General features: G+C 42.1%; 2 protein-coding genes across 4 annotated transcripts; one reads left to right on the top strand and one right to left on the bottom strand.

Moving 5' to 3' along the window:
- Positions 1–20,999: 20,999 nt before the first annotated feature.
- Positions 21,000–43,388, top strand: LOC122638306 (probable protein phosphatase 2C 57). 3 transcript variants are annotated; one of them, XM_043831206.1, is made up of 4 exons: positions 21,000–21,370; positions 33,126–33,326; positions 33,873–34,084; positions 42,550–43,388. In XM_043831206.1, exons 1-4 carry the CDS (start codon positions 21,224–21,226, stop codon positions 43,112–43,114), a joined length of 1,125 nt encoding a protein of 374 aa, XP_043687141.1. In that variant the 5' UTR covers positions 21,000–21,223; the 3' UTR covers positions 43,115–43,388. The 3 variants fall into 3 exon arrangements, with proteins under 3 accessions (XP_043687141.1, XP_043687140.1, XP_043687142.1); XM_043831205.1 differs by having other exon boundaries at positions 33,123–33,326; XM_043831207.1 differs by having other exon boundaries at positions 21,234–21,370; positions 33,117–33,326.
- A 3,730-nt stretch (positions 43,389–47,118) lies between these two features.
- LOC122672713 (pentatricopeptide repeat-containing protein At5g55740, chloroplastic) lies at positions 47,119–50,277 on the bottom strand. Its single transcript, XM_043870191.1, has one exon. It carries the CDS (start codon positions 50,157–50,159, stop codon positions 47,652–47,654), a length of 2,508 nt encoding a protein of 835 aa, XP_043726126.1. The 5' UTR covers positions 50,160–50,277; the 3' UTR covers positions 47,119–47,651.
- Positions 50,278–72,089: the final 21,812 nt, after the last annotated feature.

Below are 72,089 nucleotides of genomic sequence, written 5' to 3'. Positions count from 1 at the left end.
GCATTTTCATTGATCTCATTGAGTGGAGTGATGCTCCACAGTGATCCTGGTGGCCTGGCCAGGGGTTCCTGCACTTCAGTCAGATTCCAGACAGTCAGGGGGCAGGGTTTGACACAAATAGTCTTCTCCGATAACTCAATAGGTGTATCGTGAGAAGGGGTTAGAAGCCTACACCAGGGATACATGTATTGGAGATTGTAGTAGTACCTTCTTGCCTGGACTTATGCATATAGAATCATGGTTGCGTTGCATTTGCATGCATGGTTTATTTGTCATTCACGGGTTCGGTGGAGCTCACACTCGTGGAATCTGTCTCTTAGGTGATTTTGTAGGTACTGACACCATCTGTGGGAACGACAAGAGTATTTGTGATCCAACCTACAAAGACCAAAGATGCTAACTACTAGAGCCTCCTGTCTAACGACATCAAATAATCCGCAAGATCAACATGAAGCCTCCTAGGAACAAGACCAACACCTCGTCACTAATAGTGCCACTAGAATATTCCTGATCATTCAAGCTTTAACTCCTATGGCACTCCCATGAACCACAAGTCTTGGTGGGAAAAGTCAAGGATGTGCATCTCAATTAGAAGATAATCGGGATAACCAACCTCATCAACCATATTGAGTGTTCCTAACGTTCCTCAAGGCGTTGCTACCCAATCTCAATTCGAAATCCTCCAGCAACAAGTGTTGACCTTGACCATGGCAGTCAATCAGAATACTCAGGCGGTTACGTAAGCCCAAGCACACACACAACCACGATCAATTAGTCCAAAACAAGCTGACAACAACCAAAGCAGATCCTCTTCTACAGATTCTCGCCGGAATCCACATAGTCGCGCCCAAGCCAAATCTTCAGGCGGCGTGACATTGATGACTTCCAAGTAATCCCCGGCGAAGCCAACTACTGATGCAGATAACCTTAACTGACAAGTTAACGAATTGCAGGACCAAATACAGAAAATGGTCCAAATTCAAGTTGAAGCCAAGAAGGGTCTTCTCCGGCAAACTGGTCTTATCCGACGAAATTATGAGCATTCCATTTCCCAAAGGATTCAAGATGCCAGCTCTTAATTATTATGACAAAACCACTGACCCTGTTCAACAATTAGAGGGGTTCAATTCCCTCATGGCATTTATGGGACTTCTAATCCCATTATGTGCCAAAAATTCCCAATGACACTCTAAGGAGCGGCGAGAACATGGTTCACAAGACTTGCACCCAAGTCGATCCATGTTTTTCTTGAACTCAGCATAGCTTTCACCACTACTTTTACAAGTAGTCACAGTCATAAGAGGACTTTGGTCAATCTTACCATATTGACATAAAAGACCGACAAATCTCTTCGTGATTTCGTCTCTTGCTTCAATTATGAATTTGGAGATTGAAGATCTCAATCCCGCAGTTGCCAAAGCCGCACTCATAGCCGATTTCTTCGATTCTGGTCCTAGTTTCTCGTTGTGCAAAAAACCCTACAAGATTTAAATCAACTCCTGGTATGTTGTGAAAAGTACATGAATGCCACAAAAACCATGGATGCCAAAAAGGAGAATGCACAAGGAAAAATTGAAAGGAAAAGGCTAAGACGTGATAATCGTGAAGATCAAAAGGATGACCAGAAGAAGCAGTGTTTTGACAAGCGCCACGCCACTAGCCCAGTGAAATTGTTTAACCGACATACTCCTCTTACCCATAATTGCTCCCAAATCTTTATGCAAATCCAAAATGAGAAATTTGTCAAATGGCCCTCCAAGATGGGTAATCATCTAGGCCGATTTAATCCTGAGAAATTCTACAGATTCCACAATGGTAATGGTCATGATACCGAGGAGTGCAGAAATCCCAAGAGCGAGATTGAGAGTCTCATCCAACGAGGTTACCTCAATCGATATGTAGACAATCGGCGTGACCCACAGCCCTATGTTCATCAAGGAAATCAAAGATCCCTTGCTGATCAAAGGAGGAATAATTGACTCAATCATCGAGATGATCGTGAACCAGTTAGGAATTATGCAGAGGATGATTGCAGGCAAGATGGGTCCCCAAGTAAAGGACAATCCAGTAGACAACCTCCTACCCATGCCCTAGCTTGGGTCATCTCCATGATTAGTAGAGAACCCACGATGGGAGAAAGTTCATCTTTGTCAAACAAGAGCAAGGCTTTTGCCAGAGGCATCCATACAACTGAAGTTCAAAAAAAGAAGAGCAAGGTTAGTCCCATCATTTCATTCTCTGATCAAGATGCAGAAGACATCCAAATTCCTCATGATGATGTATTAGTCGTAACAATGAACGTTGCCAACTTTGAGGTTAAGAGAATTTTGGTAGATAATGGTAGTTTTGCTGATATCTTATTTGGTGCACCATATGAACACATGGGTTTGAGTCAAGAGCGACTAAAGTCTGTGAATTACCCACTGTAGGAATTTTTTGGTGCCTCCATCAAGGTCTTCGGATCAATTGAACCACCACTTACTATTGGGTCCGACAATCAGCAGTCCACAGTAATGCTCAATTTTTTGGTGGTTGATGTCCCCTCGCTTTATAATGCTATTTTAGGTCAGATTGGACTCAACGCCTTGGGCGCGATTATCTTAATGCCGCATCTTAAAATGAAATTCCCCACGACAGCAGGAATTGAAGAATGTAAAGGCAATCAATTGGCCTCTTGTAGACACCTCATTTTGTCACCCCAAAGGTCGCTCTGATGATGATGAGTATCCCTTGAGGCTGAGAGACTTTTTATCTATGGATTTAAGAAGTTTTTCATGCTCTCTGACAAGTCCACCAAATCTTTCATATAAAATGACCAAAATACCCTTAAAGAAGAAAACATGATAATAAGTGATTATTAATCCCAAAAATGTGCCAAGACGCCCAAATAATGGATTATTTCACCATACCCAAATTTGGTAAGAAAATGAACTCATTTACCCCTTTATTGGGAGAATACTCTATTTTTGACAAGTAGGACCCAAACTGGAGGCAGTCCATGCTGGCTAGTACTATCCCCGATTTTCATACCAAAATATAGTATCTAAAATAATAAGAAAAGTAGCTTTTGAATCACTCGATTCGGACATACAGATCAAAAGTTATGAGCATTTAGATGTTCCAAACTAACCCTGGATGGGTTAGACCCAACTCAATTCACTTTGGAACTAGTCTGGTCTAAAATAGAACAAAAAAAGGGGCACAAAATGCATAATCGACATCCAGACTAGAGGTTGACAATCAAACGACCCGAACCGACATCGAATTGACCTAGTGTCGAAATCGATGAGTCATTTAATATTGTCGAACAAAATCCTTTGAATATCAACATGCAACCAACAATGAAAATTATTTCTTAGACAATTACGCCCCTCCACTCGATGTCAAATGATGTACTTTGACACCACTTCAGTCGTCACCTTGGATCGATATCAGAAGAAGCTAAAAAAGTGGCAGATTTAATGTTGTCAATTTATTTTGTGGAGTAACTTCATGGATATTTTGAGTTATCTTCCAAATGAGTTTTTGGGAAGATTAAAACATAAGAAAGGTAATATTTGAATTAGCTTCTATTTTCAATTTGAATCATATCGTTACGATATCAAAACTGGAAGTTATGACTTGATCTTCAAGGCTAGCACATGTGCTGTAGTTAAAAAATGTGTCTCCGTATCAATTATATTCAATATCCATTTTGGGGTACTTACACTAAGATTTAGCTCAAAGTCAAAACATAAAAGGTGTAGCCCTTCGAGTCATCAATATGTAGGAAAATGAATCGGGTAAAATAGGGGTCAGATGAAGAAGTTATGGCTATTTTGTGAAGGTGCACAGAAGTTAATGTCGATGTCGAGCTGTAGTCAATGACACTATGTCGATGTCGACTCGAAGCATGTCAATGTCGAATAGAACCATTTTAATGTCAATTTTTACGAATACGAAGTGCATCTAACCTTCCATATTTGATGGGTTTTGATTCTTATCTCGTATAGGAACATATTTGGAAGCTATGAACTCGTTTATGAACACTCTTAGGCTCTAAGAAATACCATCTTTGGTAACAATACACTTTCTTGAACCTCATTGGCCAAAATTGTTGATAAAACATACACCATTGAAGCTAAACCACTTGGGAAATTCCCCATGAACGATTCGGATCACATCAATGATCCATGAACTTGTTTATGAGTGTGTACACTCCACTAAATCTATAAATACACTGCCTCCCACTTTGAGGGGGATCCTTCTCTAGTTTTCTCTATGATACAACTTTACTTTGAACTTGGAATGAGTTAGAGAGAGAAGGCTGTGCAACCCTAATAATTGGGTGACTATTATGAACGAATTTGAGTCTTCTTATTGTGTCAAGAGTGACCTGCAACCCTCTTCTTAAAAGCTTTATGTGTGGGTAAGATTCTTTTGTCTTAGTTTACTTATTTTAATTCTCTTTTTGGCATCTTCTACACCTCCTTCTCTTGGGAATTGTATGAGCAAGGTGTGTGATCCTACCTCTTTAGGTAGAGATTGCACACACCTATTACTTTGATTCCTATGTTGTATGTAGGAGATTGATTTCATCCTATGTTGTCCTCTTCTTCCTTTTCATATTTGATATAACCTATGTTTTGCATAGATTTTCATATTTTTCTTGGATGCCTTGGATTAGTTTTTCATGGTAGTTTTCATATATGCATATTGGTCTCACAATGCTTAATATGTTATGTTCTCTTTCATGATATATGATTTCTTATTACCATTCCATGTTATAGATTTTTATACTATTGCATGCATATAGCTTTGTTTATCATATTTGCATGTCTTGATGTGCATATTTTTCATGTATATTTTAGGATTTTTTTTTCACTTTCCACTCATTAGCATATTGCAATCTAGGGTTGTTTTCTATGTTTAGATTGTATATTTTCTTTGTTTCCAACTTCCATAGTCTTGCTATGTTCTATTTGTCATCTACCCATGATACTCTCATGATGTTGATGTTCTCTAATTCTATATGTTGACATATTGTGGTCTTATCATTGATAGGTTTCTCATTTCTTTTAGCAATACATGTTTTCTCTTTCCTTATGCATGCGTATAGTCTATTTTCTTGCATTCATGCATTAGTACATGATTTACTCTTTATACTTAGATATAGGCTTCATCTTGTCCATGTTTGGTTTCCTCATTATCCTCGTGATGATTTACATGTTTATTGATTCTCCCAATACTATGATGTGATGATCAACTATGGATAGTTGTTTTCATCTTCATATTTGGTGTTATTATAGTCTCTTTCATGCATGCATGTACTTTAGCCCTTCTCTTTAACTCTCATCTATGTTTTCTCTTGTTTAGATCTAGGTTCTTTTTACATCTCTTCAATATGTCACTAACATATTCTCTTGTGTCCATGCATCATATACATCTTTGCATTCCCAAGGTTTCTCTTTGATTTACCATTCATTAATGCATCCTAGTCTAGGGCTTGCATATTTAAGATTTGCTGCCTCATGCATTTTTTATTCTAATTTTATACATTATTTGTTTACATTATGTATACTAATCATGCAGCCAAACACTTCAGGTATGTTTTCATCATGTCTTATCCTTTATTTTACTTTCCCTGTATACTAACCATTCTCTTGTAGCCAAGACCCCCTTAGTAAGTGCATTAAACTCTTCTCTTTATTTCTGTATTATATCTCTCTCTTTTTGTATTTTATTTTCAAGCATGTTATACTACTAGCCTAGCCAAGTAATAGGAAGACCGTCTTGACTGGGTGGACTGGGATGCCTAATACCTTCACTAGATCGTAACTTGGCGCGTACCCAGACCAACGGACCATCTGTCCCTAGAATGGCGTATTCATGAGAGTCATTACATTTATACTTTGGGTCCTAGACACTCCTCTAGGTGGCAACTACAACATTCAATTCACCTCTCTCTTCCCCCCAAAGAGGGATGAGGTGGAGGACACGTGGCGATCCCCCGCCATGTCATTGTCCTCACACCTCTCGGAAGTGTTATGTCACAGCCCTTCGTGGAAAGTTAAAAACGGGCGAGCCATTCCCCATTGTCATTAAAGATCACCGCGATTATACCATTTCAGCCCGCATAGATCCTACTGAAGATTTGAGTTTGATGATCTGATCGAGGATGATCGCAGCCGTCGATCACAAATTGGGTCCCATCTTCAGTATCCCAATGCCATAAAATGATCAACTTTCTTCTCCAAAATTCAGATGTTTTTGTCTGGTCCGCCTCTGACATGCCCGGTATTTCTCGAAATGTTATTGAGCATAAGTCGAGCGTCACTCCAGCGTGCAAACCTATGAAACAAAAAGGATAAAATTTTATTCCAAACAGACAAGTTTGCATCAAGGAAGTTCAAAAGTTTCTCGATGCAGGCTTCATCCGAGATAGGTCCTATCCCGATGGCTCGCTAGCGTTGTGATGCTCCCTAAGCCTAACAGGAAATGGATGATTTGTATTGATTTTATGGATCTCAATAAGGACTGCCCTAAGGATACCTATCCTCTCTTGAGGATAGATCAATTGATTGATGCAACGGCTGGCTATGATCTCCATGACCTACTCACCTTCATGGATGCTTATTCTGGTTATAATCAAATCCAGATGTATGAGCTCGATGTACCCAACACGGCCTTCCTCACCAGTGATAATCAGTATTGCTACGAGGTCACGCCCTTTGGTTTGAAAAATGCAGGCGCCATATATCAACACCTTGTTAACAAAATTTTTAGAGACTTGATCGGTCGTAACATGGAGGTTTACGTATATAATATGCTCATCAAGAGCATGCAATCCACTAATCAACTAGCTGACCTTAAGGATGCATTTCAAGTTCTCCAGAAGTATGACATGAAGCTGAACCCTACCAAATGTGCATTCGGCGTTACTTCTGGTAAATTCCTTAGTTTTATTGTCTCCAAGAGAGATATAGAGGAAAATCTTATTAAAATCACCACCATTCAGAATATGACAACCCCGCGGACAGTTAAAGAAGTACAATAACTGACTAGACATGTAGTAGCTTTGGGGCGATTTACTTCTTGGTCTACTAATAAATACTGGTCCTTTTTCAAGACCCTTAAGTACTCTAAGCAATTCTTTTGGAATGATGAATGCAAGGAGGCATTTTTGAAGCTTAAGGCTTATTTTTCATCCCCTCCTATGTTGGCAAAACCTGAGATGGTGGATGAACTCCAGCTTTAACTGGTTGTTTCCCCGATGGCAATTAGCACAGTTCTTAATAGAGAAGATCATAAGACTCAGAAGCCTATTTATTTTGTTAGTCTGGTGTTACTCGATGCTGAAACAAGATATAAACAAATAGAGAAGGTGGCTTATGCTTTGGTAATGGCCACTCGTAAACTGGAACCATATGTCCAATCTTACGTTATCACCATGCAGACCTCGTTGCCCTTAAAGCGTATTCTGTAGAATCATCATTTATCTGGACATTTGGTGACTTGGGCCATTGAACTCAGTGCATCCAACATCCGATATAAACCAAGGATGACCATTAAAGCACAAGTCTTGGCCGACTTTTTGGTACAATGCACAATGCCTAATGAGGAAACTACACTAGAAACCCATCAAGATTCTTAGGTTTTACACGTTGATGACTCATCAAATTCTTCTGGAAGTGGAGCTTTTCTCATTATCATAAGCCCAGAAGATTTTTGGATCAAATATGCTTTAACGTTCTCATTTTCGGCATCCAATAATGAAGTTGAATACGAGGCATTATTGGCCGACATGCATCTGACAAAGGATGTAATGGTAACACAGTTGCTCTCTTACAGTGACTTTCAACTTGTCATCCAACAGGTTAATGGGGATTATGAAGCAAAGGAACCCAAAATGGCCGCTTACCTCAAAGAAGTTTAGGCCAAAGCCACCTCTTTTGAAGAATTTACCCTACGAAAAATACCTCGGTCGAAAAATGTAAGTGCCAATTTATTATTTGGATTCGCCACTTCCGACTTCACCAAGTTTGGTTGTATGGTTTATATGGAGAAATTGCCTTCCCCAAGTATTGCCCATATCCCTGATGTCTTACCGTTGTAAGAAGAGCATAGTTGGATGGATCCAATCTTAGTATACTTAACTAATGGTACTCTCCCAGAATTTTTTTTCTATAATTCGGTTATCTATTGGTTCGGTATCCCTCGCATCCTGGTCACCGACAACGAGAAACAATTTGCCAACTCCAAGTTCAATGAATTTTGTCCTACATATGGCAACCAATATTGCAACACCTCGGTCGGCTACCCTCAAGCCAACGGTCAAACGGAGGTCACCAACTATACTCTTCTCAATGACATCAAGAAAAAGCCGTCTGACGCCAAGGGACTCTGGGCCGAAGAGTTACTGAGTATATTTTGGGTCTCTCACACCACTGTACAGACAACCACTGGCGAAACTCCCTTCTTACTTACTTATGATTTTGAGGTTGTTATCCCTGCTAAAGTTAGTTTGCCCTCCTTTCGTGTCCAACATTTTGATGAAACTACCAATGCAAATGGACTTCGGGAAAACCTTGATCTACTTGATGAAGTCTACAACCAATCGCAAGCGCAAATCCTTTCTTACCAGCATCACACTGCTAAGTACTACAAGTCTCATGTTAAGGAATGAATATTTTTGCCCGGTGGCCATGTCCTCCGAAAGACTTAAATTTTTTACCTACGTCATTAGGGAAAACATTCCCCCAACTAGGAAGGCCCTTCCAAAGTTACCAAGATGATTCGTCCAGGGACTTATCATCTGGCTACTTTTGGGGACACAGATATACTCCAATCATGGAACTGAAAAATTTGCGTCAATATTACCAAAAAATTTTATGTACTCTTTTGTTACTTGGAAGTGTAACTCTCTTTCTTTTTTGCAAACTTTGTAACTTTTTTCAAGGCTGAGAAATCCACTCCATAAAGCTGCTTAGTGTGGCACAAATTTTCTATTAATGTATCATTTTTTAATTCTTAATGCTACAACAATTAAGTCGGGCATTACCTACCGAGGATTTTATTCCTCAAATCCTTTTAATTCATAATGCTATGTCAATTAAGTCGGACATTACCTGCCAAGGATTATATTCCTCGGGCTATTATGCTCTTCATGCTATAACAATTAAGTCGAGCATTACCTGCCGAAGATTTTATTCCTCAGAACTTCATGCTCTTCATGCCATGGCAAGAAAATCATGCATTATCTATTGAGGATTCTAATCCTCAGATCATATTTTTCATAATATTAAGATAGATAAGGCGAGTATTATCTACCAAGGATTCTAATCCTTGGTTTGCCATTAAATTTTGCATATAGTATATAGACCATCATTAAAACAAATAGTAGCTAAACAAATTTTGATACAAACCAAACACTTAGTCTATTACTCCCCCATCCCTGTACCACAGGAATGCATAACTAGAGTGTACACACACACTCCTCTTTCCACCAGGATCATTGATGCAGTATCAAAAGACTAACTCATTCACAATGACAGCTAAAAGATCATGAAAGAAATATATTAATCATAATATCATCAGAGTCAACGAAACTACATTGTAACACATATCTTAACTATGTTCAATATCATATTACCATCCTTTTCAAAAATACATTTCCTTTCCTATCAGGACCTATGTATTGTATAAGGTTTATACAATACATCTCTCATGAAAGAAAATAAAAAAAATACACTGTTGTATCGAATATCAAATATATCAAAGTGTATCAAAAGAAGCGGCCATCCGACCATGAATCACTGTTCCCCAAAGGAACACATCTTATAGTAGTACTCCAATCCATGCTCCCTAAGTTCCGGAGTCCACCAATCATCATAACCAGCATTAGGAGTCTCGTACTCTGCACCACTCGGATCAAAGGTACTTGCTTCATCTAAAAGAGTGCTTCCTCGAGGAGTGAGCTCCACTGAGCCCAATGAGCAACTAAGCCATACAAGCAAGCATAGATAATTATTGATGATGTTGACTGCAAACCATACATGATAAACGGGCACCAAGGTGTCCCATATCACCACGGTAAACTGCATATTATATACATTTTACAATAATGCTATATGAATGCATGATGATGTTCCACTTTATTATTATCCACCTAACATTATAGACTAAGTCAGGTATAGTACTATTGCAACACCCTAGGTAGCATCCTCGGTGTCGGTAACATAAACGGATGATATCCTGACAATGACAAACCCGAGTTGCGCTAGGAGTCTACTATACCGGACTCCACCAAGAGTACGTACGCAAACCCCCTTGTCAAACCCCGTCCTGGCGTTCGGCCTAAAAGATGGTCGGCGCCTGAATTTCCTGGTAGGTTGTACCCCGAATAACGATCGGGACCCATGGGTTTGGCCAACATATAAACCCCTGTCGGTAAGGGCCATAGTACTGGGTGTACAATTATCCTAACCGGTATGTGTCACACCCCTATCCCGACAAGGGATAAAATACAATATCAGGGTATGATTGGGGTGACACGCGTCATCCCACCTCACCGCCAGGATCTCGCTGCAGTGGCCAACTCACAGTCATAAACCAATATTACAATACAATAATATCAGAGTGCGAAAGATAAAGGAATATTACATTTCCAACGATCATAAAATAAGCGGAAGCGTTTACAGTAGTTACCTCATGTTCACACGGCTAAGTGATACATAAATAGTTTGGATGGATATCCCGAATGACCATAGCATAACTACCCCAAAACAAGTATAACAATAAATATTTATATAAGGCACGTGGCCACCAAAAAAAAAACAAAAGAAGGGAACAAGTCCCAAGTATCAATACAGCCCGTAGGCACAATCATCATGGGCAACAATCGCCATGATCCTCGCCACGGTCTCTGGCTCCACAAGAATCATCTCGCATCAAAATCTAAAAAGAATGTGTACACGGGGTTAGCTCCATCGAGCTAGTGAGAGAGAAAAGGGGATGCACAATCACACAATCACAAATAGTCCATGGTGCATGCCATTATTAATTCATTTACCACCTAACACACAATGCTAAGTCAATGGGTATATGCTACTGCAATAACTCGGGAAGACACTGTGGATCCTTCCATTCTCACCACAATGCAACCTCAATTATTACTATGGAGCCCGTGCCGGTCGTAGTCATCACCACCCGCAGGCGACCCGATAACCATTACTACCCCTGGCCTGGCCTCTCTAACTCTCCACAGGCAGCAGGTGCTCGCTACCCAACACCTAAACCCCTGTTGGTAAGGGTCGTAGCATAGGGAACTGAGCCTAACCACAGATATACTACATGAATCCTATCGTGTTGAGAGGTACATCCGGGTGTGTCAACGTCCCATTCCATCTAACACCGGTACCAAGACAACACGGCGCATACAGCAAGAATGAGATGCAATATACAATTCCACGTAATACGGGGTTCCGGTGCAGTATTTCCCAGCACCGTAACCCAACACAAATCCATATCATCCAAATCATCATCATCGAATAAGAATAAATGCAAATATGCAATCATGCTTGAATGATAATGTCACAATATAATTCATAAATGCATGAATAAGCAATAGTAAACAAGCTCAAACAGTCACCCAAACCCACTCACCAATTACTTCAAATGGAATTTGTATAAGCGCAACGATTCCCGCTCAAAATCACCCCATTGCACATATGTTGGCACCTATGGAAGTGAATAAGAGTGTGAGAGAGTGTAGGGGAGGCCTCAATGAGAAACCCCACAGTTTACATAAGTTATAAGCCTTAAAAACTGCATCGGAGGCAACGTCGGACTCAGCAGGCTTGCCTCCGACCTTGCCTCCGACCTTCCTGCAGGCTCAGGCCACATCGGAGGCAAACATCGGACTCACGCAGTCTTGCCTCCGACCTTGCCTCCGACCTTCCCTGCAGGCTCAGGACACATCGGAGGCAAACATCGGACTCACGCAGTCTTGCCTCCGACCTTGCCTCCGACCTTCCCTGCAGGCTCAGGACACATCGGAGGCAAACATCGGACTCACGCAGTCTTGCCTCCGATGCAACCCAAGTGTGATTTCAAGGTCTTTAAAAGCCCAGGGTTGTCCCATTTGGTTCTCTAAGCCTCAAGGGACAAGGGAGGGGTGTCTTGGAGTCTATTTGGGTCTTAGAAACACCCAACATTCAAAGATTTAAGGGGGTTTAAAGGATCAAAAGCTCAAAAATCCAGATTTGGGGTTTTCTTTGGTGGTTGAAGCTTTAGAATCAAATAGATTCAGCAAGAGGTCAAAATAGAGGTCTTTATAGGATTGTAATGAAAATAGGAAAGCATCCTACAAGGGGAAACTACACATGACTCGAGCTAACCCTTTGGGTTTCAAAAAGAAATCCCCATCTTGGGGCTGCAACCAACGAACCACCCAAGCTCAAACGAGCAAGGGGGAAGAGAGAAAAATGGGGGAAAAGGGCACTTGGCTTACCTGGTTTGAGGTACACACGATGTGCCCTCTTTAAAGCTCCAAACCCAGCAGCCGTTTCCTTCTTCTTCTTCCCTTCCTTCTCCTTCTTCTCCTCCTTGCCGCCTCCTCTCTTCAAAGCTCTCCTCTCCTTTTCACGATTAGGTTAGGAAAGAAAAGAAAAAGAAAGACTAAGGAATAGTCTTACCCCTCTCTCTCATATAGAAAATCACTTTTATTGGCCTATTTGGATAAGGCCTCATAAGTGTAGGCTAGGGTCTGTTTGGATAGGGTCAAACAACCATTCATCCCTACACAAGCTTTAAAATCCCTAATTTGGGCCCCAAGGCCCACATAAGGTCAAGTTAATAAAAAGGGGTAAGGGTAGGGTCAAACATGACAGGGCACCAATAGTACCTTAGCCATAGGGTCTCACCCACAAGGGTCCTTGTCAGCAGCATTGGATGCAGGGTCGGAGGCAGCCAGTAACCTTGCCTCCGATGCGAGTAGGAAGGTGGTTCCCACCATAAGAGGTCAGGGCCTTTGGACCACACTTCGAGGGCTTTGAGAGGGCAGTAAGCACACAACAAAATTTGGTCAACTACTTACCCCTGACATGTCAAGGTGCAACCTCCGTGGTCCCGACTAGTTTCCACAGGCAACCTCGTACTATGGTCAATATAGCTGGGTTTGACCACCAGTGAGAACAACTCACCGGCATACGTGGCAGTGATAACTACACGTCACGGGGAAGAATTAATAATTAATTATACTCCTGGGGTGCGGGTATAACAGTATGCCTCTACTTCATGAATAAGGTACGCACGTGCATAAGCCAAAGGTCGAGTCTATAGTACCGAAAGACGATCCGTCGGCTATCCTCTCGCCCCCTCTAGGCTATACATACACATACGAAGTACAGAATGTGAATACCGAAGAATATCGGTTGGTCATCATTCCATTTCCCACCTAATGCTATAGATAATTCTAATGCAACAGTGAGTACGATGATCCTAAGTCCAACACCCACCAGCACCCGGATCCCATCCCCATACCATTCACATACGCATAACAGTAATCATAAATGGTAATATCGCAAGGTAAGAAACATAAATTCATCACCAAGCATAAGAATAATAATATTAAACATAAATTCATGAATGGCATATCATGTTATAAACATTCCATAAGCCAAGTCGATCGCCTAACACACTCACCTTGGTTCTCAAACTAGCGATCAAATCCCAAGTTCCTTACCTTGCATTCTAGTACGCCCTCGTGTAGAGTTAGGTAGCATAGAATAGGTGAACAATGTATGGTTAGGTTAGTCTTCAAGTCCACAAGAGAGGGGCCCCATAGAGGTGTCCCAAAATGTTGAAACAAGGTCACCGATAGGAATAACAAACCCCATCGGTAGGAAGGTGTCCAGGGGCTTTCTGTCGGTCACAAGCAGAAGCCCATCGGCATGAAGGGCTGGGGTTCAGCAGCAGGAACAACCCAGGTGGTTCCTGCCGGTCTTACTATCTTCCCTAATGTTAGATTGATTTTGAATCCAAGGGTTTGTGGCTCAAAGGGTTCATACCCCATGGTCCTATGAAGCTTCCCAGCTATGAGTATCACCTCAAGTCAGAGGTTTAGTGTGCCAACCTTTTTTTTTTTATTTATTAATCCCTAGAATTTTGATGGGTTGGTTTGTCCATCAATACATGGGGAGGGAGGAACATGGGGATGGATATAGGGTCACAATGGTCTAAACCCTCACTTCATGACAGCATTTAACTACTTATTGATGGTTTGCTTCATGGGCTTGTGAGCCACATGAATGGGGTAGAACTTCTAGGTTAAGTTGAGAAATGGAGAGGGAGAGTTGGGGTTCAAGGGAGGGTTAGGTACCCTTATTAACAAGGCATTAAGGTTAGTCATTAATGGCCTCTCCATTAGATAGGTGGAGCATTCATGGCATGCTCAACCGATCCAAACCCTAGTCTAGAAATAGGGAAAATGAGAGAGAGAAGTGGGGGATGTACCTACAAAGGCAAGGGCTAAGCTTGGGACCTAAGCCCTAGCTCTACTCCTCCTTCTTCCCTCTTCCTTTCTTCTTCTTCCACCTTCTCCCTTACTCCCACTATTTCTGTCTATTCTCTCCTTTCTTTGAGTTTCCTAGGGCCTATTTAGTTGGGCATAAGGTCCTTAGTTCCAAATGGGTTAGGACTTGTTTAGGTAGGCTTAAGGTCTTAAGGTGTGTTTTAGCTTAGGGCTTATTTGCTTTGTATGCCTACACTATTCACAACAATTTACATTAACCCTCTTATCAACCTATCTAGGTTTATAGGTTATTCACTTATTCACCACTTAAGGCAAAATGACATTAATACCCCTACTTAGTTTAGCATCAAATGGGATAGGTCTTGATTAGGTTTAAATGGGGTCCACAGTCAATTGATGTAATTTTACTTGTGTTTAAGATTACTAGTCATACCTAACACGTATAGTAAGCAATGGCAGCTCTCCTTACGCATATGAACTCTGTCAGTGACTTACATAAATCAAATGTGGTGATTACGATGCATGGTTGATTTGGGCAATCATGGTTAGTGGCTTACCACCAGTTATCCCAAAGTGGTGGAGAAAATCAGTATGAGCCTTGGTCCACCTATGGAGGGTATGGCCAGAATACTCCTTTGTCGACAAACTTTCCCTTGTCTTTGTCGATGAATCTTTCCTTGACGACTTCCCCCGTGTCATGATCGGTAATATTGTGTGATGGCTTGAGTATCATCGCCCACAAGTCTCTAGCGTATTTCGCCGCTGATTCTACACATAAGGTTCAAATCAGATCGGGTCTTAAATCGGATTTTGGGCATGAGTTTAACATAATCAAAATAAGATCTTTCATTAATTTGAGTAGTTGATAACAAAATTTGGTTTTCCAAGCCATTACACAAAAAAAAAAAGAAGAGAAAAATCGATAGTCATGTCGTCTGCTTGTTCTCCATCCCCATGTTACCCTCGTCTTCCTTGTTGACATCTTTTCCCAGGGTAGTTGGAAGATGATCAAACATATTTCCGGTCAAATCATCCTTGGTCCCTTCATCGTCCTCTTGCTCATCTTCTTCCTCTTCATTAGTTTCATATATCATTTCGAACGGATGAGGACATTTTGAGAAATCAATCTTCTTAGCTTCCTTTGAATAATCCTCCTTTATCCAATCCCGAATGCCAAAGGTCCCAAATATGAAAGATGGAGCACCCTTTTGCAGGACCAATTTTCTAAAGTCCTCAGATTTCTTGAACTCCTCTGTAGCCTTTTTAGCAACATCTTGTTCGGCCTTAATCGCATCATCTCTCTCTTTCTCGATCTTCCATTTCTCCTCCGTGATTTTATCAGCTCTCTCTCTTTCTTTTCTGACATGTTCCTTTAATTTTTTGTCCTGACTCCTCTAAATCGGTTTTATCCTTCAGCAGTTCCACGTCCTCGAGGCCTTACTATATAAACCCGTGACCTCCTCTAGTCGAGCCGCTGTCTTGGATGTATATAACAATTCCTTCCAATAAAAAACCGAGCACAAAGTTCATTATACATCAACATATTTCCCTACCCTATGCAGTATTAACTATATACTTACCCCCACAATCATCACATACGTGGATGATGCTAGATGCAGATTGGGCATATCTCGTACCCTCTTATGATCAACGGGGAGTCGCCCTCCACACACAAGTTCCTATGCAGTATGCGGACTTTCCAAACTGCTATCTGTAGTCTTTAAATTCCAAGGGGAAGGGAACATCTCCCCTGTTGACCCGAGGAGTATGCTGACGAACCCGAGCTATAGAATCCTCTATCAAACCTTCTTCCACAACATTTATTTGAGATCTTCTTGCTATGGTTCCTAAGGCTTGAATTGCCACTGGGGGATCCGCACTAATGATGCCTTTCTTCTTCTTACTTTTGCTATGACCGGATTCCTTGTCACTCCTCTTTTTCTTTTGTCACTTCTCGAGCCTCTCCTCTTCTTTCCTTTTCTTGGCTTCCTCATTCTTCACAAAAATTGTCTTTGAAATTTCTTTGGGATTGATGTTCACTACAAGAATGACATAAATGCTCGGTTAGAAGAAACTATGAATTATTTAGAAGTTTGTTAAGAAACAAAGCATATCACTAATCAGGCTCACCAGGGCTAAGCCCATAATGGCAAAGAAATGATTCTATCTCGATACGATCACATCAGACTACTGAATACTCCCTTGATCTGATCATTCTTAAGATCTAAGCATCCTCAGGACTCAAGGGCAAAAGTTCATTGGCAGATTTTGGCTTTGGTTCCGCCCATATAGTGTTGAAAGGAAATCCCGTTCTTGATTTCACAAAGAATTTCAATCATGGATGGATGAAATGACCTTATCTATAACCTTTATATGCTTTCTTGTCCGAAAATAAAACCAACCATCTGAATTAGGAAGAGGAGCGAGAAAAAACTATTATTGAAGAGCTCTGCGGTAGGTTCCTCCTTTAGCCGTTTCACAAATGCTACAAAGGCGCTTACAATTTTAAAGGAATTGGGAGCTAGTTGGGTAGGAACAATGCCAGAGTGTGCAAATATCTTCGGATATAACTCATATATAGGAAGACGAAGACCACCTTTGAAGTGATCTTCATAAAAACAAACATCATATTTCCTAAAACATGCCCGCTCGACATCTAAAGGAAGCCTAATTTCAATCCGGAATGGCATAAATCACTCTAATACACTCTAGGTCAAAAGCCTTTAAGATGGCATTTCCCTAAGAGCATCTACTTGGGGAGGATGATTGGCAGGTGGTGCAGCATCTACTAAATCCTCAAAATACTTCACCTCCACATTCTCTCTCTCTCTCAGAGTATGACATTAAAGTCTCATTCCCATTATCTGATTGGGTCCAAGAGCTAGATGATGAATTAGTAGAAGATTCATCTGAGGATAAATCTTTATCCTCGGACACTTGAGGTATAGTAGAAGACATTCTAAGAAAAGAAAGAGGGAAAACAGGACAACTTACTAATTTCAGGAAACGAAGTAGACCCAATCAAGTTAGATTCCTCAATGACCACTCGACTCATTTTATCTTCGGGCAAAACTAGAGACTTGGAAGTTTTGCATGAGACCCAAATAATGACCCTCACCCCTGAGAGTTTTGGTCAATTATGAACATTTCCATTTCTCGAGGTATAAAAAACTCTTCGAAGGATTCAAAATAAACCTAACATCACCTCTAGTTGTCAGCTAGTATAATGATTTAGGTGGCCATAACTATTACTTCACATCAATTAATGCTGACATCACCGCCAATTGTCAGATGGAGTAATGATTTAGGTGGCGATAACTGTTACCTCAACTCAATTAATGTATCCACCCTGTATTAATGGGCCTAAGTCTTTCTAATAAAGAAATATCTTTATTTTTATCCAAAGATAAACAACTTTCGAAGAGAATGATTAAAAAGTATTAGGTTCGAATGCCACGACATGGAAATTGGGCATTACCTACCGAGGATTCTAATCATCGGATCATTTTACTCTTAATGCCATGGCATAGAAGCTGGGTAATACCTGCAATCCTCGGATCATTTTTCTCTTAATGCCACGACATGGAAGCCGGGCATTACCTGTCGAGGATTCTAATCCTCAGACCATTTTGCTCTTAATGCCACGACATGGAAGCTGGGCATTACCTGCCAAGGATTGTAATCCTCGAATCATTTTGCTCTTATACCACGACATGGAAGCTGGGCATTATCTGTCGAGGATTGTAATCGTCGGATCATTTGCTTTTATTGCCACGACATTGAAGTCGGGCATTGCCTATCGAAGATTCTAATCCTCAGACCATTTTGCTCTTAATGCCACATCATAAAAGCCGGGCATTACCTGCCGAGGATTCTAATCCTCAGATCATTTTACTCTTAATACCACGGTAGGGAAGCCTGGCATTACCTGTCGAGGATTTTAATCCTCGGATCATTTTGCTCTTAATGTCACAACTTTAGCCGGGCATTACCTACCGAGGATTCTAATCCTCACACCATTTTGCTCTTAATGACACGACATGGAAGCTGGGCATTACTTGATGAGGATTCTAAGCTTTGGATCATTTTGCTCTTAATGCCACGATATGGAAGCCGGGCATTACCTGTCGAGGATTCTAATCCTCTCGGACCATTTTGCTCTTAATGCCACGACATGAAAGCCAGACATTTCCTGTCGAGGATTCTAATCCTCACATCATTTTGCTCTTAATGCCACGGCATGAAAGCCGAACATCACCTACCGAGGATTCTAATTCTCGGATCATTTTTCTCTTAATGCCACGACATGGAAGCCAGGCATTACCTATCGAGGATTCTAATCCCTCGGTATTAGCTCTGCTTTCATCAATTGATTAGGCTTTTTCTTGGGAAAATATTTTGACACTCTGTTCATACAGAAATATCTTTCTTTGTCTAATATATCACTCCTCATGTTACATTTTCAGTGCATTTTTTCCATCAACTATTAAATTTTTGAAAATGTATCGCGTATGTTATACTTTCTTTCTTTTTTACTCTCTTATCCCTCTTTCAGTGGTCTAGGGAGTGGGGGGCACCTGATATACATAAAAATATACTTGTACACTCGTCAGCATAACAAGAAGGCCCTACTATCTACCTAAAATCTAGTGGGTCCCATATAATTAATACGCCTGAGATATTAGTCTTCTAATATCTTCCAAAGCGAGTCAAGGCGACCGACCTAACTCAGTTGGCTATAATAGTTCACCATCCACTTAATTGGGTTATAACATAAAACTGACTCGGAGTATAAAAGGAACAGTACCTGACAGAGGTGTATTCACAATTATTACTCTTACCGTATTTCACTTTTACTTACCTATTGCCCGGTTAAGATTTTATCATCGGAGTTACCACGAGTTAATCTCGGGTTCGTCCGACCATTCTCTATTACTTCTACAGGTCATCCACCTTAGCTAGGTCAGAATCAAGCGGCAACAGTCTCCAATAGAAAAGATTCTTTCAATTTGTTTACCAGGGTTTAGCTTTGATTTTCTCCAAAAGGGAATTAAGTTGGAATTGAAGAGAAATTGAAGAAAGTTTCTCCTTTGTTTTCTTTTTTTAATTTTGGGTGTAAACTTTCTCTTTCAAACTTCTATGTTGGGATAATTTCGATCAATCTTTGAATTCTGTGAGCTATTTCTTTGGGTTTGGAGTGGTTGTTTCCCACACAAAACAAGACATTCCCCAAGAAACCATCGAGCCGTTGTTGCTTTTCCATTATCTTCTTTAGGTAGATACCTTGGGCTTTTATTTGCAATTGTAGTTGCCTCTGGACCTGTCATGAATTGATTCAAGAAAGATCCAGACTTAACACTATGATGCCAGGAGGGGAGGAAGAAAAAGGAGAAGAAGGAAGAACGAGAGAGAGAGAGAGAGATGTCAAGGGTATTTCAAAGTATTCATGTAACTTTTTTATTCGGATGGGGTTTTGGTAAATCTTTTCAACGTCATAACTTGTGATTGCAAGATATTTATTATGAGAAAAAAAAACACTATCTGGGAATATGATTTACACCAACACTCCCTTGTGTCTATCTCTCTCCTTCCCATGAAAAGATAACTCTACCCCCTTGTTTTAAGAATGAGAGAGATGGATATATGGGAGTGCTGGGTAGGCCACACTCCCAACAAAAAAACTGCTTCCCATAATTATACCAATCAATTTTGTGAATCTTTTTACTACATAGTAGATCAAGGCAATTCTCCCTTTTTTCTTTTCCTCTTTACAGTGAAACACCTTTCTCATTGGGTGAAAACGTGACGATGAGGACTTGTGTGTATCGCTGCTGAACATGGACATGGCATGTGTCCACTCTAGCTGTGGATAATAGCCACTGAGTTTCTTATGATGGATGACACGTGGAGTATTCTTATGAAACCACCAAGAACTTACAAATCTAGATTTCTGGACTCACTGACAGTAGAGCCAGAAAAGCAAACGAACTCCAACGCCCACAAGTCCAAACGACAGTACGTGACCCACTATCCATTTTTTTTTTGGGTTTTTGGTCAAGCGTGACCCAATATCCATTGTGGATTTTATAAACTTAATTTGATTTTTGCGCAGATCTCGAATATAAAAAGGATCTAACGGTAATGGGTATGTGTAGGTTGTAGGCTCTACAGATCTACTATCTTAATAGTCTAATCGGAGACTCCGGAACCCGAGACCGTAAAAGAAGATCGATCATTCGATTGGCTGTTGTGAAACGCTACCCACGTGGGAATCACCGAAAGGTTAAACCTGCATCTTCGTCTCTTTCCTTTTTATCAGTTCTCTCTTTGAGCTCTTTCTCTGTTTCACTTCTCGCATCTCCTCAGTCGTCAAGAAAACCTTGCCCAAGGCCAAAGGGTTTCAACTTCAATTGGAGGGTGTAGCTTCACAAGGTCTCTTTCTTCACCAGTGTGTCTCTGCAATACTTTGTAATGTGTCATATGCAAACTGTTGGGTATACATAGTGAAGCACTGCAAAGCATTCTCAAGTTCTAACTCTAGCCAAAACCCCCGTTCCTATTCAATTCTTATCTTTAAAGTAAATCCCTAAAAATTGAGAGTTCATTTCCTCTTCATTCAGTTGATCCAAGCTGTTTCTCTGCGTCTACTTACAAAACCACTTTGTGGAGTTAGGTTATTGTGTGATACAGAATGTAAGTGGTTGTAAGCAAATGGAGGGAAGTAAATGTGTTGGGCAGAATGGCAGCTCCAGTGAGAATCGGCCGCCGAATCCTCTCGCTGGAGTTTACCGTCAGTGTTTCAATAGCGCTCATGTCGCGTCGCCCTGCATGAAAACACTTGTTCGTCACCCATCTCTCGTAAGTCCCTTGCTAGTTTTTCTTTTCTTTTCTTGTCGTTCTTGTTTTTTAAATTCTAATTACTGGGTTTCCGACTCTCGTTTCTTCCCCACTTCTTTAGTTTGAGGAGGGATTCTATAGTTCCAAAATATGCTGGGTATGTATTATGTTTGGTGATCAAATGAATCATGAATGTGTATGTCTTCCATTCTAGGAAAAATAGAAGTAGAGGAGAAAATTTGAGTTTTTGGTGTTCGTATTTTCAGCTATTTTTGACCGTCTTGAGTTCTCTGAAGATGTAAAACATGGTGACGTTAATTGTAGTTCATAGTGGGTTAAAATAAGCAAATGAACCGATGGAAATAAATTCCTGTCATTTGCTTAGTTTGTGAGCTACTAGATTGGCTTGTTTATTTATTTATTTTTTCTTTATCCATCTTTTTATTGTAGATGTTCATTGTTGTTTAAGGGGTTTTACCCCCTTTTCTCTGGTGTTATGTTATATGTTACAGTTGCTTGGTCATTGATTCTTTGTGAATGAGAAATGTAGAGAGTGTTAGAAAAACAACGCAACAGAATGGCGATTTTGCAGAAGAAAACAAAGAGAAAGAGAAATCAAGCACACAAGACAACGATTTTACGTGGTTCACCCCCAAGAAGAAAGGCTACATCCATGACCAAGCAATAGTCCGAATCTTCTATTTCTGTGAAGAAAATACAAACCTCCTCACACATCTCTCAAAGAGATAACCACAATATATAGGAATCCTAACCCACTATAGTACAAAACTGCCCCCAGAAACTCACCCGGTCTGGTCCGAACCAACATAGGACGAAATACATATCAAATCGAAGCTCTTGACGAGCTCTTTTTGGCCTTTTATGCGAGTTTCGAATGTGAAGCAGCACGCTGAAGATTCACCACAGTACTTTCTGGATTAGAACTGAGATCAAGCTTCACCAAATAACAGAGAGGAGTCTGGAAAAATGGAAATGTACCGCATTATGGCTTGTGGATTGTTTAATCCATGCATGTGGAGTTGGTATTAAGTTTTATTTTTGGGTATGATTTCATTCAGAACCACTCAATTACTCCTTTCGTTTGAGTTATTATTCTTCTTTGCTCCCACCGTCGGCCTTTTTTTGGAAGGAAGGCTTTGTTGAAATTCCTTGTTTATGGCCTCAATGGCCTGCTTTGGTTTTACTCCTGTTTCATTTTCTAGAAGTTTGGGTTGGTCAACATTGGATTGCCCAACCTGTTGGTGGATCCGGCTGTCTCTAATCTACATCTGAATGGGATCCAATTTCTAATGCAATCCCTTTAACCATCGAAGATATTGTTAGTTTCTTATGGACAATCATTATTTTTCATGATATCTATATGAAGATGTTTAAAACATTCATAAAATCTTCAATTTTAACTACTGTCAGAAGTGATTGCATATGATCTTTATGTATTGCAAGTGAAGCATGCTAACTTGTTATTATCTGTTAAAAAATTTCATGTAGAGCAAGGTGTTAGAGTTGTTAGAATATTTTGTACAAGGGTAGTTCTGTCATTATCTTGTTATAAGACATGAATAAATTGTATTTCTTCTTTCTTTTTCTTATTTCCATTTCCCTCCCTAGGGAGGTCTGTGTAATTTATAGAAGTTAATTAATGAAGCTAATATGTGTGTTGAGAATCACTCAACACACATAATCGATTTCTCTCAACTCTTCTTTCTCTTTTTCTCTTCTTCTTCCTTCTTCTTCCTCTTGTTGTTAGATCTTGTTCCTTCACTAGAATCAACCCCCATCTAGTTTCTAACTTGGTATCAGAGCAGATTTGAGAGTCGACCAACCTCAACTGCTCTCTTCACCTCTCTTTGGAATCCTAGAAAGCTAGAGGGTTCCAATAGAGGCCATACTATGTAAAGTATTTCACGTAGAATACTTAGTTCTAATCTTCAATCCAATGCTTAATGGAAGGAGTTGAAAGGCTGTAGAAGTCGTTTGAAGCCATTAGAGGGTAAAACTAGATTATCGCCAGCTTTTCCCCTCTCAGCTCTATTTCTGCCTCTTTTCTGCTTGGTTTGCTATGACACCAAGCCCATTTGGATTGCCCAAGGGTCTTTTTTAAGCCCCCAAGAGCTCGGTTGGTAAGGAGGAATGGTTAAAGAGCATTGCTCTCTTTTATGCTGCTATACAGGTACCGCCAGATGCCTTTTTTCCTCTCTGTTTGAAGTTTTTTTGTATGTTACGTGTTGAATGTCTACTGTGAGTTGAAGAGTTATACTATTTAAGTGTCTTTGGTTGTTATGGAATAAAGTTGTGATGTACATGAAGTGTTTGCTTTTATCAAGGATTTATTCTCTGTTTGTGCTGCTGAGACTTCTTGGGCAGCGTATTTGCTCTCTGTTTGCTGAATTACTTACTTGTGTTTGGGTAGAGTTTACTCCCCATTTGTGCAGGACACTATTCTGATTTGTTGAGTATGTCTACCATGTCTGGGAATGATTCTGAGGTCAGTGGACTAACTCCTACAAGTGGTTTCCCCACTATGGCTTCCTTTAATAACCCCAACACCTAAATCTCTGTTGTGAAGTTGGACCCAACCAACTACTTGGACTGGTCTCGTTCTGTGAAGATGTCCCTGAGAAGTAGGGGAAAGTTGGGGTACATTACTGGCTTTATTAAGGAGCCTGCTACTACTGATCCAGGATATCTGAAATGGGAGACTGAGAACTCCACAGTTATGACTTGGTTGGTTTTCTTCACGAAACTTGAGATAAGTACAAGATTTATGGGCAAGGAGCCTGCAAAGGATATGTGGGATAGTATCACCAGGACCTTTGACCGAGTTGGTGACTGTGCATAGGTCTACCAAATCCACAAAAAAGTCACCAATATGAAACAGGGTGATAGGAGCATCTCTGACTACTACAATACTGTTATCAGCCTGTGGCAGGACTATGATCACTATAGGTACCTTCGATTGTCCAAGTTTGAAGATGAAATTAAGGTCTATAAGAACCAGGAAATTGAAAGGATCTTCTCTCTACTTGGTGGGCTCAATCCAGAGTATAAGCCCATTCGTCTGCAGATCTTAGGGAGATCTCCCTTTCCATCTTTGGATGAAGTTTGTAGTTACTTGCAAAGTGAGGAAACTAGGAGAGCAACCATGGATACTACACCATCAATGGAGCGATCTGCTCTTGTTTCTAGTTACCACCACTAGAGAAGTGGGGGGAAAGGCCAAGGGCCAACTCATGGAGATCACCGTGAGAAATTTAAATGTGATCACTGTGGAAAATTGGGGCACACTAAGGACAGGTGTTAGGTTCTTCATGGGCAGCCCCCTGGTATGCGTGGTGGATCACCTGGTGCCTGTGGTGGTAGGCGAGGAGGAGCTAGGGCCCACTCTGTGATCTGAGTCTGAGACATCTGGACCCCAGTTTGCTCCTGATTCTCTTTCACAAGATGATATTGTAGCTTTCTGTCAGTTGATTTCACAACTTGGCCACTCCTTTACTAGTTCTATTCTGCCTCAGCATTGCAGGTCTCGTTTGCACCTTCTATTGCTCATACTTAGATCATTGACTTTGGAGCCTCCGACCACATGACTGGTTTGTCACAGTATTATGATTCCTATTCCATTTGCTCTGGCCAGGACAAGGTGAGGGTTGCTGATGATTCCCTTTCTTCTGTCTCTGGTAAGGGTAATGTGAGGGTTACTCCTTCTATTTCTCTTGAGTCTGTTCTTCATGTCCTTGATTTTGCTACTAACCTACTATCCATGAGTCATCTAACCAAATCCTTAAATTGTTTTGTTACTTTCTTTCCTTCTTATTGTCTTTTTTAGGATTTGGAGACAAAGAGAGTTATTGGCAGTGGGCGTGAGGAAGGACTCTATCTACTTGAACCACGATTACCTGGTTCATCTACTGCTACAACTTATGTTTGCGGTTGGAGTAACCATAGTACTTAGGAGTCTATGATGCTTTGGTATCAACGTTTGGGTCATCCCTCTTTTATTGTTATGAGGAGATAGTTACTCCATTTGTTTACTTCTTTTTCTTCTTATGTTTTTCAGTATGAATCATGTATTTTTGCTAAACATTGTCGAACATCTTATCCTTATCATGGTAATAGATCTACTGTAGCTTTTTCTCTTGTTCATTCTGATGTTTGGGGCCTTCTCTCACTACTTCTTTGTCTGGATTTCGTTACTTTGTTTCGTTTGTTGATGACTATTCTAGGTCTACTTAGACTGTTTTGTTGAAACAAAAAAGTGATGTTTATGATGCTTTCAAGTTTTTATCAATTTATCAGTACTCAGTTTGGTACTTGAATTCAAATTGTTAGGTCTGACAAGGGGGTGAGTACATGTATGGGGGCGTCTTTATTGATAATGGCATCATCCATCAACTGGCATGTATTGACACTCCTCAATAAAATGGGATGGCTGAGAGAAAAAACTGCCACTTGTTGGAAATCACCAGGAGTCTTCTCTTTGGTATGCATGCGTTTAAGACTTTTTGGTCTGATGCACTTCTTATTGCTACCTTCCTTATTAACCGGATGCCATCTCCACTCTTTGGCTCCAAATCTCCTTTGGCACTTCTTTGTCCTCAATCCTCAGTTTTCTCCTTTCCACCAAAAGTGTTTGGTTGTGTTTGTTATGTTCATGTCAACAAATCAGCATGCACCAAGCTTGACCTCAAAGCCCTCAAGTGCATCTTCTTGGGCTACACTGATTTAACAAAGGTATAAATGCTACCACCCTCCTTCCCGAAGGCGACCTCTCTTGAAAGATGTCACCTTCTTTGAGTCTATTCCCTTTTTTCTTCTCCTCAGCATCCTCTTCAGGGGGAGAGCATTACTAGAAGTGAACAGGATGCTGATGTCATTCCTTTTTTTTTTTTTTAATCTCCCTTGCCTACTACTACTTCCCCATTCCTATTTGATATTGGAAAATACAAAGAAGTGGATGTTCTTGATGTTGATGCTAGTGGTGATGGTGATGCTAGCAGGGAAAAAGTGCACAAGGAGAAATAGTTGCTTGTATTCAAAAGAAGTGAATGCTTGAAGGGAAAAGGAAAGCAGCCCTGCCAAAAGCCCTCTTTGGATCCACATCCTCAATCTCATCCTCCCCAGTCATGTAATACTTCTTCTCCTGAGTTAGATCTTCCCATTGCTATGAGAAAGAGGAAGAGAGCCTGTACTAATCCCATAACCCAGTTTGTCTCCTATGATTCTATATCTTCTACAGGTATTGCTTTCTCCGTTGCCTTTGCTTCTTCCTCCATTCCCAAAAATGTCACAGAGGTCTTATCCGATCTAAAATGGATGCAAGCAATGTCTGAGTAAATGATGGTTCTAGAGAAGAATGGTACTTGAACATTGGTTGATCTTCCCAGGAGGAGAATTCCAGTTGCGTACAGATGGTACAGTAGAAAGATATAAAGCTCGGCTGGTTTGAAAAGGGTACAATCAAGTGTGTGACATTGACTACCAAGAGACTTTTGCCCTTGTAGCCAAACATAACTCAATCAGGGTTCTTCTCTTAGTGGTAGCTAATAAAGATTGGTTATTGTACCAATTAGATGTGAAGAGTGCATTTCTTCATGGAGACTTAGCAGAAGAAGTACATATGCAGCCCCCACCTGGTTTTAAGTGTCCCTCAGCCAAAGGGAAAGTGTGTCTCTTGAAGAAAGCTCTCTATAGCCTCAAGCAGTCTCCTAAGGCTTGGTTTGAGAGATTTAGACAAGCCATCCTAAAGAATAGGTATCACCAGAGTCAAGCTGACCACACTTTGTTTATCAAGAGAGAAAATAGTATGGTCACAGCTCTCATTGTTTATGTTGATGATATTGTAGTAACTGGGGATGATGCTGCTGAGATAAACAAATTGAAGTCTTATCTGACTAAACAGTTTGAGATCAAAGGCCTTGGACTCTTGAAATACTTCTTGGGTATTGAAGTATCTAGATCAAGGAAAGACATCAATAACTGCCAGAGGAAATTTGTCTTCGACCTTCTGGAAGAGACACGAATGCTGGGTGCAACCTCCCCGATTGATCCGAATCATAAGCTTGGTGATGAATGTGGTTCTCCTCTTATAGATGCAGGCAAGTATCAAAGATTAGTTGGAAAACTAATCTATCTCTCCTTGACTCGACCAGACATCACTTATGCAGTTGGAGTGGTGAATTAGTTCATGCATGCTCCCAGGAGTGGACATCTGGATGCGGTTTATCGTATCATTAGGTACTTGAAATCCTCCCCAAGAAAGGGTCTTCTATTTGCCAGGCATGACCATTTGAAGATAGAAGGTTACACAAACGCTGATTGGGCTGGTTCAGTCTCTAACAGGTGATCTACTTCTGGGTACTGCACTTTTGTGGGTGATAATCTAGTTACCTGGAGGAGCAAGAAACAACCAGTTGTAGCTAGATCCAGTGCGGAGGCAGAGTTTAGAGGCATCGCTCATTGAGTATGTGAACTTATATGGCTGAAGAGACTACTTCAAGACTTGAGTTTTGACATTGAAGGACCTATGAGACTTTATTGTGACAACAAAGCTGCTATAAGTATTGCCCACAATCCGGTTCAACATGATCGAACCAAACACATTGAAGTTGACTGACACTTCATCAAAGAGAAGTTGGATTCTGGTTGCAATTGTACTCCTTTTGTGAAGACAGGTGATCAAGTAGTAGATATCTTCACCAAGGGTCTCATTCCTGGTCTATTTAGTACCTTATTGTGCAAGCAGGGAATGTATGACATTTATTCTCTAGCTTGAGGGGGAGTGTTAGAGTTGTTAGAATATTTTGTATAAGGGTAGTTCTGTCACTGTCTTGTTATAAGACTTGCCTAAATTGTATTTCTTCTTTCTTTTTCTTATTTCCATTTCCCTCCCTAGGAAGGTCTGTGTAATTTATAGAAGTTAATTAATGATGCTAATATGTGTGTTGAGAATCACTCAACACACATAATCAATTTCTCTCAACTCTTCTTTCTCTTTCTCTCTTCTTCTTCCTTCTTCACTTCTCCTTCTTCTTCGCCTTGTTGTTAGATCTTGTTCTTTCACTAGAATCAACCCCCATCTAGTTTCTAACTCAAGGGCGTAAGGCCTGGCTACTAAGGATTTTGGCAGATTTAGTATAAAGCCAAGGAAGATACAGATTGGTTCTCTCTCTCTCTCTAAATTTTACTAGAATCTACATATGCATTATGTAGTCCTATTTGAAGGACTCTTAAATGCAAATCCATATGATAACAGTATTACTGAGAAGGGACATCTGATGCTAATACTAAGCTTTGCATTTCGTAGTTTCTGTCGAGATAGAGGCAATATCTGTTCATCTTCCTTATAGTGATAATGATCTTGCTGAGCCATTGTCAAGTGAAATTTTGTATTGCAAGTCTTTGAATCAATATACAAATCACTTGTTTCTGATCCTATGCCTTTTGGGTTGACCTAGTAACCATTGTATAAGGAGTGCCAATCTTGGCTTGGAAGCATGGATGAACAGAATGTTTAGAAATAAACTTCATATTTTGTGGACCATTCCTATAATTATAGGAGCAACCCATTATTCATTTATCAGTTGATGCACACTTCCTATTCACTCTCTTTTCCATGTATTACCGTTAGACCTTCCCATGAGGTGAAGACTGGTGGAAAAATGGATCATGATTTCTTGTTATGGAAATAGAAGGCATTAGAATTTTTTTTTGTTACATTTGGAAAATCTTTGATGTCATCAGTGTGGTTCTCTGGCAGACAACAAGGTACAAAGGTGCTTAAGGGTAGGAAGGATAAAATCAGAAATGAATGCATTTGAGGTGATTTCACGAGGAATCAGTAGCTTTGAGTGCAATCATTTTCTTATTTGCATGTTAAGTTGTTAATTCAATAAGTTCTACTAAGTTCTCTAGCCTGAGAGCCCGTGCTATATAAAACTGCATGCTGGGTCCAGGACTTGACTGGCCGGGCTTAAACCCACTATCACACATTCACACCTTAATTCACTAATCATTCTGTGAAATGAATTGTTTTGGCTTGAGCTTTAGATTGAATCACCATGATAAGTGGACTTTGTGCTTGTAAGATTGAAATTCCAAGAATGCCTTGCAATTGATTCAATGCAAAGATAATAGCAAATTGCCTTTGACCAGTTGTTGGGAATCCTTTTGGTATGGCAGTTTGTTTTCATGTAAATGAACACATGCACAAGAAACTGTAGCTGCCAGATTCATGTTTAATTATTGCAAGGCAGCCAAGCTGTGGCTGAAGTATTTTGTGGCACCCCTTCTGTTACCGTTTTCTGGTTTTGTCTTTTCCCTCTTTGGAGTCATCCATCCTTGTCTGTTGGAGCTGCATTGCCCTTCCATTCTTTTATGCTATTCACTTAAGTGAATCTTGTATCAACCTTCTCTTGTGTCTACCTTATTTTCTTTTATCTTGTCACTTCACCTTTCCTTCCTAGCATATGATGCATTTTCTGGTGTACATCCATCCCACTTCTCAATTTCTTGAGCTTGGTTTCTTCATTTTTTTTTTTTGGGGTGCCACAGCTGTTGCCTATTTCTGCTTTTGACAACTGCTGTGACAGTATCAGAATAAGAGAACCAGTAAACAAGAGAAGAGAGATTGAGGAAGAAGAGAAAAGAGGCTGCTAGAGAGTTTAATAACCAATAGCAGCCTCCCCCTTTCCAATCTTATTTATAGAAAGAAACATAGTACACAGGCAGCTTTCCTATTCAGAATAGGAAAGCACAAAAGAAAGAAAACTAAACTGACAAACTCCTAGTACAACTAGGAAAGCAAAACTAAAAGAGACAAGCATAGTCCACGATAGAGGGACTCCCTCTATCATGGTTTACATAATTACACCTACGGTTTAACACTCCCCCTCAAGCTAGAGCATACAAACCACCCATGCCCAGCTTGGAACAGCCCTTCCGGAATGCTGGACTGAACAAAGACTTAGTGAACAAGTTGCCAAGCTGATCAATAGAGGAGACGAATGGAGTAACCAGAAGTTTCTTCATGACTGCATCCCGCACAAAGTGACAGTCAACTTCAATGTGTTTGTTCGTTCGTGGAACACTGGATTGCTAGCAATATAGATTGTAGCTTGATTATCACATAAAATCTTCATAGGAGAAGTAACTGGAAACCACAATTCTTGGAGTAATGACTTCAATCACATAAGTTCAATGGCAGTATGAGCCATAGTTCTATAATCCTCTTCGGCACTAGACCTAGCCACAGTTGTTTGTTTCTTATTGTGCCAAGTGACTAGGTTACCTCCAATAAAGGTACAATATCCAGTAGTGGACCTTCTATCGCTGGTAGAACCAGCCTAGTTAGAATCAGAGAACTCTACCAGATCAACTCTCTGATGAGATTTATAAATAAGCCCTTTTCCTGGAGCTCCTTTAAGATATCTTAGGATCTGCATCCCAATGAGATCTCTTGGGTGATTGCATACACTGATTGATGATCCCAACAACAAAGGATATGTCTAGCCTAGTAACGGTCAAATAAATAAGCTTATCCACCAGTCTCTTATACTGATGCTTATCCTCAAGAACTTCACCATCATTAGTACCAAGCTTCTGGTGAGGGTCCATAAGAGTGTCAACAGGGTTGGAAGCAAGCATACCTGTTTCAGATAAAAGATCTTTCCTCTGTGACAGACTGATTCCTATCATACTACGTAGGACCTCAATTCCAAGGAAGTACCTGAGAGGACCCAAGCCCTTCATCTGAAAATGCTGATGTATATAGATTTTATTGTCGCAATCTCTGATACATCATTCCTAGAGATAATTGTATCATCCATATAACACTGGGAAAAGCCACAATGAGTAACAGTATTGCTGAATTTGTCAAACCAAGCGCTAGGGGATTGCTTCAACCAATAGATAGCCTTATGTAGCTTGCATGCTCTAGTAGAATTCTCCCTTGAGCAACATATTCAAGAGGTTGCTCCATGTAAACTTCCTCCTGTAGGTCACCATAGAGGAAGGCATTTTTAATATCCATTTGATAGAGGGGGCAGTCCAAATTGAATGTTAGAGATATGAGAACACAAACAGAATTCAAACGGGCAATAGGAGAAAACGTCTCAAAATAATCAACCCCATATGTCTAAGTGTACCCTTTTGCAATAAGCCTGGCCTTAAAACATTCAACAGTACCATCGGGATTATACTTGATGGTGTACACCCAATGACACTTCACAAGGTCCTTACCAGGGGGTAAATCCACCAAAGTCCATGTTACCCTAGACACCATTCAACTTGATATTGGTGATCTTTATGTGGACATTGTCCACAGGAGCCTTAGCTTCAGCCATCATACAAACTGATAGTATAGGAATTAGAGAGGCATTCATCGAGTAGTCCACAGTCAGTGGAATAGTATAGATCTTGATTTAGTTGAAGAAATCAGAAGTAGCAGAATAATGATGCTCAATCAACCAGTTTAACCAATAGTAGAGTCACAATTGATAGGAAGAAGCAGCTTATATTGATAATAACCAGTAGCCGATAGAGACAACACCTAAATTTGGGTGAATTCAAATCTTAGTACAATAGCAGATCTGATTGAGCTGAAATAGTGATTTAAGGAGAGCCTGATACTGGGGAATAAGTTCCCAAAATCTCAACCAAATTGAATCGTTAGATTAAAAGTAATTACAAGAAGAAGAGATCTGAAACTAGCCCTAAAAATAGACCATCCGCTGGTCACTTGGAGAAGACAGATTGCAGAACATCTGACCATTTAAAACCTCTGAAAATTGGATCGAGTCTACCTTATAGGCCAAATAACCCTTAAAATATGAGAAGCATCAGATGGCTGATAAGAACTTCAGATCTCAGAAGCTCCAGAAAATTCAACCTCAGGCTTCATAAACTTGAAAATTGATCTTCAAAAAATCATATTCTTCATAACCTGCAGTGTAGAAATAGAAGCGTGCCCTAGGTTAAGTCATGTTTGTCAATAACTAGGGCAACTTGAACCAGATAGGCAGCTTATGGTAGCTGCAATCAAGGATCGAAGGTTGTTTATGAGAGAACTATCAAACCAGGATTTGAAAAGGAAGATTTATTGTTGTATTGCTCTGATACCATGTGACAATATCAGAATAAGTGAACCAGTAAACAAGAGAAGAGATATTGAGGAAGAAGAGAAAGGAGGCTGCTAGAGAGTTTAACAACTGATAGCAGCCTCCCCCTTTTCAATCTTATTTATAGAAAGAAACATAGTACACAGGCAGCTTTCCTATTCAGACTAGGAAAGAACAAAAGAAAGAAAACTAAACTAACAAACTCCTAGTACAACTACTAAAGCAAAACTAAAAGAGACAAGCATAGTCCACGATAGAGGGACTCTTTACATAATTACACTCATAGTTGTCAAAGCGCCGCCAAGGCACCTTGGTCGCCTAGTTGGCGTCGCGTTGATTTTGACCCTCTCCAATGCCTTGGGTTGCCTAGATGCTGTGATTGCACCCAAAGTTTAACAGCTTCTATTTGGGTTCCTATTTGGTATCCTTTATCAAACTAAGAGTTGGATCAGAAAAGCATTAGAGCATTTTTGTACGAGTACAAGGAACAAGATTTAATCATCACTTTTATCCATTTAACTTCTTTAACAAGATTGTTATTAAACTGTTGCTGTTCTTACAAGAAAGCACTCATGTATTTATTTTTTCAGATTTTACTTGTCTTGTCTTTATGTGGCTTGAGGTGGTGACCATAGCTTTAGCAGGTGAAAATGACATCAGATGACTCCATTGGGCTTGCACTAAGTGATCATTGTGAAACTGAGTTTATCCCAATTGTTCGCTCAGGAGGTTGGGCTGACATTGGCTTTCGGCAGAGCATGGAGGATGCTTATATATGTGTTGACAATTTTACACAAGTATATGGGCTCAAGAGTTTCTGTGAAGGGCCCAGTGCCTTCTATGGGGTATGTCTCTAGACATTATTATTCAAATATGTCGAAATGCTCTCCCTTATTATAAGTCTAGCACTCTCATAATGTTGGCTGTAAGCCTGTAACTGTGGTCTAACTGTGCCCTAGCCGTACACTTGCTGAACCTGCAAGTGAATTGGACAATCATGCCAGCTTGGTTATCTCCTACCTGGAAAGTTGGTCCAGTTCGATGATCATGTGTCTGGGGCACAGAATTAGGCTATATGTGGTGTGGTTTTAATGGTTTCTGTGGAGTGGACCTCAGCTGTTCTCTAACTTAAATTACTTTTGTGAGACAAAGTAACTCCCATCATCTTGACGCGATGTAACATGCCATGAGAAATGCGGAGAAAGTAAGAGTAACCATTAGGCTTTTCAGCTGAGAAGCCTGAAATTACAAGAAATTCGCTGAATGATCTGGACATTGCTAAAAGAAAATTTAGAAATGATATTTGCATGCTGAAGAATATATATTTTGATATAGATTGTAGTATAGGACCTTTTTCCAAGTCACTTTTTATTATTCTTTGTTTTGCTCAGGTCTTTGATGGACATGGAGGAAAGCATGCTGCCGAATTTGCTTGCAACAATTTGCCAAGGTTCATCGTAGAGGATGTAGACTTTCCAAGGGAGATTGATAGAGCCGTTGCTTCTGCATTTCTTCACACGGACACTGCACTTGCGGAGGCTTGTTCCATGGACAATGCTCTTGCTTCTGGAACGACTGCACTGGCAACTCTTGTTCTTGGGAGGTTAGGGCCTTTCTGCTCCAAATAATATTTACCAGTGTGCTTTTATCTAATTCATTTAATTTTTTTTATTTCATTATTTTCTGGATGACCGACATCCATAAACTGTGGCCAATAGCAATTACCTCTTTGATATGGTGGAGGCTAGATGCAGATATCTTTATTTTCTCTATTTTCCGGGCCCTGCTTTGTCTGATTATTTTGATTGTCTAATAGTATCCCAATTTTAATGTAAGACTAGAACCAGAATAGGTCCAATCCCAGGCAGGATCAAATAGAAAACCTCCAGCATCTTACGAGAAAGAGGCATAAACCGTATATCTCAGAGACGTTGTATTTCTTTGGGTCGGTAGTAATGGAATGGTTTCATTATCTAAAACAAAGAACATTTCCCACCAAAAGATCAGTCCAATAATACCAGAACAATGAGATCTCAAATTGGTAACCACAAGTGAACAAGAAAACTAAATAATAGAATCCTTCAATTCAGTGATCTGTTGAAGCTGCAATTGAAGTTGAATAATCTCTTGAAGAATTAAGTTGAACTTCCCCAATAGAAGAAACCGATGCAATGATCTTGATGTAGTAATCTTCAAGAAATGATGTGACAATCAGTTGAAAAATCCCAAAAGCTTGTAGCACTCTTGAACTCGATTTGACTGAAACTAGGGTTTGGAATCAAGAACCGATGGAAGGGGATGGGGGGGAAGGTTGGGTTGGCTATCTCAGCCTGGGAATCTCACCCATCCTATCTCAGGATTTTCACAAAGGCGCAAGCCAATATTCATTAATCAAATTCGTGTACAATGCTGGCCTCCCTTACAGACTTATATAGAAGACTCAAAAATAGACTTAGACACTAAAAAGGAAAGGCCTAAGTCTATTCTTAACTAATAAGGTATCCTAAATTGACTAGGAAAGTGAAATAATAAAGAAAGTAGACTCAAAATAGGGCTCTAACTAAACCAATGAAGTAAATCCCATTATCCTACTTTCTACCCATATTTTAGGTTATTAAATTGGCCAATTACGAAGTAAACCCATTGGGATCAAAGTCCCAATACATATATGACCCAACTCAAAGCTTATTTTCAATAAAATAGACCCTTTAGGTGACTTATCTACATCAGATTTATTGCAATGCATGTAGTTTTTGAGACTTGACCTGGCTCGTTTTGTCGTCGAAATGAGTGAGTTGACAGCTGACACTTAAATGTCCACATATCTGTCTTGAAAGATTCGATAAGCTCATACTGATTAAATGGACTTGGCTGAGTGATATAACTCAAAATGAAAGTGCAAAATAAGATGGAAAATGAAAGGGGGTTTTATTGCACAATGAGGAACAAAGTACATGATAACAAAGGTCAGAAAGGACCGCTTAAATCAAGGGTCATAGAGTACCACTTAACTCTGGGGTTGCTCACTCTTCCAAGCGTGCGATTCACTCACCAAGAGGACCTCAAACTCACCAGTTAAAACCATTCGACACTTGCCATCACCCCCCAAACAAAAAAAAAGGTCAAAGGCTGGTCCAGTTTCCAAACACTATTGGAAGTTCCCATTTCCCAATGGTTCCATTTGGTTGCAAGGGATATTAAAGGAAGGGAAGTGAAATTTTCAAACTTAAGAAGGAAGTTTTTATAATCACTATCCCATGTGATTGTATAAACTGCATAAAATTTAATTTCCCTTTCAACCAAAGGGAGCCTACATGTTTCTGTCCTTGGAAATTTTTTTTTTTAATAGATCTTCAAAAGTAACAACTGTGTGTGTGTGTGATAGATATTCAAAAGTAACAATTTAGTGATATGATAGGTCACTTAAGTGCCTAAGTCCTGATAGAGTATTTAGATCCATTGTTGTTCCTTGCAGACTGTGCCACCAAATTCAGTGCAGTCACAGAATTTGTTGCGTTCTGGTATGATTTCTTACTTGTACTAAATAGCATGTGTGGGGTCCCCATTCCTGACCAATCTTTGTTAGTGCTTTGGTAACACTGGTCAAATTCAGTTTAGAGCTTATTTGATGTTGTTATAGCTCTGTATCCCTGTCAAGAACTCATGATGATAGATTAGCATATATGCATGGTCTGGTGGGGATGGGGCAAACCTACAGGGTGTGATGGATTAGCATATACGCCTGGTATGGTGAGGGGGATGGGGCAAATCTTGAGGGTTGCTACCCAATATTGTGTCCCTGATCAAATTCACCCTGATAGTCCTACAGATTACAGAATGTTCTCACCTATTTGCACGCCTGATGTTTATGGCTTGAAAATGCACCTTCGAAGGTTAAAACTTTTGTAAGGTTTTGTGTGTGATAAGCACCAAGAGACTTAATTGTTTACTAAACAACGTCACCTAGACAATTCTCATCAATGGATGCTTCTGAACCACCTAGTATTCCCCATGACTACATGTAGTGCTGTCAACAGCTGATCTAGATTGTATTGCTTGAGCTTGCCTTGTTTGATCTCGTCCTTCTGGTTGGAAATATGGGATTGGTCAACCCCAACTTATTTAGCATAACCAGCTAAATTGAAAAACTCCCTTAAATTGGGATAGTTATCTCCTCTAATGATGGCAATGGGTCAAATTTTCTGATGTATCTAAAAAGTGGAACTTTCATATCAGATATTCACTTGACTTTTGATTCCCCACTTTGCCCTCCATATCATGTTATTTTTTTTTTTTTTTGGATGAATAAAAATAATAGTCACGACTCCATAGTACTGCCCCAAGGTGGTTTGAACTCATGATCTCTTGTTTGAAGAGTTTGCCTTTTGCCAACTGAGCTGACCCCCTGGGGTTATCCATATCATGTTATTAACCCCTCTGAAATGATTGTTTCTGCATTTTTCTTTTAATCTTGCAATACCAATGCCAAAAGCCACAAAAATATCTAAATATGGTACATGGGATCCACACACAACCCTCTTGACAATTCTAGGCCCAGCCTAAAACAGGGTTCGAAAACTCGGGTTTCGGAGCCATCTCGGCCCAGCCTAAAACCGAGTCGAGTCGAGATCTTGGCGAGTTTTTGTAATTTTTTTTTTCCAACTTGGAACCCCATCTCAGTAGGTTTTAGACCTCTTTTGGGTCTGAAAGTTGGTATTCAGCCCATTTTAGGCCATTTAAACACAATGGCATTATTAGATTTTGCAAAAACAAAGTCCAAATAGAACTTTTACATCGGACCCTAAGTTGGTAGGTGACGACATACTAAAATACCATACTCTATACATTAATGACATAATTTAGTAATAGAAAGCTAGCAAAACATTCAATTAGTAGTAAAACAACTTAATAAGCATTACAAATGTTAAAGTGATACATCAAATTACTTAAGTTTAACAATGTTACGAGTTATTACTATCATCACATAAAATGAGATTGAATCACATATTCATTCCCCACTTGTCCCATAGTCTTCCCATGATATATTGTTGCTCCATTGTTGCATATGGTTCTTCACAGCATATAAGAGTTGTCATCCACATATAGCAAGGCCCCTATCCTAGGGTATAGCTTTTGCCATGTGGCGTGAGACGGTTGCCATGAAGTGTGAGATCCACTGCTTCTGCTACTGTCATATTGTGGTATGTATGGGACTGGGAATGTGGGCCCAATGCCAGACCCAGTGCTTTGATAGTCATACTCATGTGTTGACTTGCCAAACTGACCATAGGCACTATATTCAGAACCGGTGCTCTCCTGGCCATAATCATAGTGATGATGAGGCTGAGATGAATGCCACGACTGATGCTCACTACTAGTATCCATACTCATGCTTCCAAAACTTGCTATCATGGTGTTCATACTCGTGTCATCATGCTGAGGTTGGTTATGTTTGCGACCCGTCCTCTTGTACGTTTTTCTGTGGCCACCATGGTCTTGATCTTGTGTGGCATGTGTAAACTGAGACTCACCTGTGAAACGCACAGGGTCCTCCTGCGTTCCCACTTCATACTGGTATTGCTCGCGCATCCCCTCATGACGATCATTAGAATAACCACCACTCTGCATGCCACCACCACCACGACTACCACTAGCATCACCACCAGCAGGGTCATCACCATCACCATCACCATCATCATCATCATCATCATCAGGAGCAGTTCCTGTTGCAACCTCAAAAGGTCTCAGTGACTCTGAATGTGCACGCCCCTCTTGCGACATATAGTCGTCAACATCTGTACCAGTTACGGACGCAATGGTGGAGTCAGGCCTACCTCCAGGCTCATCCATCTCTGGTGCACCACGATCCCTCACCCACTGGAATAGGGGATCCTCATCATCATTAGAGTCCTCCTGGAATATGTTAGCTAGTTCGATGGGATCTTTGTCATTGGTCTCAAATTCTTCACGTATGTGCCTCATCCTTAATCTCATATTATAATGCACATACACCAGCTGCTTCAGTCATTGACTACCCAATCTGTTCCGCCTCTTTGAGTGTATCAATGCGAATGTATTCCAGTTGCGCTCGTACCCAGAGGATGAACAAGTTTGTGAGAGTACTTTGACTGTTAACTTGCTCAAGTTGGGTGAACTTGTACCATAAAGCACCTACCAGTCAGCTGCATTGTAAACATAGAATATTAAGAATATGTGCATTCTAAAGGGATAAAATTATAATTCAGAAATGTAATGTCATGTCACCTACCAGGGTCTGACTTTTGTCTACCCTCCACTGTAGCTTTTCGACTGAAACTTGCTGAGGCCTCTCTGAAGAATTTGATCTATTTTCATTTTAAATTTCAAACATTGTTAGAGGCATTAGTATTTGCTATTTAGTAATTACATTCCTTTACTTACTACCAAAGTGCCAAAGTCCCATACTCTCACCTCGTCATTGCAGTCAGCTTGTGTCTTGGCATTGGGCTCCAACTTCTCAATAACAATTTGAACTGCCACTAATAATTCTGTGTCTAGCCCAAGATCATGCGAGTACTGGTACTTTGGATTCAAATAGTATGCTGGTAAAGGGGAAACCACAAATATAACTTGTTAGTGACTTAATACTTATGAGTTTTGAATATGTAAATGTAAAAACTCATATAAAATGTAAAGTATGTTGAAGTGTTGAACTTACCAACTTTATGCAATGGATGACTCAAGTGCTTCTCCCACCGCTCATCAATGATGTTAATGTATGACCGAACACTTCAGGGTATTGCAGCTCGGACCATTTCCTTCATCTTCTCCAGGGCAGCATATATATGGGGCAAGGTAGGCTTCTTCTCCGTGTCATCCATCCTTAGTACTGCCACCACTGGCTCTAATATGGCAACAACTTTATGCAAGTCCTTCCAAAATTGATCACTTGCAATGGTCTGTTGTGCTGCCTTCCCTTCTTTTGTCCTAGAACCTTGCCAACCAAACCACTGTTCACTTGTAAACATAGACCTCAGACCTATCACCTTCGTCTGAAAACTCTTCAATGCAATGTAATTGGTGGCAAATCGAGTGACACCAGGGCTCACTAAATCCCCCTTGCATTTTTCCCTCATCATGGCTAAAGCATAACCATGGTTATACACAAAGTTGATCACTTGCCTTGCCCTATTGACCACACCAGCCACCAAAGCTTTTTTCCCCATATCCTTCAGCATTAAATCAATGGAATGTGCTGCACATGAATTCCAAAAGAGGCGGATCCTCTTACTCTTCTTGTTCATCAACTTCTCTCCAGCCTTCTTAAAATTAGAACTGTTATCCGTCACAATTTGGATAATGGATAACGTTCTTTGCTCCTATATCTTCCTCCACCACTTGCTTCAGTAGCTTATACAAGTATGATGCATCCTTTACATGCTTTGATGCATCGACAAACTTCAAGAATACAGTTTTCCCATTACAACTCACCATGAAATTTATGATGGACTGTCTAGTAAGTCCAGTCCAACCATCAGCCATAAGAGTAACCCCATATGTGTCCCACCTTGGCTTCAGACCCTCTATGTATTCTTTCAGCTCCTCTACCTCTTGAGGCAAATATACATTATATAACTCATATGGTGAAGGCCCCTTCCATCCTGGGCCAACCCTCCTTGCAGCATCAAGGAATGCATTATAGTATGTTCCTTGTGCTACATTAGCTGGAATGCCATTGTATAGCATGAACTTGTTGAAGGCTTTCCGTGCTTCCTCTTGTTTACTACTAAACACTTGTGGGATGGTTGGCTGGTAGGCATCTTGTTGCCTAAAGGTAGATCGATCCTGCTAAAAAATGGGATCTGGAGACCGTGCTCGTGGTCGGGCTTGGGGCCGTGGGATATCTCTTGTGCCAGTGCTTCTCCTCTTCTCATCTTCTTGCACTGGTGCAGCTGAGCCAGATCCACCAGCTGCTCTTGCTTGCTCATATGCTCTCATATTCTCAAAATGAAAACTTTGTCTACTCTCTGCCAAAGTCTGCTGGTAAATCCTCCATTCAGCTTCTGATTCAAACTCACCAGGTGTAGGCCTATATTCAGTATCATCTCCTACTCCACGGATCTCTACACCAGGCTTCTCTAGAACTGCCTCATCAAAAGCTATTTGTTGTCTTTCCCTCTCAGCTTTCTTTGTTCGTACTCCGCTCAAGTTTTGTGCCATAGCCAGTTTCACTTGGCTCGGAACATTTCGGCATGGGGCAACATCCTTACCTGTACCAGACAAATGTTGCTTTAACTTAGTTGCTCCTCCAGAATTTAGAATCTTTCCACCGTAGTTACACTTTGACTTCTTTTTGTCCTCGGACATCGGGATTCCATGTAGCCATGCTATATCCCCCATTGTATAAGAAATATCTAATTTTTTACATTGTTACATAAAAAAGCATGTATTAATAAATAGTAACTATTACAGACTTAAAGTAAAGTATTAAACACTTATGTTGAGGAAGACCTTAGGAGGTGAAAAATAACCCAATTCCATGTGCCCATGCCAATTGGACATCACCCCATATCAGTCCTTCAAAGGACTTGTTGAAATCATACAAATCTGCTGATTCGGTATACCGAATCTTAATCCGGCAATACCGGATCATAATAACTTACAGATATAAGGTCATAGAGAGCAAACGGAATGCTCTGGATTGAATCCGGCATACCGGATCAAAATTGTCCTTTCAGAGATGATCCAGCATGCCGAATCCAAACTTGTCCTTTAAATCTGAAAAATTCATTTTTTTTAATGGGTGAAAAAAAAAAAGACTCCATGAGGCTGTAGAGCATCCAAACTTGTCTAACATATATGAAAATCACATCCAAACAATAAGTATTTATCCTATTTTTTCAAATTTTTTTTTGAAAATGTTTTTTTTTTTTTCCCAGAAATTATAATAAAAAATTTAATAACCGAAAAAAAATTCGGACTCCATCAAGTGATAGATCGGCCAAAGTTGTGTAACATAACTTAAAATCACATGAATCTACCAAGGTTTCATTAATTTTTTTTGAAAAAAATAGATTTAGGGAAAATGGCTTACCTTTCAAAAATCCTTCAAAAACTTGATGAATCTTGCAAAAGTGAGCTCCAATCTTCAATTTGGCGGCAAAATCACCTTCCAAAGCTTTCAATCCATGAAAAAAATGAAGAGTGGAAGAGAGGATTTGAGAGAAGTGTAGAAGAGAGATAACAGAGGCCTCTTGACAGCACTTGCCGAGATTAGCGAGTTCTGTCGAGATGCCCCTTATATCTTTAGTTAAATGGGTACAAAACATGACCCGAGACCCGAAACCATGACCTGACCTGAGATCTCGGCGAGATATTGTAATTTTCTCACTCGATGGCCATCTCAACTCGGACTATGGAGGTGTATGAATGGGTGGCAATAGTATAGAATGGCCATTTTTTCATAAATAAAAAATTAGGATGGTGATGCGATTGGTTAAAAGGTGAAGAAGTAACATGTTGCAGCGTATAGAATGGCCATTTTGAGAAGTCAAAGAAGGTTTTTTTGTCTGAAGGTCATGAAATTTATAGCGGAAGTATTGTGGAGATAGAGAACATTTCCACCATAAGTTTTAGTAGAGGGGTTCATTGTCAGGTTTCCATCGTAATCTTAATCTTAAAGATCTAGCTTAGGATATGGGCTTTGACTTGGAGTTTGTGGCTTTAATAATTTTGGTCGATTTATACCTGATGTCACAGTCTGGGCTTAAGTGAGCTGAGCCAAGCTTTGCTTGAGGTTGGCAAATCCTTGGGAGCTGAACAGAGCTTGAGCGTGAGTGAACATGTTTCATTACCACTGTTCCATGAGTCTGAGCTGAGCTAGATAGATGTTGGTATATATTTCTTGCATCTTATCAGCTAGTTGGTATCATGGCCTGTTGCACCTCTAGGACCATCTGTAAAGTCTTATTTTCATGGTTTATACCTTTATTTGACTAATTACCTTATGGCTTTTTCAACATGTTTACATCTTGTCTGTTCTGCTTTGTGGGTTTTTCTCCAGCACTATTGATTTGCATCTTATGGCAGGTCATTGGTCGTTGCAAATGCTGGAGACTGCAGGGCAGTACTCTCCCGTCGGGGTAAAGCAATTGAAATGTCGAGGGATCACAAGCCAGTCTGCATCAAAGAGAGGAAGCGGATAGAAGCTTCAGGAGGGCATGTCTATGATGGCTACCTCAATGGGCAGCTTAATATTGCCCGTGCCCTCGGGGACTGGCACATGGAAGGACTGAAGAGTGGGGAAGGTGGACCCCTTAGTGCTGAGCCTGAGCTGATGAGTACAAACTTGACAGTGGAGGATGAATTCTTGATCATGGGTTGTGATGGGCTTTGGGATGTCTTTAGGAGCCAGAATGCAGTCGATTTTGCCAGGAAGAAGCTGCAGCAGCACAATGACCCAGTCATGTGTTGCAAGGAACTGATCGATGAGGCTTTGAAAAGGAAGAGTGGGGACAACCTAGCTGTTATAGTGGTGTGCTTCCACTCAAAGCCTCCACCAAACCTGGTTGTGCCACGCCCAAGAGTGCAGCGAAGCATATCTGCTGAGGGTCTACGAGAGTTGCAAGGCTTCTTGGATAGTTTGGGGAACTAAAGTGGTGGGGGTTAGTTTTTCCGATTGTCAGTCTTAGCTGTTCAGAGTTAGTCTTGAGGTGATCAACCAACTGTATCATATGCGGCACTAACAGATTCTTGTTTTGTTTGACTTAGATCTCAGCGTTTATTGTTCGACTCAGATTCTTAGCATTTATTTCAGTTTTTGTCAAGAACTAGCACAGATATGGATGGAGCTGACAAGCTCTACTGTCCCAAAACAATTTTTTAGGATGGAATATATTAACGTGGTAATTTCTGTTCTATGTTGCTAATTCATACTTGATTAGCTGATGCATAATGATTTGGGCTGTTCTATAGGTGGGCTGTGGGCATGTAATATTGCTTGCAAATGGAGCCCGGCGGATACTGTTCATCTATGCTCATCCATGGAAAACATTTTTTTTTGTAGAATTTTGTTGTTGGTGAGTATCTACAGAATAACCACGTAAGAAAGAGAACCATTTCAATGCTCAAGAAAACTACTCAAGGTTCTGCTTGTTTCCAGACGACTTATCCAGAAATGATGTGCAATGATCAATGGGACAAGGATTGTTCTACAGGAAATTCATCATTTCTAAGCTCTTCACTACCTTCTCGTGGATGCAAGGCTGGGCACGTCGGCGCTGTGCCCAGCCTGTGTCTGCCTCTCTCCAACCTCTATTGAAATTACCCCCCTGCCTCCCCGTTGGACACAGCCGCTAACTCTAGAAAAGCGGGCGGTATGTCCAACCCTCTCCCATGTTTAAAACATGTACTATCTGTATTTGTTGTTGCTTCTCCTTTTTTTTTTTTTTTTTTTTTTTTCATTCTCAAAATGTTTGAGAATGAGCCCCGTCTCAAATAAAGAGCCCATCGTACCAAACAATTAAAGTTTTTCAATCGTTCCTTTTTAACTATGGCTCCAATTCTCAAAAACTGAACAACTCTTATATTTTCACTCATTCAAGGGTAATTCAGGGATTTAGAATTATTGTGGGAGAAAGAGAGATGGAGGTAATCAGAAAAAACAAAAAAGAAAAAAAAGATTTGAATTGAAAAGTTTGAGTAAATATAGGGAAGTGATAATAATTTCCCCTTAAGTCATACAAACGTGATGGCTACTTCATCTCTTCAATTTTTATTTATTTTTTAATATCAATTATAGGATATCAGGAAAACAAGCATTGAGCTTCTTTTATCATCATACAGAAGTTCTAAGATGGCAACTTCATCTCTTCATTGTGCCCCTACTAATTTAAAATTTCTGCTTTGTGATCCATTCCCTTTATATTGAAGGGTAATAAGAAATTATTAAGAGTTGGAAACAGAATATATCCGAAAAAAGCAAAGAGAAATCTCACTTTCATTGATTAAGAAATCAAGATTGTTTTTTTCTCTAGGGAGGATTTGAATAATAAAGTAGGACTGGTTCTTCTCAATCTAATTATTGTTTCATTATTTCCTTCTCTTTTGGCAGCTCTCACCTAAAACAATGTTCCTGAACTCGTTTCACCATAATTGAGCAAAAGTTATCATTCTTCTTCAAACTAATAAGCCTGCACTTTAAATACAAAATGGTTTCTTGATGCACACAATGTGGTACATACTTATAAGATCCTTGATATTAAGATGATTTCATTGTAATGTTTTATTACTCATCCTGTTTCCAATAACTGAAATTCTAGAGTAACTAAAAAATTTACCTCTTCATAATGGAAATCTCCACTCTATGAGTGAGGGAGACTCAACAATAAATAATCCAAGGAACTCAAAAAGGGGAAGGAGATGGTTCTCTCTTATTTTTTGTCCTTTTCAATATTTAGTCACCTTTTTGGTCTGAATTTAATTGATACTTCTACCACTTCTTAGAGGGTTGGTAGTGTGTTCAAAGAGATATCCAGCCTTTAACAGCAATGTAGACTAGAAAATAGTAGTTGATAAAAGGCAGAATTTATACGAAAAGAGTGTCTATCAAGAGAGTGTCAGTTGACTATTTGTTTTTTTCTAATTGGGTCTTTTTAGTGCTCAACTACCATGGGAAAACAGAGATAACTCTCCAAAAGAGAGGAGATGTGTTTTTCTTCTGAGCTTCATAGTGATGAGTAGTTTTGGACTAATGCTTAAGACAAAGTAGATTTCTTTCTTTGTAAGTTCAAATTTGAGGCCAAGGCTTATAGGCTTCTCTTGATGGATTAGATAAACTTGGTGAAGTGAGTCTTCTATATAGCAGGTTTTCATCTGAGTTTTCTTTATTGGAGGTTTTTCATCTGTTCAACAACTCTATAGAAATGGAGATTAAATTTCAAACTCTAAAGATGGCCACGAGGCAGAACAATCTTTACGTATTTCAAACATCTTAGGAGATATTCACAATGAATTCAATGATATACTAGTGAAATTAGAGAAACCCAAATGGTTCATGACCATCTTCGGCAGATAAATAATGAACGCAAGACTAAAAGGACCACATTTTATATGCAAGAAAAAAATAGGGGGAACAAAAGGTGCATAAACCTAAAACCAGACGTTATATGAGATAAAGAGAAATTCATTAATGATTATGTTGTGTTAGCTGATAGATACTATCTGTCCAATGTACCTTCCCCTATACTACCCAGCAACAATTAGTATGTACATTGAAAACTTATTTCTTACTAATCAAAAAGACCATCTTCACTGGGCATAGCTAGTCTCATTTATCTATATTTGATCGAAACATGTTGATCATGTCTTCTGCTGAACCCTCTCTATGAACTGGTTAAGCTGTAGTTTTCTGCTTGTGTTAATGAACATTCATTTTCCAAAAAAAAAAAAAGTGACCATAAAGTGATAATCCATGTAACTAAATGCTGATAATTTGGATGTTAAGTTAGCTAGTGCGCTTGTGCGTCTGACCTTTGTTACCTGAACACTTTATATTGTGAAATTTACCTGAGTTTGATACTTACTAAATGTAATGAGAATACAAAAGATGGAATCTATGCCACACCAAAGTTGTATCCTTTGCCATATCTAGTAACATAGCATCTAACAAACCTACACCACATAGAAATCGTGCACGAACAATAACAATACTGACATTTCCATGTCAAGATCTCTTACAAAATGAACAGAAGGAGGTCAATCTCAATGCCTAAGAATTTTAGTCAACTATTTTATGAAGGCTAGGATCTTCTAATGCAACATCATTATTTTTAGGAGCCGTTCTTTCTGGTGCAAGATATCCTGACACCTGGAAGAGTTTTCTCTCTCCCCACTTAGTCTCAATGTCTAATTATCTTACTTCTCTGAAGCTATTCATTTCACAAAGGTTAGCATTGCTTCCTTCGACCTCTCTCTCTCTCTCTCTCAATATGCCCACATACTTATTGACCAGCTTAGCAGCTGGCACCAGTATAAATTGGTTTATCACATTTTTTGCTTTACACTTGTGGGAATGATTTGATGCATTCATGAGTTCCAGTCACCAAAAACAGATCAATAATCACTCCAACTCAGCTTTGAGTTGGGCTACTTCTATTGCAATCCAATATTGAAAACTAACTTTAGTACCCTAAAATTTGAATAATGCAAGAAGTTTTATGATTTAGTTTTAGCTTGAAATTATTGGGAAAGAGATTCTAAGAGCAAAAGAACCCAAATATGTTATTTCCAATGCTAGGAGAAATGAATATTAAAAAAGAGCAACCTAGTGCACGAGGCTCCCGCTACTTCAGGGTCTGGGAGGGGCAAATGTATGCAGCCTTACCCCCTGCGAAGCAGGAGAGGCTGTTTTCAAGTTTTGAACCCGCAACCAACAGGTTGCTAGGAGAAATGAATATTACAAAACTAAAATCTCACCTTTTAAAGTGTACATAGATTTTTTATATAATCTCGTATATAGTGTTTTTCCTCTGTTGAGATTCAGTTTTTGTACAAGTGAGAGAAGGAGATCGAAGTAAGACAACTTGACAGTTGTTAGATGAAATACCTTGGATATTTGTCCTGTCCAAATGCTTCAGTAATCAAGTATGGATGTGTTTCTTAAGTAAATTCAGATGGTGTCACAGGTCAATTAGAACTGCAGAACAGTGTTATTTTACTTCAGCTTTTCAATGATAGAATTTGCTTATGGAAATGCAAATTTATTAATTTAAGCATATGTCAAAATTCATGTCCTATTGTCTCAAGCTGGTCCTGTATCATATCGTTATAGTCTAAAGGTGACCTAAAGAAAACCCCCTTTAAGTTACAAGGATTTAATGTGTCTTCTTTAGAGAGTTTTCAGTAGGACCCTTCTACTTGAACAAAGCTAAAGAGCTTAGGCAAGAGGACATTGATAGAAATTGTTCGCCCTTTAATTGGTAACTTTGTAAATGCCTCAAAAATTAGCACTTACTAGCTCTGCCTGAATGTTTCTCCATGTAAAACAAGCCGCCAGCCACATTAGCTGCATTCTCCCTTGCATGTAAGCCTCATCTTGGTTAGCAAGTCTATCTACAGATGCTCTCAACTAAATTCAGTAGGCTTATTTCCTAATCAAATGGAGTGTTCAAAAGAGAGGAACTTCAGTATCGTTAACCATTGAAGTATAGCCCCATTACCTTCATTTCCCCTTCCAACCAAGCTAATGTCTCATAAATAACTTCTCTTTGTGGATGTGATCCATCACCAGCAACAAACACATGGATTTCACTTCCAATTTGAATCCAGCTGCAGCCAGGGATCTTTCTCAATCCTCTCTCTTTCATTGAATTTCTCAATTTCAATACCTTATTCCACCTTCCTGCAGTTGCATATATGTTGGAAAGTGCCACATAGTTTCCTGAATTATCTGGTTCCAGTTCAAATAAGAGTCTGGAAAAATATTTCCCAAGTTCATGTTCATGGTGTTCTCTACAAGCAAAAAGTAGTGATCCTAATATCTTGGCATCAAGCTCAAATGGCATTGCAAAGATAAGCCTTAGAGCTTCTTCTAAACTACCTGTGTGAGAGAGAAGACTAACCACACAACCATAATGCTGAATATTTGGCTTAACATGGTACACTGACAGCATATCAGCAAAAAGCTCAAGACCTTTATCCACCATCCCAGCGTGGCTACATGCTGATAAAACACCAGTGAAAGTGATCCCATCTGGTTCCAGCTCTTCCTCCTGCAGCTTTTTAAAGAGCGCAAGTGCTTCTGCAGCTTGGCCATGTAAAGCATACGCTGAGATCATTGCATTGTAGCAAGGCAACTCCTTTCTTAAGATTGTATCGAAAACCTTCTTAGCCAGATTTATATTTCCACATTTAGCATACATGTCCACAAGAGAGGTTGCAACGGATATGCATGAGGAGAGCTCATGCCTTTGAACATACCCATGAATTGTTCTTCCATACCTTAATGACACTATATCTATGCAAGTTGAGAGCATGCAGACACTACTTACAGTATTGGGTTTGATACCCACTGATTGCATTTCCTGGAAAAATAGGATTGCATCATACCAATGTCCGTTTTGGGCTAAACCAGAGATAAGAGTAGTCCAAGTAATCAAGTTGGGCAGCATGCGAGTAGACCTCATCTGTGAGAACATGTCTTTGGCCTCATCAACTTGGTCATTTCTCAGAAATCCCAGGATAATTGAATTCCATGATGCCAAATTTGGAGGCACACCTTCAAACTGCATCTGATAAAACAATTTCAGGGCCTCACCAATTAGACCCACCTCTGCATAGGCAGAAATCAATGTATTCCACAAGACCATATCCCTATGCACCGTGGTGTCGAAGACCTGTCTAGCATTGCCAATCCTCTGAGACTTGGCATACATATCTACAATGCTACTCGCAACAACCACATCAGATTCAAGGTTGTTCTTGATGCAGTAACAGTGTGCTGCCTTACCAAGCTCCAAGTTTCTTAAATCAGCAGAAGCAGACAGTACAGATGTTAGAGTCACAGAATCAAACCTCAAGTTCTCCATTCTCATCTTACAGCACATATTAAGAGCCTTGTCTACCTGCCCATCTTGCACATAACCGGAAATTAGCAAATTCCAGGTCACCACATCTTTATCAACCATCCTACTGAAAATTAGCTCTGCATCTTTGACTAAACCAACTTTTGAATAGAAGTTTATTAGAGAAGTGCCCAAGATATTATCCAACTCCAATCCACTTAAAGCTGCAATGGCATGAGCTTGTCTGCCTTCTACAAGAGCTTCTAAATTTGCTGATGCAGTAAGGAAGCTTGAAATAGTTACTCGAGTTGGCTCGATGCCTTGTAATCTCATGTCATTAAAGACATCCACTGTTTCCTCATTCATCCCATTTTGGACATAGCTTACAATCAAAGAATTCCAAGCGACAGCATTCCTCTCAGACATGGCATCAAAGACCTTCTGAGCATCCTCCAAGAACCCACATTTACCATACATGTCTATCAGACTACTTTCTACAAAAACACAGTAATCAAAACCCATCTTCAAAACATACCCGTGTATCCCTTTTCCGAAACCAATCAACTGTAAAGCAGAACAAGCTTTCAGGGCATTCGGGACAACGAAATTGTCAGGGGAAACCCCATTGTAAAGCATTTGGCAGAAACCCAATAGAGCTTCTTTGTAAGAACCAACTCCACAATGCAATCCAATCATGGCAGCCCAGGAGAAAACGTTCTGTTTGCGGGCTCTGAGAAACAAATCAGTGGCAAAGTCCGAAAGTAGACATTTTGCATAGAAAACTACCAATTTGGTTTCAATGTACTCGTTCTTGAAGAAGAAGTCACCATTTTTAATGAGACGAGCGTGAATTTGCTGACCTGTGAAGACAGCTCGCTCGTATACGCAACCCTGAAGAAGTTCCCCGTAAATTTCTGGTCCGATGAGGAGATTTCCTGATTCCATTTCCGTGAGAGCGGAAAAGGCATCATGAATTTGGCCTTCTTTGCAGAGAGAAGAAATGTGGTGGAAGTAAGATTTGTAGGGAATCTGAGACGTTTTCTCAATTTCGTGGAGATTGAGGAACTTCCTGGTCTGGGTAGATTTGAAGTGAGAGAAATGAGGATTTGACAGAGCGGGAACAGGAAGAGAAGCCATGCATGAGGAACAGAGGACGAGGATATGGTTACCATTCTCGTGAACTTCTCACCAGAAGAAAAAAAATGAAGGGCATTTTCGTCATGTAACGAAGTTAACATTTTGATGGATCTTTTCTGCAAGTTTATGGGCCTCCCAGTAGGGATAACCGGATAAGTGGATAAAATATATTTTTTTGGATGGGAAAGTAATTTATTCATCCAAACATGTCAACTCTTTTGTTAACCTAAGTTGAGTACCCAGGTAAAAACAGAATTTTTATTCTCTCAAGTGCTTTGTTGCGTCAAGAAATCACCAGGTGGTCCTTCGGGTGTCGCAACCTGCAAAAGGACATCAGGGACAAGGGAGAACCAGTGTGGTTTCGGCTTAAGACTCTCCAATGCCTAAGTTAGATCTCTCTGAGCAACAGATGAATCATTGGAATTCAAGATGGGTTAATGGGGTAGAATACCTAGGTATTTATAGCTGTGTATGGCGGTGGAGAGTCTAGGTAGTTGGTGATAGTCTCCTTGGTAGTAGAGTCCATCACGTAGTAGATCACCTCCTCTTGGGAGGTAAAGTCCGGGTAGGGAAGGTGTTCCCTAGCAGATGGACATGTGTTTCCCTCGCGTATTGGATAAGATCCTTGAGGGTCCTGCGTAGGTGAAGTTCATCTCCTTTGGGATAAGGTTCCTTTACCGGTAGGATGATGTAAGTCCTGGGGGCTGACCTTGGTCCTTGTGTGACCTACTGGGTCTCTTCCTCTTAGGTCCAGCAGATGAGTCTTGATGTAGCTGGGTCTGGGTTATCCTCCCTTCATACCATGCCATGTGGCGGATCGGGGTTGGCCTCGAGTATTTATGGTTTATCACGTGCCCCCCACTCTCTTGGAACGAAGTGCTCAAGAGGATAATGGTTTTGTCTTCATGTTTGTGAGGGGCTTGATATAAATAAGTCTTCTTGGAAGGAGTTCCATGAGAGGCTTTTTGTGAATGTGAAAGGTGAGGGGTTCAAATCCTCTCACCTAAACTTTTGCTACCTTATTTGTTCCTTTTTGCTTTTTGCTTTTTCTTTCTCCCTTCATTCTTCATTTGACCTTACCTTCTCTCTCTTGCTTGAGATTTGCAACCATATCACTTGCCATTTGCCATTTGCCCTCCAAGTGTTTGGTTTTTGTTTTCTTTGAGTGGGGTGGTCTTCCTCTCTTCTTTAGAGTTGAATCAATCCGTTTACCCCCTAAGTGTTTGGTTTTTGTTTTCTTTGGGAGACTGTGCCTTCTATCTCTTCTTTGTCTTGCCCATTTGGTCTTGTCCATCTCCTATCTCGGTCATGCCCATCTGCTCTCGCGGTCTCGGTTACACGGTCGTGCCCACGATCTCCCTCGGTATCGTCCGCTTGTTCATTCACCTTGCGCCGTGCGTCGCCCGTGTCTCCACGACGCCGTCACCATCGCCCATCGCCTACGCGTTCTGTGCCATAGCTCGTTGTCCGTGGCTGCCTCCCGTCACCCATCGTCCTTGGCCGTTGCCTATGGGCTTCACCCACGAGCCCATGGCCATCGCCCGTCACTAATCGTCCATTGCCCGCACACCCTTGGCCATCGCCTATCTCCTGCGCGCCCTTTGCCGTCGCCCATCGTCCATCGGCCACGCGCCCTTGGCCGTGGCCTATCCTCCATTGCCCGTGCCCAAGGTCGCCCATGCTTGCCTGTCGCCCGTGTGCACCTGCCTTTCAGGTATGGCCATGACCAATTTTTTTTTTGGTATGGACTTGAATTGGTTCTTTGCCACAACCACGTCCTACGGACCTCGGCCTTGACTGGGCCTCGACCTCGGCCTTCGTCGTGGACCTCGACCTTCTTGGTACGTTTCTCTCACTTTGTTGCTATCAGTGGCTGTGTGCACCTTTGCCATTAGGCTCTTGATACTCTTTCCTGGTTGAATGTTTGCAGTTCTATTGTTGGAGTGCTTTGCTTGGAGTTGAGGGGCGTCATCCAAGTAAGTCCTCCTTTTTTGCGACCATGTCGAGTGATTATGATCTTGATACTGTACATGAGGGGTATGATACTGGTGGGCCGACTTCAGGCTCGTCATCGTCTGCATCGGACATGGATTATCTCCCTCCATTGCCTTCTCCCTAGCCTATCCTTAGTGATGGGGATGAGGCCACCGATAGCCGTGGTTCAGCTGGTTGGCCCGATAGGGATGGTCCTAGGGTGGCACCCCTAATCACGGACCTTGATAGTAGGATGGGATGGTATTTGAGTATTATGACTACTTCGGACTTAGCGTCCTTCCGTCAATCGTACCATGTACCCTCCAAGGTTGTCCTTCGTGTTCTCGAGAGGGGGGATCGCGCCTTCTCCCATCGAGCGGATGAGGTGTGCTTTTATGAGATTTCTTCTTCTTATGGCCTTCGCTTTCCCATCCTCCGATTTACCGACTTGGTCTTGGACCACTGGCACCTTACCCTTGGGCGGGTGCTGCCTAACTCTTGGAGGGTTATTTTGGGCTTCTATGTATTCTTTGCTCGGCTAGGTCGTGCTGCCACCGTTCTTCTGTTTTTGCATTTCTACATGTTAAGGAAGGGAGATGATAGTGGTATCACTTTTGTCGTCGCCCTCTCAAGGGTCCCTTTGCCAACTTCGACTTCTTCGGGGGGCTCACCAATTCAGTGAAGCATTGGAGGGATCGATTCTTCTTTGCCACGATCCCCCAATGCCTGCTATGGACCCACTGGGAGGCCATTGACCTGAAGGGTGTGAACCATTCTCTTGAGTTGAATGACTTCGAGAGTGAGTCTCTAGCTCGATGTCTGGGAGGTAGTAGGTTCGATGTTCGCCAGTTGGACTCGGAGGCCTTCCTGTTTCTTTGGAAGTTGAGTCCTGGTATGCTCCTCGCTCTTATCTGTATATCTGTGCTTGTACTTTGGATTTCCTTTTTGTTGACTTGATCTTTTCCTTTGTCTATTCTTGTCAGTGGACCTACAACCTGATCCTACGGGTTTTCGCGCCTCCGCTACTAGGAGGAGGGCGGCTCAGCATGCGGCTACTCAAGCTGGGCATTCTGGTCTGTATACCTCTGCTGCTGGGGTAGGAGACATCGATTCACCCCCACTTCCTCCTCTTCCTCTCCCCGAAGTTTTGGCTCTAGGCGCCAAGAGGAAGGGGGGTCCTGGTCCTCTTAGCACCGAGAGGGGATCTGTGGTCTTCAAGCTTCCTCTGCCGGCTCTTGCTGCTCCTCCACCGTCGAGTGCCCCTGTTTCTTCTATTCCATCCTCCTCTAAGGATAAGGGGGTGGTCTCCTCTTCGGGCGCTGACGCCGATCCGCCAACCCCGTCTCCCTTGGTCCTTCCCTGGGATCTCCAGGAGGGTGCTTTAGCTATGATTGGCCGCGATGTCGCCCAAGAGTGGTTGGACAAGGGCCGGCTTCCTGCATATTGTGAGGCTCTGCATGTCATGACCGACTCTGAGCTACTGTGGTCCCTTTATGTGGATACGGCTTCCATAAGTCTGCGCTTCTTTACTTTTCTTTCTCTTGTGTTAACTTGTTGGAGGTTTGCTGATTGTGATCCAATTTGCAGATCTAGTACTGCACTATTGAGGCGATGCTTCGCTTTGTGAAGTACGCCTTCCAGAGGGTTCAGCATGCCCGACAGCTGCGGGGTTTGGAGAGGGACCTCCTGGAGCGGAAGGCCACCTGCGAGGAGGGCGTTGTCCCGAGAGAGGAGGATGTCGGAGGTGATAGGTGCCTTATCTTCTCGGAGGGTGGCGCTGGAGGCCCAGAGCTCAGACTTGGTGGCTAGGGTCCAGGGACTTGACAAGGAGATGCTTGTTTTGAGGCAGGAGCGCGAGGCTGACCTAGTCCAGGCTCGTGAGCAAGCCGTGGTGGAGTTCCAAAAATCTTGAGCCATGTTGGACCTGTTTTATGAGTATAACGATGAGGTTTATGATATGGGCATAAATGACCCAGTGGCGTATGTCCTTAGGGAGACTCCTGGCTATGACTTCTCCAGGTTTTTGAGCTATGCGCCATCAATCACTGTGGACGAGGCTGCTGTCGCTCCTCCTGATGTTGCTCCTCCTGCTGTCGCTCCTTCGGAGGAGGTCGTGGATCCTCCTGAGGAGGGGGTTGTTCCCTCTGAGGAGGGTATGGCTCCTTCCCCCAAGGAGGATGTGGTTCCCCTTGAGGAGGGCGTGGTTCCCGCCTGACTTCTTGCGTTGCACTCCTTTCCTTCTTTTGTATTTTTCTGAATCGTTGGATATTGAACTTATACTTGTAATTATTTTTGGCATCTTCTATATTATCTCCTTCTTTTCGAGGCCTCGCCCCTCTGTATGTTGCTTTTCGTTATCTGGTGGCTGACAGGCCTTGGTGGCATATCACCTCGTGGCTAGCGGGCCTTAGTGGCATAGCACCTCGTGACCAATGGCCTTAGTTGGCATAGAGCCTCGTGGCTGATGGCCTTGGTGGCATAGAACCTTGTGGCCGATGGCCTTGGTGGCATAGAGCCTCGTGGCCGATGGCTTTGGTTGGCATAGAGCCTCGTGACCTTGGTGGCATAGAGCCTCGTGGTCGATGGCCTTGGTTGGCATAGTGCCTCGTGGCCGATGGCCTTAGTGGCATAGAGCCTCGTGGCCGAGGGCCTTGGTGGCATAGAGCCTCATGGCCGATGGCCTTGGTGACATAGAGCCTTGTGACCGTTGGCCTTGGTGTTTGAGGAAGCTTGATCGGTGATGGAGAGATACACAAATGTAGCCAAGAACAAACTTCTATTACTTCAAAATCTTCAAAACTTTAAAAAAGGTAAATTAAATCCAAAGAGAACGTTAAATGACTGTTGTAACTGTAACTGCGGCTAAAAGCCACATGTTCTATTGGTAGTACTTCTTCAAGTGCTCTGAGTTCCATGCTCGATCTATCTTCTTGCTCCCTGGGGTTTTCACGCGGTATGTCCCTGGCCATATCTACTTGAAAACTATGTAGGGTCCTTTCCAATTTGCGGACAGCTTGCCTTCTTTCCTGGGCTGTGATGCTCGAGCCCTCCTTAGAACTAGGTCTCCCTGATGGAACAGTCTCTCCTTGACCCTTGCATTGTAGTAATTGGCCGTTCGCTATTGGTATGCCACGTTCTTAAGTAGTGCCTTCTCTCGAACCTCGTCCAGAAAGACCAAGTTTGCCCTGAGTCCATCATCATATGTTCGCTCATTGAAGTGCAAGACTTTGTGGGACATGGCTAGGACTTCCACTGGTGCCAGGGCCTTAGTACCATATGCAAGCCAGAATGGGCTCTCCCCTGTGGAGGTCCTTACTGTTGTTCGGTATGCCCACAGGATGCTAGGAAGCTCCTAGACCCACTTCTCTTTTGCTCCCTATAAACTTTTCTTGATTCCCTCAAGCAGTGTTCTGTTCGTCACCTCCACCTGACCATTGGCTTGTGGGTAAGCCACGGAGATAGGCTGATAGTCAATATTTTATGACTGACAGAAAGCCTTGAACTTGGGATTATTGAACTGTTTCCTATTGTCCGTGGCGACGATCTTGGGCACCTGTAGACGCTGATTTTGTCACCACCCTTGGCGAGGATGACAACGGGACACGGACGATGGGCGACGCATTTTAAATACCAAGCCCATGGGCCTAGATACACCCTGAACTCTAAAAAAAGCCCATTTTAGCCCAAAAAAATGGAAAAAAGGGGGACCACATTGACCACGGCACCGTGTAGGCCTCCCATGGCAACAAGGTACAAAACCACGCCGCCAGGGCCACTTCTGATGTCAGCCCGATGACGTCGCCCATAGCGCCGTGGAAATGGGACCTCCCCTATAAATAGGAGGGTCCCCCTCCCTTCATGGAAAAGAATCCCAAACTGAGGGAGACCCTCCCAACTCATTTCTTCCCCTTTTTCAAGCCTTTGTGAGCGAGTTTTGAGCAACGTTCTGAGTTGTGGGTAGGTCCATCGATTACCCACTTGAGTTGCGGGTAGATCCCTCGATTACTCGCTTGAGTTGTGGGTAGATCCGTCGATTATCCATGCATCCAAAGAGCGATCCCATTCCGGTCAAGCTGTTATTCCGTCTGTATACGGATAACGAAACTTCCTTTTTATAGTTGTTATTCTGTCCGATTACCGATAACGAAACTTCCTCTTTACTAGATGTTGTTCTACTCGCTTACAGACAGATCCAAAGAGCCATTACCCTATTCAAGAAGCCAGGTGTTCCCTGATTCCTCTCAAGGGATACGTAGGCAACTCGGCATCTCGAGTGCGGTCTCAAAAAAAAAAAAAAGAAAGAAAAAAAAAGAAGGGCATTGTGTTAGTCCGTTCCATAATCCTGCTAACCGGCGTCCCTTGCAAATATGGTAAATCCCGCCATTTGGCGTTCCATAATCCCGCCAACCGGCATCCCCTGCAAATATGGTAAATCCCTCCATTTGGCCTTCAAAATTTGACTTATAATGTACCTAGGGTTGTTAGGGGCTGGCTACTAGCTGAAGACTTGTTAATGTTTAGGGTGCTAACAGGATCCTTGACGTAGGGATTATGCGAGGATCGAAGAAAGAACAGGAATAGTTATGGACCCTCCGCATGCGTAAGAATGGTCCTATGTTGCTGGACGTTATCAAATGTCAAAATTTGGTAGAATCGGATAAATGATGGAGTCCCCAGTTACATGACTCCCATTTTGAGAAGGCCAGGATAGCCCCACCTCTTGAAGAGTGTCGGGCTTGCATCTCCTCAAAGAAAGTCATTTCTCAAGATCACGAGAAAGGGGCAATTTTTCAAAAACTTTGGAAGACCCCTTCATCATGGACAAGAAAGAAAATCACAGATGGGGTCAAGGCTGGAGGAATCACCCCTGTGTTGCCAAGCAAGAAGGAAAAACATGAGAATTTCACGAGATCCAAGATTAAAAAGAATACTCGGATGAAAGGAATGGGACTGTCACTAGAGACGCCGGGGTACAATTATATGGGATGCAGGGAGTTTGACTCACACCAGTTTAGGTCCTCTGTTTTTTGGCGTCTCTGAAACCAGAGCAGTTTAACCTCCAGAGGCCTTGATTCAGGAAATGGTGATTCTGTTGTCAGATACATGTTGTAAACAAGTGATGCTAGCTTGATGTTTAAATTACCGTTTCAGTATCCATGTACTCAAACCAGTTATCCATAAAACCTTGTGCTTCTAGGGAAAAGAGAAGTCATTGTGATATGCAAAGGTGAGGGAATCCAGGGTCATACAAACGATCACAATAAAGTTTGTCCTTTAAAAAAAAAAAAAAGGAGAAACTATTCTTGGAGATATACATAAAACAAAATAAATTTTGGAACATGTACAAATACAAGAAAAAAAAGAGAGAAAAAGCTGTCATTCCTCCGGATCTAACTCATCTACGGAGAAACTCATCCCTGCGCCACTGGGCGCACCTCGGAGAGAGTCATTCTTAAACCGGACCTAGGATAATTCCCTCTGGTATCTGTCCATCTCGACCTGGCACCTACCTAGCTCAGTTAGATGAGGCCTCTCCCGCTCTCTCTGAAAGGAAGGGAATAACCAATAAATGAATAAAAGAAAATAAAAAAAAAAAAGAAAGGAAAACAGTGATAAGAGAAAAGCTCACCAGGTCACGGATCATCTCTCCTCGAGAGATAATGACCTCATCAAGGCTGGACAACATACGCCACATGTCGACATACCGGTCCTTAGTTACCTGTAAGAGGATAAAAAGGGTTTTATTTGATAGAAAAAAAAAGGGGAAAGTTGAAGAAGAATGCAATAAGCAATTAAACTCACCCCATCATAGAAAATAGGAAGACCTAACTCCTTGTCTAATGACATGGGAGGCGACAGCTAGACCTCTGACCTCTGTAGGTTGTCTGGTCTGACGAACTAGCCACGGTAGTCGAGGATATGATGGTCCATTCCCGCTAGTCGTAGGTACGGTACACCACCAGAAGTCTCTGCCTTGGGCTCCACCCCCGCCGCTCACGAGGCACGAGAAGATTGCCCTCGCCCAAAGCTCCCAGGAATGAGAGGGCGAACGGGGTACTGCAAACAAATGAGAGTTGGTTAGTACAAGTTTCCTTATTAATAAAAAAAAATAAATAAAGTCTTACCCGCGGACCCTCTGGGGTCAAAGGGACACAGACTGTCTCCTGATAGAGAAAGGTCATGCAGTCCCCAATGGTGGTCAGTTGCGCCGCCAATTCAGCCACCCGCAGGCGCTGGATGTCTACTGGCTCTAGGAGATGAGGGGAATGCATCTAAGCCGGAGGAAGACAAGGAACTAGCCTCCCATCGGACCACTGCAAGGATACTCGCTCTCCCAAATAAAAGGAGAACCCCCATGGACCCTTAAAAAGGACCCGATGGGAGCAAAGGGCGGATGCCAGAGCAAAAAGCTTCGGCTCGTCAGGATACTCCAAGAAGTGAGAGCGAAGAGAAATCTGCCAAGCACAACAGGTGTTAGCAAAAAAAAAAAGAAGAAAAAAAATAATAATAAGAAGGGGAGGGAGAAGCAGTTCAAACTCACATCCTCGAGCCGCAGCTCGTTCAGGAGAACCCGAACTGCCAGTAGATCCTTGTGGCACCCGCTCTTCAAAAGAATCCCCTCGGACTAGCACCGAGCCCGAGGGAATGTAGTACCCATGTCCTCTCCTCCCTTGAAGATAGGGGCTCGGAAGGATAGGACTTCATAACTCCATGTCTGCAAAGGCAAAAACAGAGGAATTAGTTAGTTTGCTCAATAAAAGGGATGACTCAAAAACAAATGAGAGGGAAGAGGACGTACCCATCTGGCATAGGAGCACCCGATGAGATTCGAAGAGCCGAGGAATAAAAAGTCCATCATATAGAGGAGGTGGGCATAGGCCGAACCTCCCCAATTGAATCCTGCCGCCAAGTCAAAATCTTCGAAGAAGCTGCAAAAGGCAACGTCCACAGTCACCTTGCCGATCATGTCGCTAAAAATGACCTTAGCTAGTAGGTAAAGGAGGAAGCTCCTCGCCTCCTGGTCATGCTCCACTGAAGGGGATTGGTCAGTCACCCTCTTGGCCTTCCAGAACAGCCCCATAGAGGAAGCTAGGATGCCTCGGTGGGTAATTGCCAGTCCGGTCATCCTACTCTAGTAATCGAAGTCGTAGCACTGATCCTCTGGAGCCAATACCACGGGCGCCCCTCCAAATGGCAGCCCCGTGATCAAATAAAAATCGAGAGGTGTGATAGTCACCTCTCCTAGTGGGAGATGGAATGTGTGGGTACTAGGCCACCATCTCTCCACTAGAGCCTGTACGGTCAGGGTGTCCAGCTCTCGGACGGGGCAAGTGGCAATATGCCCCAATCCGGTACGTCTGACCCGGGATACAACCTCTGGGCAAAGCTCCACGTACCATTCCCGCACCTTCTGTGTACCGTAATACTTCTTCGGTATAGGAATGGTCACACTCCGTAAAAAAAAAAAAAGAAAAGGCAAAAAAGGAAAGTGTCAGTCAGTTGGTAACAAACAGTCATAGTTAAAAAAGAAAAAAAAGAAAAAAAAGAGTTTACAAATAATCAATCTGGTTTTGTAACAAGTTGGCAAACCTACAAATGCCTAAATTGATATTTACGAGTTTTGCCTTGATTTGCGTGCCAAAAGGCTACCGATAGGGCACCTGGTGGCATCACCTTATTCTCAGGCTCAAAAGATTACCAATGAGGTATCTAATGGCCTTATACCCTTTGGCGGACCTAAAAATGCCTAAATTGGTGTTTTCGGGTTTTGCCTCGTTTGTGTGCCAAAAGGCTACCGATGGGGCACCTGGTGGCATCACCTTAATTTTTGGGCCAAAAGATTACCGATGAGGTATCTAATGGCCTTATACCCATTCACGGGCCTAAAAATACCTAAATTGGTGTTTTCGGATTTTGCCTCGATTTGCATGCTAAAAAGCTGCCAATGGGGCACCTGGTGGCATCACCTTATTTTTTGGGCCAAAAGATTACCAATGAGGTATCTAATGGCCTTATACCCATTCGCGAACCTAAAAATACCTAAATTGGTGTTTTCAAGTTTCACCTCGATTTTCATGCCAAAAGGTTGTCGATGGGGCACCTAGTGGCATCACCTTATTTTCTAGGCCAAAAGATTACCGATGAGGTATCTATTGGCCTTATACCCATTCGCAGGCCTAAAAATGCCTAAATTGGTGTTTGTAGGTTTTGCCTCGATTTACGTGCCAAAAGGCTACCGATGGGGCACCTGGTGGCATCACCTTATTTTCTGGGTCAAAAGATTACCGATGAGCTATCTAATGGTCTTATACCCATTCGCGGGCCTAAAAATGCATAAATTAGTGTTTGCGGGTTTCACCTCGATTTACGTGCCAAAGGCTACCGATGGGGCACCTGGTGGCATCACCCTATGTTCTGGGCCAAAAGATTACCGATGAGGCATCTAGTGGCCTTATACCCATTCGCGGGCCTAAAAATACCTAAATTGGTGTTTGCGGGTTTTGCCTTGATTTACGCGCCAAAAGGTTGCCAATGGGGCACCTGGTGGCATCACCTTATTTTCTGGGCCAAAAGATTACCGACGAGGTATCAAATGGCTTTATACCCATTCGTAGGCCTAAAAATACCTAAATTGGTGTTTTTGGGTTTTGCCTCGATTTACGTGCCAAAAGGCTGCCAATGTGCCGCCTGGCGGCACCGCCTTGTTTTCTGAACCAAAAGATCGCCGATGAGCTATCTAATGGCCTTGTACCAATTTGCAGACCTAAAGATGCCTAAATTGGTGTTTGCGGGTTTCGCCTCGATTTGTAGGCCCAAAGGTAGCTGATAAAGTACCTAAGGGCCTCGCCTCGAGTTTCGTGTTGACTAGTAAATAAATATATGCAATAAATAAATAAATACTACAGGCAATCGCCCCCAAATGGCACAACATATGTGGCGGGCGGTGTCCCGCAAAGTCATCCTGACCGGGTACCAATCCGCCCGATCATCTGTCGTAGAGGTCCCCAGCAACGGGCCACGAGGGGGCAGCCGTGGTCGTCTACGGTAAGCCATGTCTCTCGAAACGCTAAAAAATACAAAAAATGGGCAGAGTTTCGGATCAAAACGGGGTAAGAAATGAGGAGAGGGGGCCCTCCTATATATTGGGGGGAGATTACCCTTACCACAGCATTGTGGAGATAACCACGGCACTATGGGGCGCCCACCACGGTGCCGTGGAGGTCCACGCCGCCGTGGACACCGACACCCAAAAAAAAAAAAAAAAAAAAAAAAGACCCTGAGGAAAGGAAAATTTTTAAAAAAGACCTTGGAAAAGGGGAAATTTTCAAGAAAGACCCTGAAGAAAGGAAAATTTTCAAAAGAAAGACCCTGGAAAAGGGAAAATTTTCAAAAAAGACCCTGGAAAAGGGAAAATTTTTAAGAAAGACCCCGAAAAAGGGAAAATTCAAAAAAAAAAAAAAAAAGAAGGACCTTGAAGAAGGGCAATTCTCCAAAGGGGATATAAAAAATAATAAAGAATAATAATATACAAATAAAAGAGAATAAAAAATAAAATCGAGTCCTCTTGCTCCTAACCAAGGTCAGTCGAGTCCTCTTGCTTCTTCAAGATTTAACGGATGATTCTTCAAAATTTAGCAAAAGATTCTTGACCATCTGAGTCTTTGATTCCTGACCATTCGGGTCAACTGTTACTCTCAGGTAAAAGATCGAAAGGTCACTCGCCAAAAAAAGTATAGAATGAAGACCGTTACTCTTAGACATGTGATTGGATGGGTCACCCGATAACAGAGTGCAGAATGACAGAATGAAGACCGTTACTCTTAGACGTGTGACCGGATGGGTCACCCGATAATAGAGTGCGGAATGACAGAATGAAGACCGTTACTCTTAAACGTGTGACTGGATGGGTCACCCGATAGTAGAGTACGGAATGAAATTACTTTGAGTTGCCGAATGATCGGTATTGTCATGAAGATTTGATTATTCCCGAATTTCTTTTTCTTTTAAGGGTTATCGAATGATTTCATCACTATTAACCGCCTGTTTGGCAACTCCGGTTGAGTGGTACCATATTACCCTCACATAAAAAAAGAGTTGGTTTTTCCCGAGTTTTTCTTTTGAAGGTTTCATCGCGATTAACCGCCGGTTTTAGCAACTCTGCCGCCTTTGAGCAAAGCGTCAGCAATACATGCTCTTGGTAACAAAATTAGTTGGTCTTTTGTCTTTGCCCTTCGGCTGTTGGCACAGGCCTCGGCCAAAGAGGGGCAAACTGTAGATGCTGATTTTTGTCACCACCCTTGGCGAGGATGACAACGGGACACGAACAATGGGCGACGCATTTTCCCCTTTCCTAAGCCTTAAAATACCAAGCCCATGGGCCTAGACACACCCTGAACTCTAAAAAAAGCCCATTTTACCCCAAAAAAATGGAAAAAAGGGGGACCACACTGGCCACGGCACCGTGTAGGCCTCCCATGGCAACAAGGTACAAAACCACGCCGCCGGGGCTACTTTCAACGTCAGCCGGATGATGTTGCCCACGGCGCCGTAGAGAAGTCCTCCACGATGCCGTGGACGACTTATACGGCGTTGTGGAAGTGGGACCTCCCCTATAAATAGGAGGGTCCCCCTCCCTTCATGGAAAGGAATCCCAAGCTGAGGGAGACCCTCCCAACTCGTTTTTTCCCCTTTTTCAAGCCTTTGTGAGAGAGTTTTGAGCAACGCTCTGAGTTGTGGGTAGATCCCTTGATTACCCGCTCGAGTTGTGGGTAGATCCGTCGATTATCCATGCATCCGAAGAGCGATCCCATTCCGATCAAGTCGTTATTTCGTCTGTATACGGATAACGAAACCTTTTTATAGCGGTTATTCTGTCCGATTACAGATAATGAAACTTCCTCTTTATTAGCCATTGTTCTGCCCGCTTACAGACAGATCCAGAGAGCTATTACCCTGTTCAAGAAGCCAGGTGTTTGTCCATTCGTCCGTCTTCCCCTAAGCTAGGGGATCGTCAAGATCTGAGGTATACCCCTATGAAGGTATAATCATTGTATTTTTGTCGTTACAATATAGTCTTTTGTGTTTCCCATTTTAATGTATATAGTGTAAATAGAATGTACATTCTGTAGTCGTACATTATGAAGAGAGAATATTCACCCTTTTAGCATCTATAACAGAAAGACCGGTTTTTGTCGGGCAAGATGGGTGCCTAACACCTTCCCATGCTTGTAACCTGACCCCTTATCCGAATCTTTGACCGGACCATATGGAGCTCTGTAGCCTGTTTCCGTTCATAACTATAGGGCTACACCTATTGGGTCCTAGGCCGTAATCCTAGGTGGTGACTCCTCATTTTATTTTAATATTTTTATGAAGTATGACCCCAACCCCCTGATGCCATTTTCGCACATTGAGAATATTATCCATACTATCATTTGTCGCCAAAGAGGCTGCGAAAACCTCGTCACAGCAAGGACCACGGTACTTACAGCTCCCCGAACCTGTAGATTACCTTGTCTCAAACAAATTTTTGCATTTCTTTTTCCATTATTTTTGCTAATGGCTCAGCCTCGACCCACTTTGTGAAGTAATTGATGGCGACCACCAGGTACGTTCTGTTCCCGGACTCGGGGGTGAAGTCGCCAAGGATGTCCATGCCTCACATGGCGAACGGTATGGGGTTAAGGATGGAGGTTAGCTTGGTGGCCGGTTGGTGTGGCACTGGGGTGAACAATTGACATTGCTCGCAGGCTCTGACATACTCTATGGCCTCCTCCTACATCCGCTGCCAATAGAACCCTTGGCGGAGGACCTTATAGGCTAGCACTCGCCCACCCGTGTGACTTCCGCATATTCCTTCGTGAACTTCCGCCAAGTCGTATTTGGCCCCTTTGGGTCCTAAACACCTGAGCAGTGGGGCTGTGACCGCCCTCTTCTATAGCATTTTGTCGATGATTGTGTACTTCACTGCCCGCATCCTTATTTTCCTGGCTTCAACCTTGTCTTTCGGCAGTATGTCGTTCTATAGGTAATTAGCTATTGGTTCCATCCAGCTTGGCCCCTCTTCAATCTTGTTGACTTGTTTCTCCTGGTACGTCGGCTCATGAAGTATCTCAACGTACACGACACTAGCTAGGTTCTGAAGCTCCTCATTTACTAGCCTTGATAAGGCGTCTGTTGTGGGGTTCTCGACCCTCGGGACTCGAACCATCTCAAACTTCACAAACTCCGCGATCAACTCTCGAGCACGCGTCAGATAGGCTGCCATACATTCATCTTTCGCCTCATACTCCTCGTTCACCTGGTTCACAACAAGTTGGGAGTCGGTTTGGATGGTGAGGTGAGTGACCTGGATGGCCTTGGCCACTCGTAGTCCGGCAAGTAGTGCCTCGTACTCTGCCTCATTGTTGGAGGCCTAGAAGGTGAATCGGAGGGCGTACTGGATCTGAAAACCTTCGGGGCTGGTGAGTATGAACCTAGGCCCGCTTCCTGCTGCATTACTCGAATTGTCCACGAACATCTCCCACGATCCTCGATCACGCTCCTTAGGTTCCGTTTCTTCTGGCTCGACCTTCGATAGGGTGCACTTAGCGATAAAGTCTGCTGGGGCCTGACCTTTGATGGCTGTTCGAGGTTGGAACTTGATGTCGTGCTCACTCAACTCTACCGTCCAGGTAATCAATCGCCCTGATACATCTGGTTTATGCAACACCTTCTTTAGTGGTAGGTCCATGAGCACCACGACTGTATGGGCCTGGAAGTATGGCCTCAGCTTCCTTATCGCGATCACGAGTGCATAGGCTACCTTCTCGATCCAGATGTACCTGGTTTCTGCGTCGATCAAGACGTGACTGACATAGTAGATAGGTCTCTACTGTTTATCTTCCTCCTTCAGTAATACTACGCTTACTGCAACTGGGGTGGCAACCAAATAGAGTTGTAACTCCTCGATAGCTTCTGGTCGTCCCAATAGTGGTGGACTCTCCAGATACCTTTTCAGTTCCTCGAAGGCTCTTTGGTACTCCTCTGTCCACGTGAAGTCTTTAGGATTTTGGAGGTTCTTCAACATCTTAAAGAATGGCAGACACTTATCCCCTGCCCGCGACATGAACCTTGATAGGGTCGTGATCCTTCCATTCAGCCTTTGTACCTCCCTGACCATTCGAGGTGGCGACATCTCCTGGATGGCCCTGATCTTTGATGGATTGGCCTCTATTCCTCGTACTGAGACCATGAAGCTTAGGAACTTCCCTAACGTCACACCAAAGGCGCACTTGGCGAGGTTCTTCAGCCTCATCTGGTTATTTCTCAGTACCCCGAACACTTCCCCTACATCAACTAGGTGCTGCTCACCTTTGACGCTTTTCACGAGCATGTCATCCACGTACACCTTTATGTTTCACCCGATGTTCCTCGAACATCTTGTTGACCATTCTCTGATAGGTCGCCCCTGCGTTCTTCAGCCTGAACGGCATGACTTGGTAACAGTGTCTGTCTGGAATGCAGTGTAGGACTCATCTTCCTCATTCATGAGGATCTGGTTGTAGCCGAAGTACGCATCCATGAAGCTCAGCATCTCATGGCCTACGGTGGTGTCGATCAACAAGTCGATCCTTGGCAGGGGATATTCATCTTTTGGGCATGCTTTGTTTAGATCGGTGTAGTCGATGCACATCATCCATTTTCCATTTGGTTTTGGTACCATCACCACATTAGCGAGCCAGGTTGGGAACTTCTCCTCTCTGATGAACCCCAAGCGGCTCAACTTCTTGACTTCCTCTTTGATTGCAGCCTGTCGGTCAAGCACGAAATTCCTCCACTTTTGTTGTATCGGCTTCCTAATTGGATCCACGTGCAATCTGTGTTCAGCTATATGCCGAGGTATGCCTGGCATGTCCAAGACCGACCATGCAAAGACATCTAAGTTCTCCTTGAGGAGTCACCCAAGCTTGTTTCTTTGTTCTTCGCCTAGTAGTGATCCAATCTGCACTACTTTGGTGGGGTCGTCCTTGCTAAGAGGATATGGGACGAGGTCCTCCACCGGCCTTCCCCTTTTCTCTATTAGCTCGTCTCTCTAGTCGCTGATGAGGTTTTCTACACACAGTGCCATCCCCGGAGCGTTACCATTGTTCTTCTTGACAAACATCGCGTAGCACTCCCTAGCTTTCTTCTGGTCTCCTCTGATCTCGCCCACTCCATTCTCTGTTGGGAACTTCACCTTCAGGTGGATTGGTGAGACTATTCCCTTGAGAGTAGTTAGGGATGGTCATCCTAGAATGCCGTTGAAGGATACTATAGACCTCACAACCATGAAGTTAACCATGATCATAATTTGCTAAGGGTGCTCTTCGACTGTGATGGGCAATTCTATTATTCCTCTGATGGAGGCGGTGGAGCCCGAGAACCCGTGGAGATGGGTTAGTTCTGGCTTGAGTTGGTCGTCGTTGAACCCAAACTGCCTGTAGGCTTCCAGTGAAAGCACGTCCATAGATGCTCCGGTGTCTACCAGCATCCTATGCACAGCTCGATTAGCTATGTCCACCTACACTACAAGGGCATCTTCATGTGGCAGGCTCAATCCTTCTAGGTTAGCGTCCAAGAAGGAGATGACCGTCTCGGTCTTGGTTACTTTGCTCGGCATCTCTGCTACTCCCACAAACCTAGCATGGGCTTTGGCCTTTCTTGTGGACTCCTACCCTGGTCCTCCCAGTATGGTAAGGATTGGGGCTCCTCTGGAGTTGCTTGGTCCCGCTCTGTCCTTCCTTTCCTCCGGGCGGTCCGCCTCTCAACCCTGATCTGTTCTATCTCGCTCTTTAATTGGATGCAACCTTCCGTGTCATGTCCTGTGTCCTTATGGAAGAGACAATACTTGTTTGGATTTTGCTTCTTGGGTCCTGCAAGCATGGGTTGTGGCCAATTGAGCAAGCCACAGTCTTGGATCTGCATGAGGATCTGTGATCGTGTGGTGTTCAGGGGAGTGTAGTCGGGGCTTCCAGCTATATCAGTCCTCTCTAGGCGGCGCTCAGTCTTCTCTGGCTGGCGGTCACCTTTTGCCCATCGGCCCTCGGTCCTTAACCTTTTGTCCTCTCTACGATCATCCGGTACTGATCTTTTGTTATCCTGAGGTTTGGCCTCGATCACCTTCTTTCAAACTTGTAGTACCTTGACCAGGTTGGCAAACTCATTGCACCACTTCAGGAGCTCCTTCATCGTCTTGGTCTCATGCCGTGCTAGATCCTTGATCAAGTATAGGTCTCTGATGCCCCCAGCCAAGGCTGCATGTTGGGTCTAGTTGTCTAGGTCTCGGACCTCCAAAGATTCCTTCATGAACCTAGTGACATATTCCCTGAGGGATTCCCCTGGGTTCTATACCATGTTCAGCAAATTGACCGTGGTCTTCTTTTGCTTGATGCTGCTTTGGAAACAGGTGACAAACTGCTCGTAGAGTTCTGCGAATTAACTTATCGATCGAGGCCTAAGCCTTGAGAACCATGAAGTGGCTGCACCATTGAGGGATGCTAGGAATGCTTGGCCAGAGACCACGTCGAATCCCCCATATAGGGTCATCATCCCATTGAAGTAGTTGATGTGGTCATTTGGATCCGTGGTACCGTTGTAGAGCTCGAAGGTAGGTAATCTGAATCTGGAGGGGAGAGGTGCGCTCATGATTTCTGCCAAGAATGGATGTTGGCCTGGTATAGAGTGTGTTTCACCTTTCGTTTGCCTCTTTAGCTTTTCCAACTTCTCATCCAATTCTCAGAGTCTTTTATCTAGCTCCTCCTCACGTGACTGTCCATCATGCCTAGTTGCGCATTAACTACAAACCCGCTCTTGACCCCTCCTCGATGTTTCTTCCCGCCGTGAGTTTTGACACAACGGCGAGTGGTCACGACGTGATGAGCCTTGACGTAAACATGAGGGACTTTCTTCATGGTAGGTCCGGCTCCACCTTGGTGTACGACTCCCTCTGAGTCACCCTTGGAACACTGACCTTCTGATCGAACCATCCTAATTAGGTTCCACTGACTGGTGTGTCACTGACACCCCATGTTCTGATCGGATAAGCAAATCTACCGTTCTCCTGGGATGATGCGAAGGATCTCCTTGCTGGTGAGTTGAACTTGCATGCCTTGCATGTCTCTCTGATCTTTCACCCCCAAGGGGTGACCTCCTAGGGTTTTTCTCCTATCGAGGGATTGGCTCCATCCATGGTGGGGGCAACGCCCTCCTGCTGCTAGACGTCGCCCGCTGCCTCAAGCAGTCTCGGAAGAGTCTTTGGTCCTGGAGGATCTGTCGCTGCAAGTCATTGATCTGACCTACAGTTGTTGGCGCATTCGGGTCAGGTACTGCCTCCAAGGCTACTTCGTCATTAAGACTGACTACGTCGACGTGCTCATTCTCTGGGTTCTCCATCTCGGGGAGTTCCTGGTTATCGGCTCTCTGCCGAGAGCTCTCTGGTGGAGGTGACTCGTTCCTCTCCTTCGCAGCATTGGAGGAGGGAGCGGCCTTCTTACCCTGTGGTGCCATTGAATGCTTGAGGAAGCGAGCTAGTAGAAACGTTGGCTAGCGTCGTTCCCAGAGACGATGCCAATCTATTGCGTCAAGAAATCACCAGGTGGTCCTTCGGGTGCCACAACCTGTAAAAGGAAGTCAAGGATAAGGGAGAACCGGTATGGTTCCGACCTAGGACTCTCCGATGTCTAAGTTAGATCTCTCTGAGCAACAGATGAATAATTGGAATTCAAGATGGGTTAATGGGGTAGAATACCTGGGTATTTATAGTTGTGTATGGCGGTGGAGAGTCTAGGTAGTTGGTGATAGTCTCCTTGGTAGTAGAGTCCATCACGTAGTAGATCACCTCCTCTTGGGAGGTAGAGTCCGGGTAGGGAAGGTGTTCCCTAGCAGATGGACATGTGTTTCCCTCACGTATTGGATAAGATCCTTGAGGGTCGTGCATAGGTGAGGTTCATCTCCTTTGGGATAAGGTTCCTTTGCCGATAGGATGATGTAAATCTGGGTGGTGACCTTGGTCCTTGCATGACTTATTGGGTCTCTTCCTCTTAGGTCCAGTAGATGGGTCTTGATGTAGCAGGGTTTGGGTTATCCTCCCTTCATACCATGCCACATGGCAAATCGGGGTTGGCCCTGAGTATTTATGGTTTATCATGCTCCATCTAACAGTGGTCAACAACATGTTCTTGGATTTTAAAGGTGAATAGGTGCACTCCCACCATAGGATGCACTTTAAGGTGCATTGGGTAATGCACTAGTGCACTTGAGAAGATACAGATCCACAAAAAACATTGCTAATTAAATAAAGGTCAAGGGTTCCAGAACCATTTATGGTTTCTTATGTTTTCATATTTAAAATATTTTATTTATTATTTGGGCAAGAGTCGCTGCTTGGTCGTGTAGCCCATGCACCAGTGTGGGGACCAATGAGAATGTGCACAATGAAATCAATACAGATGGGATTTTTTTATTTCACATTGGGTGAGATGGTAATTTCGCACTCTATGTCTAGGCACAGGATCCACACAAATATGCAATGTTCTTTTTCCTTAATTATTTAAAAATAATAATTACAAAATTAATGTGAACAGGTGTAGGAAATCTTTTCCTTTAAATAAAACGTGGCTTTTATTATTATTACTATTATTTTGGTGAAAAGAAAATCTATTTAGTGCAAAAAGATTACAAAAATCAGAGGTATTACCAGATAATTTTTTTTTTGGTAACAGGTATTACCAGATATTACTACTATCAACTAAATAGTTTTAGAATTATTAGCTAATAAATGAGCTGGTAATACTGTCTGTTGTGGTATTTTATAAATGGGAAAAAGATCTCTACTTGGTACTGTTTCCTATGCCCTCTCACAGGGCATCATGAGATGATGCCTCTGCCCCCCCCCCAGCAGATAGCCAGGCATGCTCATCCAGTGACCAAGTAGAGATCTCTTACCCTTTATAAATACAAAAATTCCCAAAAAGATCAAAAGAGGAATAGAGGATATGATATTGAACATTAGATAAGAAAAAAAACAAGTTCATAAGGCCATGTATGGCTTTTTATTTTTTTCCCCCAATGGAAAGGCCATGTATAGCAATTCTTCTTTTGTAGCCAAAAAGCAATTGCCGCTGAATCTGTCCATACTTTTATGTACTTGATGTCATTTCTTGTCGCTTCTTGTAATCCTTGTGATGAGCACATTTATGTGTGAAATCTTAGGGCATAAAGCATACATTTTACCACATTGGACAGAGTTACTTGGTGCTTTCTTGTGTTTTTCAGGGTTTAGGTGAATTATTGTGAAAATGGAGGAGATGATGCTAAGGAGATGTTTTTAAGTTTTTTTGAGTTATTAATAGTATGGATGCATAGCCCATCGAGTCAGCTTCGCAACGGTTCAAACGACACTTGATTCTGAGTTGAAACGAAGAAGTTATGGCCGTTTCCGTAACGACGCGCGAAAATGGTGTACAGGGGTTTATTTATAATTATTGACAGTCGGACGGGAACAAAGTGAAGCGGAAGTTCGGATTCCAGGGGCCTTAACACAATTATCAGAAGTTACTTTACTGTACCCAAAAGATTCCATTTGGAAGGCTCTGGACAGTCCAACTTCAACTTGAAATATCTTGGGCTCCCCAACTCCGAATTGGACGAAATTTGGGTCTTTTTTGGGTGATTTTTTGCAAGGAACACAATGGTGAGGCCTATATAAGCACCCCATGCTCCACGTTTTCTGAAGGACAGAATGGGTATTTTATTTATTCTTGAAGGAATCCTAATCATCATCCTTACTCTCTCTCTCCTCCAACTTCTCAAGGGCACTTCTGGAATTCTACTTGGGATAGATTTATATTTTCTCATCTATGGAAGGTTGAAAAATCAAAGATGCTGTGATTTTATTGCTTGGAGAAGATATCTACAAAGAAAAAGAAGCACTTGTTAGAATTGGAAGTTTATTTTTCTAGAAATAGAAGGTCTATGTAAACAATCTTCTCTTTCTTCTTCTTTTTTTTTTTTTTTCTTAGGATTCAAGGCATTGTAAAAGAGGAAAGAGAAGAGAATATTCTCTTTTCTTAGGGAATATTTCTCCTACACTTCCATCTTCTCTCTTCTCCTCTCTTCCACCTATAAATACCCCCTACCTCTCTTGTAAAAATTGCTCATTCACTTAGTGAAATTTCTTCTCTTCTTCTCCTTCTAATTTATGATTTTTGGTTTTTCTAAGTTCTAGTTTGCTTTTATGATTTTTAGTTAATGGTTATAATAGGTTTAGTTTATGCTTTAATTTCAATTTAAGTCTTCAATTGGGTTGTAATTTCTTAATTCTAGTTTAGGTTTTAAGCCTTCTAATCTAAGTTCTTAAGTTGATGACAAGACTTGAAGATTTACAAGAGGAGGCCATGGTAAGTTTGTGCAAGTATTCAAACTTTTCAATTACATTCATGCAAGCACATCCAGGTTTTACTATCTAAACTCTCAATCTCATTCTCCATCTCCTCTATCTCTCTCCATCTTCTTCTTCTTCCCCCTCTATTTTTTTTATTTTAATTTTATATGGTTGTGGTTTATGGATGCATTTTTATTCCCTTATTTCTTTGTATATGGTTAGTATGTGTGGCTGTATTTCTATTCCTTTCAATTCACTTTAATTTGATAGGTTAGATGCTCATGTGTTAGGATGCCGATTTAATCCCTTAATTTTGTTAGATGCTTATGAGTTAGGATGCATTGATTTTCGTTAGTTTAATTAATTTAATTTAACACTTTAATTTGGTTCACTTTGCATTACTTTTAAGTTAGTTAAATACAGTGGCGTATATCTCCTTGTGTTCAACCCGTAGCTATGATTGACCCGTACGCTTGCAGTTTTATTTTAACTCAAACAAGTTTTTTGGCGCCGTTTCCGGGGAGATTATTGTCCATTTTATTTATCTGATTTTT

The sequence above is a fragment of the Telopea speciosissima genome, chromosome 8, assembly GCF_018873765.1.
Source record: "Telopea speciosissima isolate NSW1024214 ecotype Mountain lineage chromosome 8, Tspe_v1, whole genome shotgun sequence".
NCBI lineage: Eukaryota > Viridiplantae > Streptophyta > Magnoliopsida > Proteales > Proteaceae > Telopea > Telopea speciosissima.
This window is presented reverse-complemented; position numbering and strand designations above follow the sequence as displayed.

Excerpts from the sequence above, each read along its gene's own strand:
- LOC122638306 (XM_043831205.1), top strand. The coding sequence starts at position 21,224 with ATGGAGGGAAGTAAATGTGTTGGGCAGAATGGCAGCTCCAGTGAGAAT. Across the intron at positions 33,327-33,872 it reads GGCCCAGTGCCTTCTATGGG|GTCTTTGATGGACATGGAGG; the intron begins GTATGTCTCTAG and ends TGTTTTGCTCAG. Across the intron at positions 34,085-42,549 it reads GCAACTCTTGTTCTTGGGAG|GTCATTGGTCGTTGCAAATG; the intron begins GTTAGGGCCTTT and ends ATCTTATGGCAG.
- LOC122672713 (XM_043870191.1), bottom strand. The coding sequence starts at position 50,159 with ATGGCTTCTCTTCCTGTTCCCGCTCTGTCAAATCCTCATTTCTCTCAC.